This window comes from Pinus tabuliformis, chromosome 1_2 (assembly GCF_031772625.1).
Source record: "Pinus tabuliformis cultivar Carrire ecotype Pingquan chromosome 1_2, CPIR1, whole genome shotgun sequence".
In the NCBI taxonomy this organism is placed as follows: Eukaryota; Viridiplantae; Streptophyta; class Pinopsida; order Pinales; family Pinaceae; genus Pinus; species Pinus tabuliformis.
Window position 1 is genome coordinate 809,320,208 of NC_142298.1, and position 72,089 is coordinate 809,392,296.

The following is a 72,089-nucleotide window of genomic DNA, read 5'->3' on the forward strand; positions in this document are numbered from 1 at the left end:
ATATTCCATCCCATCTCCGTTGCAAGTGATATAATTGATCTGATAGAAGAGTACCTTGCTACTAGAGAAAAGGTCTCCTCATAATCATTTCCCTCCACCTAAGAGAACCCCTTGGCCACAAATTTGGCCTTGTGTTTCTCGATGGTTCTGTTTGTTGCTTGCTTCACCTTGTAGATCCACCTCGAACCTACCACTGACTTGTTCTCTGGTCTTGGGAACACTTCCCAAAAATTGTTTCTAAATATGGAATCATATTCCTCTACCATGGTATCAACCCATACTGGATGTTGCATTGTTTCCTCAAATGAGGATGGTTCTGTCTCAACTAGCTCACTCATCAGAGCCATGTGCCTAGTGTATCACTCTGGTGACCTTCTCTACCTATGTTGTGATATGGGTACTCCCACATTCTCTCTAACATCATGCAATAATATTACAGCTTCCTTGGTGCGCTTCTTCCTTCTCTCGATGTCTTTGCATGAGTGGTTACCTCCACTCTCTGCTCCTCTACTTGTGGCTGCTCCACAACATCCTTAGGTTCTTCCTTTGGAGCCAAAATCCCCTCATCTACATCCAATTGAAGCTCCCTCTCAAGGTAACATATCATGGTCTTCTCTTCATCGAAAATCACATATGTATGAACAAATATCATCCTGTGAGATGGAAGGTACACCCGATAGTTGTGAGGTGTATTAGTGTACCCCACAAATATGCCCAACTCAGCTGTCGACTCTAGATTTTTCCTTGCATCCTTGGAAACATGATAGTAAACTCATGAACCAAAGATCCTGAAGTGTGACACATATGTTTCCTTCCCTGGAAAATCTTCTTCTGGTGTACTCATCCTGAGAATCTGACGAGGACTCTTGTTATGCACATATACCATTGTGTTGTGTGGTTCAACCCACAAGTTCAACGGTAAGCCTTAATCATGCAACATCGCCCATGTAGCTCCCGCAATACTTTTGTTTTTCTTCTCAACAACCCCATTTTGTTGTGGGTTATGGGGTTCTATTAACTCTTATCGAATTCCTTCCTTTGCACAAAAGTTCTTGAACTCCTTCGACACATATTCTCCACTATTATCGCTCATAAGAGGCTTCACATTCCTTTCAATGTTTGTCTCAACAAGTTCTTTAAATTCACAAATTTTGGAGAATTTCTGGTATTTCTTCTGCATGAAGAAAATCCAACACTTACGTGAGAAAGAATCTACAAACATAAAATAATACTTGTGCTTGGACGTGGAGGTTGTTAAGAAAGGTCCACACACATATGAGTGAACTCTTTCAAGGATTTCTTGTGCTCTACTGTCCTTATCATGAGAGGTAGCTTTGGTGTACTCCCCCAATGTACACCCTTTTCATGTATCTCATTTCTCAAATGCACCCTTGGGAAGTCCTGTAGAAATACGTTGCATGATATTCAAAGCTCCATGGTGCAAACGGTCAAGTATCCTATGCCATAATTCAATTATGTCTCAACTCTGCACCTTCTCTACTTTTGTGCTCAAAGCAACATTGTCTTATACATCCTATTTGTAGAGGTTCTTCACCCGAACCCTAATCCCTTCACTTTTCATGTGGCGATGTGTCTAAGAAAAGCCTTTCCTTTTCTAAATATCACATCGTAGCCACGGTCTTCCAACATAGCAACTGAAACTAAATTCTTCTACAGACCCAGAACATACATGACATATTTTAATGTGAGAGGAGAACCAGATTCCCTCTGAAAATTAATTGTACCTATAGCGGTCACTATACCTTCCATCATCTCACATCTCAATGTGCATCTCAAGCTCCTTCTCCTCCAAGTCAATGAAAAATTATTTGTTCCCTATCATATGGAATGAGGCTCCACTATCTAGATACCACACACTACCCATCACCAATGTCACCATGCATGCAATGAGAGTAAAATCCAACTCGAATTGTGAAGCTAGAGCTTCACCTGCCGCTCCTCCTGAGGGATTATTGTCAGCCTTCTTGTGCATTAGGGGATTTTTGAGGTCTAAAATGGTCCTCCTAAGAAAAATGTACAACAAAAATAAACTTTATCAGAACCAATAGGATTCAAGATGATGATGTCAACCATAGGGGATGATTCACCATTTTTGGAGTAAAAAAATACAATCACGTTTTTCATGTATTTCTCATTTTTTGGGTAGCAGGTTCCATCAAAATTATGCAACATGGGTACTCTTTGGATGAGGAATCAAATTTTGCATCCAATGAGTGTTTCCACTCGAAATTTGAGTAAACCCATTTGGAGATAAGTTGAAAATACGAGTTGAAAAAAATAGTTTTGTCCTTTTTCCTTCTAAAATTTGATGATGTAATCTAATCTTATTTTATTATTTCCACTATTATTTTATAATTTCCTTAGGAGGCCCATTTTAGACCTCAAAAATCCCCTAATGGTGGACACTTTGTTGCATAGTGTCCCAGCCCATGACAGTGAAAACATTTAATCTTTGACAAGTATTTCTTCTTGCCTACCTGAACAGAATCTCCCTTGGATTGGGATTTATTGCCTTTCCCTTTCTTTTCCTTTCCATCCAAGGCACAATTCTTCTCATCCTCAACCTTGGATGAGGTCCTGTCTCTAGTGTTTCGCCTAAACTCTTCTTGTACCAAATCTGAGGATAATATTTCCTAGTTTGGTAGCTTCTCCCTCCCATTGACCAAATCCTGGTAGTTGTGCCAGCTCTGGGGAAGGCTTAGAAGTGTTAGTATTACCAAATCATATTCTACAACCATAACACAAACACTCACAAGTTCATCACGACAGTGTTTGAACCTGCTCAGGTACTATGGTATTGTGTCACCCTTCTGCATTTTGATATTCTAAAGCTTGTCTTTGAGTGCCAGGTTCCTTTGGTCACTAATGTTCTGGAAGAAATTTGTTGATTCATACCACATTACATATGGAGTTTATTTCCCATGGAGATTAGAGACAATATGGTCTCGTACTCCCTCCAATATGATCCTCCTTGCCTTGGCTCCACTCTTCTTCCAATCTACTAGATCCTGAGCATCAACTGTTGCTCGTTTCAGGACATCATTATCAATGAATTCCTTTAGCCCATTATCTTCCATGATTTCTTCCATCCATTCCATCCAAGCAATATAATTCGAGCTACCCTCAAGGGCATACTCGAGCGTTAGACCATAGAACACCATCCTGCTAGCTCCGAAGAATAGATCCTTCAAACGCGTTCCTCTAGCAAAGATAACTTTGAATTCTCTTCTCTACTGTGAATCTAGCTCTGATACCATGTAGAAATTAATTGTAGATTTGAAACTACTCATGTAATGTTTTAAAACATAAGACTCAAATGTACTCTACTCATATGGGGAAATAAATTCATAATTGAGAAACAATATCAATAACAAACGACATGTCCCGGATGCGGGTGTACGAAGGGATTAAATTACTAGCAGGGGAACGGGACGACAAGTGGCATAGCCACATGGCCACCCATAAACCTGCACACACAGCCATAAAACTGCCTCGCAGCAACTGTAAATGGCATTTAATTTGGCACTCGAATCAACTCGGTCGCGCCAACCTGCCTCGGCTCTACATCATGATGCCCTCAGGTAATATACTACCCACCTCCTCTATCTCTAATCCTATGCCTTTGAGCTGCCATTGTCCCCTGGCTATAGTGGAGCCAAGTTCACGCACTGCTACAGGCAGGCACTGCAACATTCTCTGCTGCATCGAGTTTGGACAGGGCAACCATTATTCTCATAGTATAATCTGCAACATGATTCTCAATTCTGAGCCTACTAAGCCTACTACCTCTGAGCCCCACTCAATGCCGACCTCTCGCAGACACTCTCTTTGTCCTAACGCCATAATGCTCTGACTGCAACATCGAATGCGTAGCAGAAGAGGTGGCAGCAGAGGCAGAATGCCTCGCTCTCCACCTTCACCAGTCTCAGACTCCTCCTCCCCCTCGGCTAATTTCGTCTCAGGCCATTATCCAGACACTCGTAGTGGCAGAGGCCGCACACGAGCTATCCACTCCCCCACTCCGCAAACTACCATTCTAGCCATTTAAATCCCCTCAAGCTCTCAGAAACCCCATCACTCGGCCCAATTCATCTATCATTGCTCCCTGAACCAACCTCTCATCAAAGCCACCATCACAGTCACCTTCCATGAGGAGCCATCCAGTGACGAAGGTCGCCCAACCTACGCAATGAAGAAGAGAGACAATGCTCAGAGCAAGACTTCTGCAGAGGAGAAAGATCAAGCACTTCAGGCAAAGGACGACACAGGTGCGTTGCAGAATGGCGACGATGGCCTGGACAAATACAGGTGTTTCATCATTGAAGAACACCCATCAGCACCGCTTGACACATGACTCACTACGCATCTTCGGTTCTTAGGTTTCTGGAAATCACGTCTATACGTTTATTTTATGAATTTTTTGAACAATTCGTAAGCTTTGAAAATGAAGTCAACAGATTTTTGCTACATTTTCATATGCCAGCTTCCCCTGTGCGGGCGGTAAATTTGTTTTTGAACTAGATTGGTTTCCCATTCCTAGGCAGACTCAATCTTGTTTTTTTATGTTATATGCCATGAACCTTGGCACTGAACTACAGAGGCCAAAGCCTCCTTGTATCATTATGTTACAGTAATAGATTTTAAACTTATTTAGAAATAAATAAATAAAAATAACAGACGCCATGAATTAACACACATGCACAAGGATATATTTAGGGGAAATAAACTGCTCAAAACCCCTTCCTATATGTATTGCATTATTCAGTAAATAGAGAAGAAATACAATTCTTGTTCAAGCCTTAACAATCTCTGCAAAAGTATAATCTATCTCACTACTTCACAAGATGCCTTTGCTCAATACTTAAGCAAACTTTTGCTTGCCCAAGTCCCTATTTCCTTAAATTGTTTTCTTGGGAATTCTCCCCTATTATTTAGGGAAATTCCCCATCCATAACTTCGCAATCCCTATAGGTCCTTCTCTGACTGCATGCACCACCTATACAACTTGGATAATTAATACAATTGATAGTACACTACCCTTAAACTCCAATCTCAACTACGTAACTCATATTTCATGCATACATGAGATAATTATGGATGATTTATCAGTTAACTGGTTGAAAAATAAAGTTTCACCCCACTACTAGACCTCCTACTAGTTCTTCCAAAAGTTGGAACTAATTTAACTTACTTTAACTCAATTTAACTGAATTAAATTGTGATAATTGAAATTAACTCAACCTAGACTCCTATAATTTAGGAATCGCTGTACACAACTCAATTTAGGTACTGAACTCAAATTAAATGAACCAAATAAGTGAAACTAACTTAGTTAACTCGTCCTTGTTGCCTTGTGATGTAGAATTACAATTTTCTCCTAATTTAATTCAAGGGAAAATTAAATCAGGATTTTCTTGTTTCCATTTTCAATAGAACTCATGCATTGGATGGATAGGACTCGCTATTTGATTATGTCTTTTGTTAGGCTATTGGTCTTAGATATATACCGAGAATAGAACAATGAGGAAATTTCTCTATCAAAGGAAGGTTGTAAAATGATGCACGGAAATATATTAGATACTCGTTTTTCCATGGTGGCATGCTACAAAGATCGGGAATTATAGACATATAAAAGTAGCCTACTCACATTTTTTATTTTTGTTTGAAAAATTTTATTCGTGTGATTTTTTAGGATCATTGTTGTTTTGGCTCAAAGCCAATTTCTGTTTAGATGGGGTAGATGTTGGGAGTTCTAAACTACTCAAGAACTATTTATTTGGATAACTAGAGAATAAATGTACCAGAAGTGTATACTTCTGCCAAGATAAGGGCAATGTAATAAATACTATATGTGTTTTATGCTCTTTTATTATGCCTAAAGTAGAAACGTGACTATGTAAACTCACTTTTTGAATGAAAAGCATAGTTCATTTTTTTCGGTTGAAAAAAAAAGGGGAGAATCCTCTTTACATGTTGTTGTTTTCTTTCTTCACTTTTCTTATTGTTGACTCATTGAACTCACATCACCGATTTCTTCTTTACCACTCTCCTTCTTTCGAATCTGTGTTTATGTCGACATAACAATCAACTACTCTTTATGGTTGTTTTCATTTCAAGAATCTTTCCATCTTTCTGGCTTTTTTCCCTTGTGTTGTTTCTTCACTGCATGATTTTTTTTCTTCCTCTGCACACTGATCGCCAATCATTATTATTATTCAAGAAGCACATAACCACCGATCTTAATAATTCTATAGCCAATTGAAGCCCCACAGTCCCCTTGTGCAACCGGGCTAGCATCACCTACAACTGCCATTATACAAACAGAGTGGTGACCCTCTACCTTGATGATATGGGTTTGTGCAACACCATCTCTCCTTCCCTCGGAAACTTTTATTTTTTCCGCTCACTTGATCTTTTATCGAATGGGTTTCATAGTCATATCCCAACTCAAACAGGGCGCTTATTTTGCTTGAGGGAACCCTAGTTGAATAATAATCAAGTGGAAGGAAATATCCCCGTGAATTGGGTTTCCTCACACATTTGCAGCAACTTGCATTAGGAGCTAAATGAATCATAGGTGCCATAAACTCTTCCTTAGGAAACTTCTCAAATTTGATAGATCTGGATATCGAGATGAACAATCTCAGTAGTGTCATTCCACTGAAATTAGGTTTTGCAACTACATTGCAACTCCTTTACCTACACACAAATGAATTATCAGGTACTATTCCCACTTTTTTATCAAATATCTCCACTTTCACTAGCTTAGAAATTAGCTGAAACAAATTGAATGGAAACATTCACAAGAGTTAGGTCTAATAAAAAAATTGCAAACAATATACATCACTAATAATGAACTCTCAGGTACCATGCCCACATCTTTATCCAATATTTCTGTTTTGAATTACCTAGAAATTTTCTTAAATAAACTCAATGACAACATTCCTCGAGAGTTAGGCCCACTCACAACTCTACAAACATTATTCCTTTTTGAAAATGAACACTTGGGTACTATTCCCTCTGTTTGATCAAATATCTCCACTTTGGAGGTCTTGGAAATTAGCACAAATAAAAGAACTCAGAAAATTTCACATGAATTGGGTTTCCTCACTTGTATGCAAACACTTACAGTTCATACAAATGAATTTCTAGGAACCATTCCTATTTATTTGTCAAGTATCTCCACTTTGTCCCACCTACAAATTAGTGACAACAAATTAATAAGGCATATTCCATCAAAATTTGGTAGCAAAGCTGAACAACTTCAGTATCATGTCTTTATGGGGAAATGAAATGATTGGAAATCTACCAATTTGTGTTGGAAATTTTTCTAAGCTCATGGAACACACTCTAAATTCTAACAAGATGAATGGGTGTGTGCCTTTCGTGTTGAGTAAACTACCCCTCCTTGAATATCGAGATTTGAGCTTTAATTAACTTTACAGTAGCACCACAACAACCATGCCCTTTCTTGTAGCCATTACCAATTGTTCCCACCTACAACAAATATTATCGAGTACCAATAAACTAGGTGGTTTTTTGCTTGTTGCCTTAGGTAGTTTTTCTACCATTTTGTCTTACTTGACATTGTCAAGCAATGGAAGAGAAGGAAACATCCCTCTACATGTTGGTAATCTCAGTAGCCTAACCTTCCTAAATTCTAAGTATAAATCATCTAAATGGAAACACTCAACAGTTAGGAAACCTTAAAATGATAAAAAATAATGTATTTAAGTTACAATAGATTACAAGGAAACATTCCCAATGACTTTGAACAATTACAACACCTTGGTCTCTTGGAAATTTACAGAAACATGCTCTTTGGAAAGATTCCCAATTTTCTTGCATCCCTTATAAAACTAAGAATAATCCTCCTCCATCACAACCAATTATTAGGAAGCATACCTGCTAGTATAAGAAACTGTACAAATTTGGAATTGCTTGACCTATCTCACAAAGTGTTCACAAGGAGCATACCTCGAGAAATAGCTAAACTTTATAATTTACAATTCAATTTGAATTTGTCAAGAGATTTATTAGAACGTTCCTTGCCCATGGAGATTGGTAAAATTGTAATGTTTCAAACAATAGGTATTTCTTACAATTAGTTGACTGGAGCCATTCAACTTACTCTTGTAACTTGTAGTGAACTAGAATCATTGACTTTATCTCAAAAAAGAATTCAAGGCTCTATTTCAGATTCACTTGGAAATTTACAGTTGCACGAACCTAGATCTCTCTTCCAACTCTTTATTAGGTACAATACTAGTTGCTCTTTAGAAGTTGAAAATGCTTCAGTGTTTAAATTTTACTTTCAACAATCTCATAGGAGAAATTCTAGAAGGAATTTATTTTTCAAATCAAACAATTGTCACGTCCTTAACTGGGAATCTTGGACTTTTTGGAACACAAATATTCAACTTATCTACATGTTCAATGTTAAGAAGTCATTCTACATTTGTGAAAAAAATATTATTGTCAGTGAGTGGAGCTATTACTTTTATACTGTGTTCTCTACTTTTGGGACTTCTTTACAGGAGATATATACATATGCGAAACTTTGATTTCTCACAAGCTATTTTGTATATTTAGCACACCAAAAGGTCTCATATCAAGAGCTTCACATAGCAACCAATCGGTTTGTTGAGGCTAACTTTCTAGGGAAAGGGAGTTTTGGTTTAGTGTATTAAGCAATTTTGAGTGATGGTTCACTGGTTGTTGTCAAGGCACTCGAGTTGCAAAACAACCAAGCTAAAAATAGTTTTATTGTTGAATGTAATGTCTTGCAAAAGGTTCAATATTGAAATCTAGTGAGACTAATAACCTCATGTTCTAATCTCCATTTCAAAGGTTTGGTGTTCCAACTTATGTCTAATGGAAGCTTAGAGAAGCATTTTTACCCAATCAAGACGATAACAATGTTGAGGATGTGTGTGATTTGAGATTAAAAACATCATTAGACGTTGCCATAGATGTAGCCCATATCATGGAATATCTTCATCATGATTCTTTTGTGCAAGTAGTACATTGTGATATAAAACCCAAGAATGTGATTTTGGATGGAAACATATAAAGCCATGTAATAGATTTTAGTATTGCAATAGTAATTGGTACAATATCTACTAATTCACTTATATCATCCATTGCGTTTGAAAAGATCAATGTAACATTGCTTTCATTTATCTTTCTTCAACAATAGTTTAGTTTTCTATATATATAGATTAGTTGAGTAAAATTAGATGATAATTGCCATTAATGTGGAATCTGGATTGGGTACGACAATTTCCAACCACAAAAAAAAATATTTATAACAATAGAATACACATATTTACTTATTTTTACATTAATACAACATATATCAAATTTTCATTATGATTTTAAACAAAATCCGCTATTAATTACTTATATAAGAAAAAAAAAAAAAAACGTTTGCTACCTTGGACCCTGCTCCTCTTGATTTCAAATATCAGGCAAAGCTCCCATTATAATGGAAACCAAGCTGATGATAGTATTGCCCGTCATTCAATAAAGAAGAAAAAAGTATGTAAGTTCTTTTAACTTGTGAAATAGGGAAAATGTGAGGGACCCCTGCGTAATTTTTAAAATGTCAATTAAGTATATTTATGGAAATATTTAAATTTTTAATTTTTACATATTTGTGGAAAAATGTAATTTTTTATTTTTTTTTGGAAATAAAATAGAATTGGTTTAGTTTTTTTTTAAAAAGTTGATTAAATTTTATTTTTGATGGAGTTTGTCATTACACCAAAACTTTTAAGCAATAGTAATTTTTCAAATTTTTATCATTGCTTTGAATAAAGGATTCTAAATTTTTATTATTATTTTGGATAGTCAATTAGTCCCATGTTACCAAGGTAGTAGTTAACCCACTTAATTGATTCTCATTAAAATGAGTGTGAATTACTTCAACAACTTTTTTTTAAAATTTGAGAGCCCAATAAACAAGTATGAGTATAGAATTATCACAAATTTATAATTATCAATAAAACAAACAAAAAAAATTGCTTAAAATAACAACATTATCTTATTATCTTTGATACAAAGTTGTTTATATTTCTAACTTCAACTCGGCCTATTCACTAACATAACAATTTCCCTACCTAGAATGAAACACTCAACACACGCTTTCGTGAGTTCGTGGCATACTAAACAATACCCCTAATTTGACTACATACTCGAAAAAAAAATAAAAGTCACATTATTTAAGCCCCTCCCAATACCAATCCAATATACCTTTCCAATTTAAAAAACCCCTACTTTCCCTAGATATTGTAGGTATCCATTTTTCATTAATATTTTTTATGCCTCTTTATATTTTTTCATTAATTTTGAACTCTATTTTTTATACCTGCCAATATAAAAGCCCTTTACCCCTATATATATCCCCCAATATATTATGTGATTTTTTTCTCAACATATATCCCCAATATAAATGCATGTGGTAGGTATTGCTTCCCATGTGAAGCCCCTGTGGGCATGTAGCCCAAGATGAACTCTTTTGAAAAAAGCTAAATTAACTAACAAAAAATCGAACTGTTTTACCTGTTTTACTCAATGGAAAGATGAAAATGTCTTTCCAACATATATAAGTGAGTCACTGAAATTAAAAGATTATGATTGTGGAAATATATAAATATGTTTTGAACCATCTATGGATAGAAGACCAACAACAAAATATAGAAGCTAATGACAAAAAGATGGTTAGAATGTAAGTGTCACTGCTTATCTCATCACATTTCTGTTATTTTTTTTGTTTTTTGGAATGCCAATACAAAGTTATTGTCTAGATGTATGATTTTTTTGGTTTTTCTTTTGGGTTGGAATGCTAATATTTCACTATTTAAATGGTAGAAATGTATTTAATATTTGTGAGGCATTTTGATCATATACAAAATTAATTTAAAATTATAATTCACTCTATTTTTAACCAAATTTAAAATAAAATTGAATAGAAAATCTACTTTGCCAAAAAAATCAACTTCATTTTTAACCGATTTTGCTTAAAAAAAAAGTTGTAGATTTTGCTAATAAATTTGCCCACAAACTGTGTGCTAGGGAAATTTTCCTCTCCAACGGACCTCATTTTGTCCGGGTCACGAGAAAAGTATTGTGGCAACACAAAAGAACCGAGAGAAGTAGAGGGAGAACAAGATTTCTGGAATGGAAAACACAAAATGTCACAATATACACCCCTTTCTCTAAAAGTTCCCCCATTCTCTTTTAAATTTAATTTTAAAGTTTTCGTTGACTTCTTAATGCTATGGCACTGGAAATGGAACCACTTGGAATTTTAGTCTCTCACGTTAACATGTTTGCGTTTGTTTCGCTCTCTCAAATTAGCCAAAACCATGTTAGCTGCCATCTCTTGATAGAACGAGAACAATAAAAGTACCAATCGAATTGTGTCAATTAAACTAGCATTCGCACCTGATGTTGCAAAGGAAACGTCGTAAGGCATAGAGTGTGGAAGAATAGGGACATGTGAATGGGCATTGTTGAAAGCAAGGGTGGATGATAAATAGTTGCAATTGAAATTGTTAGTTATGTGTACGCTGAATATAGATATTTTATAAATAATAGTGTGTAGAAGAATAGTGACATGTGAATGGACATTGTTGAACGCAAGGGTGGATGATATTGAGTTACACTTGAAACTATTAGTTATGTGTGTTTTGAATATGGATAAGTAATAGTAGTGTGTGGAAGAATAGCAACATGTGAATGGACATTCTTGAACGCAAGGGTGGATGATAATCAGTTATAGTTAATGTCATATATAGGTTATCCATTATTCATGTAGCAGTTGTTGTTTATGTGAACATATTTTTGTACATTATTTTAAGTTTTTTTTGTATTTGGAGATTTTGTTTTTCCATATGTTACATATTTAAGAATGAATTGTCACTTTTAAAGAGGGCACACAAGGTTGCTAGCTGTCACAAACCATCGTGAGAGTAAAAATTAAATGTCCTTTTCCTACTACATGGTTCTGTCAACTAGGTGTTTTGAAAAATACAAGTGAAAGCCATCAAACTCCTTGCTGAAATCAAACTCTCTAGTGAACTTTTCATAAATATAGGGATGCACAAATTCCTTAACTTTCCATAACTCTATTAAAATGACATTATTCACTACTAACTTCATATGAGATGTCATGAACTTTCTTTTGGATAAAACCTCGAATGTGTTTTTAATATCCCAATTCAACTCTCGGTGAAATTTTCGTAGATATAGGGATGCACAAATTCCTTAACTTGCCAGAACTCTATTAAAATGACATTTTTCACTACTAAGTTCATATGAGATGTCAATTAAACTGTTTTATTATTTTAATTTAATGTTTCATTATGCATACTAAATATTTTTTTCATATAAAACTAAATTTAAATGTTTACTCATTTACAAATACTACAACACATACCCCTTTTTCGGATTGATGTTTATGAGTAGTAGGCCAAAACTTGCGAAATGATTAAATTTATTTTCCAAAATTTTAGAGATGCCCATTTGAAAACCCTGGATATATTAGTGTTTGATATGAACAAGTTTCGAGCATACTGGTTGTTGAGGTACAGAGTTTTCTATAAATTGCTACCGAGCAAGGAAGAAGTCAAAAGAGGATTGGTACTAAAACCATGGCCGCAACTCAAGGACTTGTGTTCTTGTCCCCAAATAAGACACTGCAACTAACATATGAAGGTGAGTTTTATGAGGTACTCATAGCAAGAGCCCAGCTCTCCGCCATAGCAGACAAAGGGGGCATACCCTCATCTACAGATATTGTAAAGCAACTGTAGCCACATTTTGAATATTGCTACAAGGGCTTAGAGCATACTATATTGCAGGCTGTAAAGACTCCACATTCAAAACAAAATGGAAAGATAAGATGAGAAACATATTGGATCATAAAGCAATAGAGAGTATAGTGGAAGCATGGGATCGTTATAATTATCGTTGGTCCTCCTTAAGCCTTGCTAGGATTGGTGGCTTAGGCAAGAAGAGTGATTTTGTAGGTATCATTTTCATTTTGTTGCTCCTATGGGGCTTCTTAGATTCAGAATTTGAAGGGACCCAACATGGGAAAAGTGTTGTTTTGTGGCTTGGGCCTGTAACACATAGACTGTACTTATATTAGGCTATGCATTTATATACACCCTTTCGCTCTAGTTTTCCAACCATAAATCTCTCTGACAAAAGCATTGTCTTGACTGGAACCCTTCTTATGGTGACAATGACAAGAACTTCATGCAGAGACCCCACATTCTTTACATAATTCTCAATAATCAGTGGTAAGCCGGAAATAAGGTCACTGCAGAAGAAACAAATTCTTGGTACACGTGAATTCACCCTGGCAAGCAATCCATTCAAACCTTCTATGCCAAGTTTTCTCCTTGCTAAATATTTATACTTTTCTACCTTCCATAGTTCCAAGAGAACATTATGGTCAGAAAAATTGTTGCAATTAGGAAGGGACACCAACCTCCCTGTGGTACCTTATTCAATACAAATGATAGATAAACGCCTTCAGAGATAGCAAAAAACAAAGTGAAGGGTAGTATAAGCAAAATATTTTGTGTAAACGATGTCCCGTGCACTATTTATCATAGATTATCCTTCTAATATTCTCACCAGTGAAGGAAACAAGTTTTTCCAAGTCCCAAAAGTCAATAAAAACAACATATTATCAATACAACAATGCAAAGGTTTCTATCTTCCTATATTTTACATCACAATTGAGCATCAAGGGCTGGCACTTCCAAAGGAGCGTGATCAATTCTTCTTAAAATTCGCCACAACCAAAACAACACCATCAAGACCAGTAACAATATAAGTAAGAAAAATAAAATATCTAACCATATATATGCTATTATTCTCTGCTGGTAATCCATAAGTGCTGACGTTTCAAGAGCTGATGCAGATTCAAGTAGCAAGCTAGCCAATGTTGTCAATTTTCTATAAAACATTTGGTAAACAAACTTTGAATCTCAAATTCACCAAACAATGAGCAGGATTAAATAGCTCTAATTATCTCCATATAGCTCAGCTCACATATCCACTATCAAAACTGAAGTAAATTGAAAATGCTCTCAAAACTTTTACCTCTTCCAAAACATAATTTAAAAACACATTGTAACATCTTGTCCATCTTTTACCTATCTAATGATAACCTAAAAATCACAGAACTTTGGTAATCTTCTTCTACCATGCCAAGATTTCAAATCATGATTCATACGTATGGTCTATATAGACTCAAAGGTCATGCATGCTCATTAGTCTCCGCCCTAGATTGATGAGCAACATGTTCGCTAAATAAAAGCATAGATAATCTACCATAAATTTAAAAATGAATGCATATTTAAAACATGGTAAATGCTTAGAATTTTCATTATATATTGAATATCAGTACATTATGATATGAAATAAGGCAACATTTTTCATCCCTATGGTGGAAAATAAGCTCGGGGGAAGCAGCTAAGAGCCATTGACTGTTTTATGATTGAGAATGTTGTTGTAATCAATGCTTGACTGGCTACAATGGCTGCTAAAATGGCAACAATGAACATTGACTAATACATAGGCTGTGGTATTGCTTTGTAAAATGTAGAGCCTATGTCCCCTGTGTTGTTTATCAAATAAGTCGTTTGTCTCGTATATGTGATAAGCAGAGATGGGTAAACCAACACACAGAAAGCAAGCTGCAACAAACAACCCGAATTTCTCATTATGGTACTAAAACTTAAGGAGGATGAAGCATGCAGGTATGATGAAATACTAATAATTCTGTCCTTGTCAGACATATAGCTTGGACCTGGATTGATTTCCTGTTGAAATGGCCCAAGTCTGCAAACATGGCCTCGACACCTGGATCCAGTCAGAACAAAGCACTGATGTTAGTGTTTCTATTTGTATAGCTTTAACATAAATAATTGGGATGAAGTTATGAATTTTGTTTGAGAAAATCATTGGTATGGATTTATCAATTGAGTTAGAAAACAGTTCCAAGTATACTATATGATAAAATGAGACACATATCATCATGCGAATAATCAATACCTGTTATACATAAGACTACACCTCCAAGCATCACCCATCCTTATTAGTGATATTCATGAAAGTAATAGTATATATAATATGGGTTGAATGCCTTGAATGCTCCAGGATAATATTTCACAATATTATACTGTCCTATCATGATGTTGGTCACGAACCAGGCAATCATTATGGGTGAGAACATGAAGCTAACTTTACTTGTACCAAGTACCTACACTCTAGATGAAACACCAATGTATTCAAAATGCTTCTCTGAGTATGATGATGGTGTCCGAGCTGTTTTAAATAGGTGAAATTCTGATAAGATGAATGGCACTGAGTGCTATGAATTAGATGAATGGCATTGTGTGCTATAAATTTCACCTGTTTAAAATAGCTCAAACACCATCATCATAGTCAGAGAAGCATTTTGAATATAATGGTGTTTCATCTAGAGTGTAGGTACTGGGTAAATAAGCAAAGAGAGTTTGGTTATGCTCTCAAAGATTATCCCAAAGAAGAACAAGGAAGTAGCCATGATATAGGTGTTCTGAATTCTACATATTGCAGGTTTGTTCAGGTGGATCCTAATATTTATATTCGTCGCTTGCTGGAGTGCGGAAATAGCAGAGCCCTAGCAGAGGGCAAGACGGTTCATGGCCATATGGTTAAAACCGGCTTTGAGCCAAGCATCTATTTGTGGAATTGTATGATTGACATGTATGTCAAGTGTGGGAGAATTAAGGATGCATGCCAAGTGTTTGACACAACGCCTGAATGAGATGCATGTTCATGGACTACGGTTCTTACAGGTTATGCAAAATGTGGGTATGTGGAAAATGCACGGTGTCTGTTTGACAAAATGCATGAACGTAGCATAGTTTCCTGGAATGCAATGATTGCGGCATATGCCTGATGTGGTGATCAGGTTGAAGCCATGGATTTATATGGCCAGATGCAATGGATGGGCACGAAACCTGATGAGTTCACCTTAGCCAGCGTTGTAAGTGCATGTGCAAGCATGGTGGATTTAGGATATGGGAGGAAAATTCATGGACCGGTTGTTAAGCTTGGATTTGAGTCAAATGTATTTGTTGGGACTGCTCTTGTTGATATGTATGCTAAATGTGGGAGAGTAGATGGTGCACGCCAAATGTTTTATTTAATGCCGGTTCAAAATATTGTTTCTTGGACTGCCATGGTTGCAGGATATGCCCAAAATGGGCAAGCAGACGAGGCCACAAGGTTTTTTAATCAAATTCACCAGACCGGTATGAAGCCAAATGAGTTGACAATTGTCAGTGTTGTCAATGCATGTGCTATTCTCATTGATTTGAGGTTTGGCAGACAGGTCCATGCGTACATTATCAGAAGTGGATTCCAGTACCAAGTTTCCGTGTGCAATGTTATTGTTACAATGTATGCCAAAACTCAAACCATAGAAGATGCACTATGTGTGTTTGATAAAATGCAGGAACGAGACTTAATCTCATGGAATGCAATTATTGCACGATATGCACATAATGGCCATTATCAAAAGGCCTTAAAGCTTAGTTTCCAAATGAAACAGATAGGTGTGAAACTGAATCAATTCACTTATGCAAGCATTCTCAGTCTAAGTTCCAGCTTACCTGCTTTTGAAGAAGGTAAACAACTTCACGGTCACATTATCCAGACTGGTTTTGACTCAAATATGTTCGTTGGAAGTGCTCTTGTAGACATGTATGCTAAATCTGGCAGCCTACAATATGCTCGTCAACTGTTAGACAAAATGCCTGAACAAGATGTGATCTCCTGCAATGCAATGATTGCAGGGTATGTACAGCATGGGTATAGTGAAGAGGCTCTAAAACTCTTTTGTCAAATGCAACACACTGGTTTGAAGACAGATGAGGCAACTTTTGCTAGCATTGTTAGTGTGTGTGCCAACCTAGCAGTTCTTGAGCATGGAAGACACATCCATGCCCACATTTTCTGCATGGGGTTTGAGTCACCCATGTCTGTGGTCAATGCCCTGGTTACTATGTATGCCAAATGTGGAGGCATAAAAGATGCATGGAAAGTTTTCGAGAAGATGATTGAGCATGATGTTGTCTCATGGAATGCAATGATTGTTGGTCATGCTTAGCATGGGGATGGGGTGGAAACCTTGATACTTTTTGAGCAAATGCTACTGACAAGCATTAGGCTAGATTCCATAACCTTCCTTGGTGTTCTCTCTGCTTGCAGCCATACAGGTCTAGTAGATCGAGGACATTATTACTTTCATTCCATGAGGCATGAACATAACATCACACCAAGAATGGATCATCATGCCTACATGATTGACCTTCTTGGTCGTGGTGGTCGTCTTGACGAGGCAGAAGATTTCATCAATAAGATGCCATTTGAACCTGATGTCAGTATCTGGGTGGCACTGCTCAGTGCTTGCAGAGTTCATGGCAATATAGAAATAGGAAAGTGTGTTGCACAATTGCTTTTCGATTTGGAGCCGTAAAATACTTCTGCATATGTGCTGCTTTCAAATATCTATTTTTCAGCTGGCAGGTGGGATGATGCAGCCAAGGTTAGAAAAATTATGAAAGACAGAGATGCAAAAAAGAAGCCAGGGTTCAGCTAGATTGAGGTCAAGAATAGAGTACATGCATTCATGTCAGAAGATAGATCACACCTACAAATAGAAGAAGTTCATGCAATGTTGAATACATTAGCCTGGCCAATGGAGGAGGCAAGTTATGTACCGAACACAAACTTTGTCCTCCATGATATGGAGGATGAACATAAGGAACATGTCCTCTACCATCACAGTGAGAAGCTAGCCATTACATTTGGGCTTATGAGCACACCTCCTGGGGCCCCTGTTCGAATAATAAAGAACCTTCGTGTATGTGGTGACTATCACAATGTTGTCAAGTTTATTTCTAAGATTGTTGGACGTAAAATTGTAGTAAGGGACATTATACATTTTCACCATTTTAGGATGGAATGTGCTCTTGTCAGGATTATTGGTAATACAAGATGAAGTTTGAGCACTATTTGGGAGTGGCTTGAATGCTTCTCTATACTATCTTCTATTGGTCTAGAAGTTGCCTCTTGTGACACGTGGAAATAAGTAGAAACATGCTGAGAATATGTCAGTTGTCTCGTAGCTTCTTCATGTGGAGCAGGATCACCTCTGGTAAGTTTCATACAAGATTCTGTATTGCTTTGATAGCATGAATGGATGCGTTAAAAGTTTAGTATGTTAAGCTTGATTATTGACAAGACGGTTCTGATCTTGTTGCATGACACATAAGACACTTTCTTTTATAGTACTCATTTTTAACATTTTTTACTGTCTTTATAGCTGCACTAGTTTGGCAAATTGTAAAAATTTCCCTTTGGAGAAATGTTAGGAACATCACTTTCTAAAGAGAACAAAAGCATGGGTGAGAAGCAACATTACAAAACATATGTTTTTTCACAATTCTGCTTTTTATATGTTGAAGTGCTAATTCGGTCATTTATCATTATTGAGTTGCTTAGAAGGAGGGATGCAATCGATCTTTCTTGATCAGGAAACCAACTTGAACTTTTGAATGGAAGGGAACAAATGGCATGTTGATTAATGTCAAACATTGAGGAATCCCAACTTTGGAATGGCACAACATTGTTTATGTAAGCCCCCATCATTGTAAGTCAGGTTTATACTAATTTTATATTATTTCAGAATAAAGTTTTAATTTAATTTAATTATAATTTTAAGCTAGTAAAACATCAAGTACCCTAGAATGTTTCCCACTGCTAGACGGTTTTTTGTTGAAATTGCTTTACAGACCCCAGAAATGCTTTGCAGCTAGGCCTTCCAATTGATATCATTTTTTTGCAATTACAGATGTCAAGTTTCTATTCTAGAGTGATGGAGATGCAGCATTGCGTGTTGGTGGGAACAGAAAACAGATAGAAAATATCAAAAAATTGAAAATAAATATTGTGCACAGGAGCTCCACAATATTTCAGAACTGTGAATAATGGATAACCTTGTGTGATCATGCCTCGCATGCATAAAAGGCAAAGAAATAAGTTATTTAACCTGAATTTTAAAACCCTCCAACTCAGTATACTCTCATAATATAGAGGATCCTTTATTTTTTAAAAGCAGAGGAATATCAATGCATGTATGGTATCTGCAACTTTGAATAAAAGGCATGGTTTGACCACTGAAAAAAACCTTGTGTTCTTTAAAATATTATTCATACAGTTTTTGTCTCCATGGACAAAAATAGTGCTTTCAACAAGTCAGCCAACCAGCTACCCTTGCAAAGGACAGAGGAGGTTCAAACATATCCAGAAAGAGCCGATCTAATTTTCTCAACCAATCTCTCATGCAATCCAAATTGACATGATTTGCCAAGAAGACAAGGCTCCCAAGGAGTCAATCATGCAGCTTGTTGGACTTATTTATATACTAGATCTTTATTACACACCACCTTACATGTACTATTTTCCACAATAATAATTTGAAAGTTTTAAGTAGGGAGTCAAGATGGCTTTACAAAAATGGCACTGTTTAGGCCTGACACCTGGTTAAATTAAAATATATACCCTTTAACGAGGAATATAAACGGCACACAGATAAGGCACGCAGCAGCAATGGTGGGTACAACAACTCCCTGATCAAAAGCCTTTCTAATACCCCCTGTCCTGGTGACGTGTTGATAGATCAAGTATGCAGAAGCCGCTATGGAAATGACTATTCCAGCTTGGGTTCCTCTGCAAATCAACAACATCCCATAAACTACCATCCACATTTCCAAACACCAATTCAATCATTTGTTAAGGAAAACAACAACTTGCCTCAGGTTCATGGCTTGATAAGGAGCAATAATCACCAGTAACACAAATAAAAATGGCAGTTCCAATTCCCCTGTTCCCAACAAATTAAGTTTGTCAAACACTACAGTTCTATCAAGCAATTCAACTCAATATACTGTGCAGGAAAGAACGACCAAGTAAGTAAAATAGGATGGCATTTGAGTTCTTGTGACTCACCAGGAATGTAGTAAAATAGTCTAACAAGGAAGACCAAAAAGGCAGTCCACAAACCATAATCACCTCTGTAATAATGTAGACAAACAAATCCAAATGTGGGGTGAAGTTTAAACTCTCAGTTCACTTCACTGGAGTTTTTCTAATTTTGCAACTGGGAAGAACCTGGTCACCTGATCCAAGAAATGACATCTCCAGGTGCCTCTAGGGCCAACAGTGGAACAAGGAAAGATTTGTCGATGGTTGTGTGCTTTGATAACATCAAAACCTTGCAACACCATAATTGAATCATTTTTTGCCTCAACAACTACTTGAGTCCCAAAAATAAAAGTTGAATTGTGACTCAAAAAAGCCTAATGCCTTTTTTAGAGTACTGACCTTTGGAAACGGGAAAAAGAAAAAGCAAATAAAACTTGAGACATTTGTATATAAAGATCTAAAGCTGAAATAAAAATTAAATTATGAACCCCAAGAGAGCTTTTGAGGTATTCCATTTTCTGAGAGGAATATATTGACAATTGGAAACAACCAGAAAGAAAAAGCTAAAAGGCTCAACAGATTGTTGTAGTAGAAAAATCTAGTAAAGTGAGGTTGCCTATCCCAAATTAGTTAGCATTCTGAAGGAGCCCCTTGTCTCAACAGTAGGCTTGAGAGAGATTGTCCTTAACAAAGTTATCCTTAGCAGAGTTTTGAACTTGAGAGAGATTGTCCTTAACAAAGTTATCCTTAGCAGAGTTTTGAGCTGATCTTTAGAGGGGGGGGATTGTATAGCTGGAAAACCAATCCGAGATGCTCTAAGAGAGATTGTCATTAACAAATTTATCCTTGGCAGAGTTTTGAGCTGATCTTTAGAGAGGGGATTGTATAGCTGTAAAACCAATCCAGGATGCTCTAAGAAAGGCTTATCTAATCATTGTTTTACACAAATTCTGCACAAAAAGAAATATGACCGAGAAAGCAAACATACTTACTTAACCGATCAACCATTAAGTTAGTAGGAGACACCACTTCATTGACAATACCACTCTGTTATCCAGTAAGAAACACCACTACATTATAACTAAACTTTAAACTGTATCCTATCTTAGTAAAAACTAATAATAATTATTTGTTTTTCAAAATTAAACATTACATAATTACATTGTTCAATAATTCAATAAGCTTTTTATATTGTAAAGTCCTACCTCAGTAAAAACTAATAATAATCCAATTACTATAAGAAAATAGATCCTTATATCATAAACAAATTATCTTTATACCAATTCAATATTTAACTTCACCATAATATTATATATAAACTTAATATATGTTCTTTCTCAATAAAGAAAGAAAAAATTACTTGTTTTATATGGAAAATCATTTAGAATTGAAGTCACAGAGGCTTAGAAACAAAAATGGGATATTGCCTAAAACAGCCTGCATATCTTGACAATTGTGAGTTATATAATCCGTGGTATTATCTTGTTTTAAGAAGACAGAAGGCTCAGAAACAAAAATGGGATATTGCCTAAAACAGCCTGCATATCTCGACTTATTGTGAGTTATATAATCCGTGGTATTATCTTGTTTTAAGAAGACAGAAGGTGTACTGGAGCAACAATATCATATAATGGATTGAAAATAGAATGTGTTGTAATCAGATCGAATAACGGATTGAAAATATCAAAATTAGCAGAATGAAAGTAGATTCTGTATCCAGTAACAAATTTGGCATCAAAATAGAAAGGATGCTAGATTAAGCGACATAAAAAAATTAACAAAAAACAGATAGAAAATATAAAAAAAAATGAAAATAAATACTGTGCACAGGAGCTCCACAATATTTCAGAACTGTGAATAATGGATAACCTTGTGTGATCATGCCTCGCATGCATAAAAGGGAAAAGAAATAAGTTATTTAACCTGAATTTTAAAACCCTCCAACTCAGTATACTCTCGTAATATAGAGGATCATTTATTTTTTAAAAGCAGAGGAATATCAATGCATGTATGGTATCTGCAACTTTGAATAAAAGGCATGGTTTGACCACTGAAAAAAACTTGTGTTCTTTAAAATATTATTCATACAGTTTTTGTCTCCATGGACAAAAATAGTTCTTTCAACAAGTCTGCCAACCAGCTACCCTTGCAAAGGACAGAGGAGGTTCAAACATATCCAGAAAGAGCCGATCTAATTTTCTCAACCAATCTCTCATGCAATCCAAATTGACATGATTTTCCAAGAAGACAAGGCTCCCAAGGAGTCAATCATGCAGCTTGTTGGACTTATTTATATACTAGATCTTTATTACACACCACCTTACATGTACTATTTCCCACAATAATAATTTGAAAATTTTAAGTAGGGAGTCAAGATGGCTTTACAAATATGGCACTGTTTAGGCTTGACACCTGGTTAAATTAAAATATAAACCCTTTAACCAGGAATATGAACGGCACACAGATAAGGCACATAGCAGCAATGGTGGGTACAACAACTCCCTGATGAAAAGCCTTTCTAATACCCCTTATCCTGGTGACGTGTTGATAGATCAAGTATGCAGAAGCCGCTATGGAAATGACCATTCCAGCTTGGGTTCCTCTGCAAATCAACAACAACCCATAAACTACCATCCACATTTCCAAACACCAATTCAATCATTTTTTAAGGAAAACAACAACTTTCCTCAGGTTCATGGCTTGATAAGGAGCAATAATCACCAGTAACACAAATAAAAATTGCAGTTCCAATTCCCTTGTTCCCAACAAATTAAGTTTGTCAAACACTACAGTTCTGTCATGCAATTCAACTCAATATACTATGCAGGAAAGAACGACCAAGTAAGTAAAATAGGATGGCATTTGAGATCTTGTGACTCACCAGGAATGTAGTAAAATAGTCTAACAAGGAACACCAAAAAGGCAGTCCACAAACCATAATCACCTCTATAATAATGTAGACAAACAAATCCAAATGTGGGGTGAAGTTTAAACTCTCAGTTCACTTCACTGGAATTTGTCTAATTTTGCAACTGGGAAGAACCTGGTCACCTGATCCAAGAAATGACATCTCCAGGTGCCTCTAGGGCCAACAGTGGAACAAGGAAAGATTTGTCGATGGCTGTGTGCTTTGATAACATCAAAACCCTGCAACACCATAATTGAATCATTTTTTTCCTCAAAAACTACTTGAGTCCCAAAAATAAAAGTTGAATTATGACTCAAAAAGCCTAATGCCTTTTTTAGAGTACTGACCTTTGGAAACGGGCAAAAGCAAAAGCAAATAAAACTTGAGACATTTGTGTATAAAGATCTAAAGCTGAAATAAAAATTAAATTATGAACCCCAAGAGAGCCTTTGAGGTATTCCATTTTCTGAGAGGAATATATTGACAATTGGAAACAGCCAGAAAGCAAAAGCTAAAAAGCTCAACAGATTGTTGTAGTAGAAAAATCTAGTAAATTGAGGTTGCCTATCCCAAATTAGTTAGCATTCTGAAGGAGCCCCTTGTCTCAACAGTAGGCTTGAGAGAGATTGTCCTTAACAAAGTTATCCTTAGCAGAGTTTTGAACTTGAGAGAGATTGTCCTTAACAAAGTTATCCTTAGAAGAGTTTTGAGTTGTTCTTTAGAGAGGGGGGGATTGTATAGCTGGAAAACCAATCTGAGATGCTCTAAGAGAGATTGTCATTAACAAATTTATCCTTGGCAGAGTTTTGAGCTGATCTTTAGAGAGGGGATTGTATAGCTGTAAAACCAATCCAGGATGTGGAGCAACAATATCATATAATGGATTGAAAATAGAATGTGTTGTAATCGGATCGAATAACGGATTGAAAATATCAAAATTAGCAGAATGAAAGTAGAAATCACTCACCAGCCCACCATAAAATCATTTGCTCTTTGAGTAGCAGCCACATCTGTGGATTTATTGGTAAGAGGTATCATCCAATGTACTAAAATTACTAATCCAATCCAGCCCTTTTGCTTTTCTTACATTCATCGAGAAATTTATAAAATCTCATAGAATGAATGGAGATGAACATAGGTCAGAGAGGAAAAGAACCCAATAGGTTTTCCTATACAGCTCCACAGCAGCTATATGTGATAGCAAAACATGGTGACCAACAATATATGGCTCAACAGTTGAGTTTCCAGCAGTACAATTTCCAAATGGTTGGGAACATCTTTGAGGTGGGAAAACGCTGTCATCATATCCTGCAGTGCCAAAAACATTAGGCTCATTGAAAGTGGACCAATATTTCACTCGATCACCAAACTCTCTAAAACACTCATCTGCATAAACATTAAAATCCTCCCTACATAAGATCGAAGTAGATTAGAGAACTCTGCTTCTCTAACCATAAGGTTATTAATGCACCATAAATTGATGCTTTGACTTGTGTGTCAACCCACATGGGAAGAAAAACAAGAACAGGAGATGACATAAGATGTTTACACAATCTGTGGATTTAAGAAACCTCCATAGGAATCTTACAGAGCTTGGGGCAGATCAAAGTGGTGCAATGTCACATGTGGTTGAATGCCTAAGACATGCATTGTGAAATGATTTTGAGGATGATAGTCACAGGAATAAAAACAAAGTAGAGAGACAAGTTTGTCAATAAATACTACCATGGGACAAAAGCTTATTTATGAGGTTATTATACTACTCAACGCCTTTTGGGTTGATGGGTCCTTCGCCATCTGCATCAATATATGTGAAATAGTTATTTCCTACCATTGTCCATTAAGTGTTTACTAAATTCTCAGGATTAAACATGTGGTCAGAGCTCAAACAGAAATATACCAGGAATAAGCCTGGGCCATGAGATCGAAAATCTATAGGCATCTACTCCCATCGCAGATATTAGATCAATAACCTCCTTCAAAACCCACATGAAATTTTGCATCAGGTTGATACCCAAATCATCTAGGAGTTTAACTATTGATACATTAGTATGAAAACAACAATAATGGGGTTGGACATGCACATAAATCTTGAGGATGGCTTACAAGTAGCCACTGCATATAGGTTGTCCTAGTGACATTTATTGTTCTTAGATTTGCAGATAATAATACCTTGTAATGATGGTATTGATCAACAACGACATCTCCATTACGTCCATCCACAGTAATTCCTGACAATACAGTTAAAACAAACAACAGCTCACTTCCAGCCTTGGCCTTGAAAGTCGCAAAGTAAAGTAAGGAACTGGGTAGAATGCAAATGAAGGGATGAATGAAGATATGTGATGAAACAGACCTTCCCTGTGAGTGAAAGTGTCAAAGATGCTTCGCTTCCGGCCATCTTCTGCTGTAGCTCCTTCATACTGCAGAAAACCAAATGTTATTTTGCAAAGAAACATGCTGGACAGTATTCCATATGGGCACAAACTGGAATTGAGTTTGCCATGGCAGAATTAGCACTACCGAGCAGTTTCGAAGTCCTGGAGACAAAAAGAGTTCAAAGGGCATGAGGAGGGGTTCGTAAGGAGAGAGGTGACCACCTAGAGAAACAGAGTGTGAATACTATGTTGCCTTGGGGAAGGTTATCTGGGGCTGCCTTGGGGAAGGTTATCTGGAGCTGGCTTGGTGCCAGTGGAAACCTCCCTGCCAGAGAGAAAATCTGACTTTTCCAGGCTGGACTACGGTTTTGGGCCCTGAGAAGTAACCTGTGAGAGTTTACTCTCAACAACTGGAACGGAAGGAGGAAGCTCGGGGGGAACTTGGACGTGATTGCCATTGCCAGTTCCATAGGCTGGGAGGTGTGGTCCTGTCCCGAATTCACTTTCTTGGAAAACTGTGAACGCATCAGATAAGTAATTATGTTTATGATATGCTTCTGAGAATCCAACAGATAAGAATAAGTAATTCCGTTTAGGTTATGCTTCTGAGAATGCATCAGATAAGAAAAAGTAGTTTTGTTTATGTTATGAGAATGCATTAGATAAGCCAAATAATACTGCTTATGATATGTTGCTGAGAGCGCAATAGATAAGTAAAGAATACAGCTTAAGTAAGAAAAGACTGCTTTTGTTATGTACCTATGAATTAAACATGTAACTGGGACAACAAGTGGTATATGTAAGACTTACACAGTACTTATTTGAGTATGCATTCTTGGACAAATAAATTGTGCAATAGATAAGTAAAGAATACAGCTTAAGTAAGAAAAGATTGCTTTTATTATGTACCTATGAATTAAACATGTAACTGGGACAACAAGTGGTATATGTAAGAATTACACAGTACTTATTTGAGTATGCATTCTTGGACAAATAAATTGTACAAATTGATAGAGCATACTGTGAGATATACCTGTCTAACAGGATTGAAATGGTAATGTTATTCAACCCATAATCAACAGAGACACTGTGACTGATAAACCAAAGTAAAGGGAGTAAATGAACCATGTTCATAGTGCCAATACACTGGTCTGAGGGTAAGTGAGGTATTAAAATACCTATCCTCCAGCCAGGGTAACCTGTTCAGGTAGATTGACCCTCTTGGGGAAGAAACCCCAATTTCAAAGAAAGAGCTCCATTGGGGAAACTGGGAAATCTCCGCTGTAGAAATGATATACAACGAGCAAATGCAAATAACAGTATTCGTCAAAACGATAAGAATGAAACCCATAACCCTGTTTATTTATAGAATGAACTGTAAAGAGAGATATCAGCAATCTTATTCATTAACTGGAAATGAGTAAACCTGTGAAACACCGAGGAGATGTAACAGCATGACTACCCCATTTCTTCCAGACATAAATACATTTTTTTAAAAAGACTAATACAATTGCTGAAAGGGCGAAAAGATGCTCCAGAACTTAATTAGGCATTGAACTGAATGAATATTATTACTATGCTGGGAGTGATCTTGAGGGACATAAATAATTTCCGCATACCTCTTGGTCGCTGAAATGCAACAGTCATAACGAATACAGAGTATCATCAGCCTAAACCAAATTTGAATGTGTCAAACCGTTTAAATTACATTGCAGAAAATAAATAGTCATAGTAGATCTTATACAAAGAATTTGTAATTAAGGCAACAACCGTGTTGTCGGTTGTGAACCATTAAACTATATTCTGGGCCGAGGATCCTCAAACCAGAGATTAAGGCTAATTTTCTTCCAAACATTCATAGGGGCGGGGTGATAGCTTCAGGAAGCCCTAGGATACCGCAGGCAAGTTCCGGTTGTACAATAACTCATTTCACTATCAAACCCTCTGCTGGAAGAGGAATAACCAGACATGTTCCACAGTAATAAAGCCTACAGAGCTTCAAAGGAAATCGCAAGACAAGCCTTAGGCTGAGCTCGCCAACCTGAGTGAGAGAAGTTGTTCCTGCACTTCCGGAGTTCTTGACAGCCGACAACACCAACCCCACTTGGAGTTTGTTGGGGTTTGTTGCTGGCCTGCAAAAACAACCCATGAAAACAAGTAAAAACCTGGTTTCAAATTAAACATTATAACTCGGAAGATAAGAGCTTCCATGGTGAGATTACCCGAGTTCTGTCGTGATCATCACCGGGAAGAAACAAGGTTCCGTGATACCAGGCCAGAGCCTTGGAAACAAGTTCAGTGGATCCTGTGGAGGGTAGCTGAAGCAAGCAAGAACAGTTCTCATTCATATCATTGCTCTGTGAAATAACTTTGTTCGCTTCAGTTTCCTAGCGTCGGCTCATTCCAAACCCTGCGACGGTTGCGGTGACGTGAGCTTATGATGAACAGTTACAACCATTCAACTGCCTTCCCTTAATCGAAGGACTAACAATACTCTAATCGTCTAACACATAATCTAACGGCGCACAGGATGACAAGTAGATTTTAGGGAAGATCATTCCAGAGGGAAACGCCTTATGGCGTAGTTAATTTTAGAATAAAAGGAAGTGTTTGCCAACAAAACTAAGTTAATTTTTGAATAGAAATCACTCATCTAGATTATTTTAATTTTAGATTTAGCAAAGAGTTGAGAGAGATCTAATCTCCCAAGGTGCAATTTTTTTTTGTGCAAAATTTGAGTAACAAGGTTTGCTAGAATTTTGAGTGCAAAATTTGACAAACAAGGTTTGAGAAGAAAGATTTCCACCTTAACAGATTTGATACCTCTCAACACTCGACAACTCCCTAATTAAGAAGATTTATACTGGTTTAATTATTAACCAGCTTAGATCCATCTAACACCGGATCTATCATGCGCCGAGAGGGATCAAATCCCTCGAGGTGCAAACCTTATTTTTGGTGTGTAAAACTTGAGGAAATGTTTGCACCTCGCTCGGTGCATGATAGATCCGGTGTTAGATGGATGTAAGTTGGTTCCAGTTGAAAGCAACAATGTCACATTTTTAGATTATCATTATTACGTATATCTTTGAGATAAAATTCAAAATTCACATTACGTTTTCTTTGGTTAGCATGACCATATCATTCTCTTCTTTATTTTGGTATGTGTTGCTTTCCTTGAATGGTTTGTACCTTTGTGTTTTGATGCTTGAAGATTGATATTGCACACTCATTTCATTTAATTTTAGGTATCATACCTTTTGACAACTAATTAATTTTAAATAGTTTCTCCAAATATTACAAAATATATTTTGAAGAGTAGTTTTAAGAATTTACTACGTAAGATTACGTTTGAAATAATTTGTTTATGTTTGAAATAATTTATTTACTTCAAGAATATTTTGATGATTTTTTTGTATCTATAGTCTATTTTGCAGAGTCAAGAAATAATGTATTTTAGATTTTTTTTTAATGAGTGGCCAAATTTGTTAAATCTTTACATTATTTGTTTCCCCAAACAAATATCACATCTCCTTCAATAATATTTTAATTTGTTTTGAGGTTTATAAATATACATTTTCCTCTTATAAATAGTTTGAATACATTGTTGTATGCAATTACTTTATTTGTAATTTTGAATATATTTTCAATATATGTAATTGTCTATTAGTAATTAGTTGGTGATGATGAACCCACACATCTTTTTCAATTTATTTCTAGGTATTGCAACTTTTGAGAGCTAACAACTAATTAGTTCTTAATAGTGTCCCTCTACCTATTACTAAATATATCTTAAAAATATATATATTTTAATAATCTACATCCTCAATATTACCAACATCTAATGCATCTAATGTAAACAGTCAAATAGGATTAGAAAACAACATCTACACTTAAATCAATGCATCTAATGCAAACAATCAAATGAGATTAGAAGTTAAGATCTACACTAAAATCAATGCATCTAGTGCAAGCAATCAAATAGGATTAGAAATCCAAATCTACACTAAAATCCATGCATCTAGTGCAAGCAATCAAATAGGATTAGAAATCCACATCTATACTGAAATCCATGCATCTAGTGCAAGCAATCAAATAGGATTATAAATCCACATCTACACTGAAATCAATGCATCTATTGCAAGCAATCAAATATAATTAGAAATCAACATATACAATAAAATCAATGCATCTAGTGCAAGCAATCAAATAGCATTAGAAATCATCATCTACACTGAAATCAATGCATCTAGTGCAAGAAATATTCTTCCCTCTTGGCCATCTGTCTAATCTTGAAAAATATTTTTAATAATTTACAGTCTTAATATTAACAACATCTAATCCATCTAATGCAAGAAATCAAATAGGATTAGAAAACAACATCTACATTGAAATCAATGCATACAATGAAATCAATCAAATAAGATTAGAAACCAACATCTACAGTGAAATCAATGCATCTAGTGCAAGTAATCAAATATAATTAGAAATCCACATCTACACTAAAATCAATTCATATAGTGCAAGAGTAGAAATCACCATCTACATTGAAATCATTTCATCTAGAGCAAGCAATCAAATAGGATTAGAAATCAACATCTAAACTGAAATCAATGCATATAGTGAAAGCAATCAAATATAATTAGAAATCAACGTCTACATTGAAATCAATGCATCTAGCGCAAGCAATCAAATAGGATTCGAAATCATCATCTACATTAAGATCAATGCATATTGTACAAGAAATAGTCTTCCTTCTCTCCCCGCTCCATCTATATCTATATCTCCCTCCATATCTCCTTATTTGTATCTCTATTTCACGCCCCCAAACACACACACTCGCTATCACTCCCTCTCTTTATCTCTCTCTTCTTCCCTCCCTTCACCTCCCATCTATATCTTTGTCTCCCTCTACCTCCCTTTTGTCTTTCTATATCACCCCCAAAACATACACACTCATTATCCATATCTATATATCTCTCCCTCCCTCTTCCTCTCCCTCTCTCTTCCCCTTCACTCTCACTCTCTCTCTCCCTCTCTCTCTATCTCCCTTATCATTCCCTCTCTCTCTCTCCACCTTTCTCTCTCTATGTATTTATTCTTACCTCCCTCTCTCTTTCCATCCAACTCCATCTCTCTCTCCCTCCCTCTCTCCTTCTCTCTCTCATGTTCTCTCTCTTTCTCTCTCACCTCCCTTTGTCTCTCTCCCCCCCTCTCCCTCTCTCTTCATCCTCCAATTATGTCACTATCTCCCTCCTACTCTCATTCTCTCTCCTTCTCTTCCCCCTTCCTTCCATCTCTCCCTCTTTATTCCACTATCTCACCCCAAAACATACACACTCTCTCTCCATCTCTCCCTTGTCACTCCCCCCCCTTTCTCTCTCTTCATTCCTCCTCTCCCCTCTCCTTCATTTTACCTCCATCTCTTCTTTGTCACTCCCGCAAGAAATCAAATAGTATTATAAATCATCATCTACATTGAAATCAATGCATCTAGTGCAAGAAGTATTCTTCCCTCTCTCCCCTCTCCATCTAATCTTTAAAAATATTTTTAATAATTTATAGTCTCAATATTAACAACATCTACACTGAAATCAATGCAGATAATGCAATCAATCAAATAATATTAGGAACCAACACCTACAGTGAAATCAATGCATCTAGTGAAAGCAATCAAATATAATTAGAAATCAACATCTACACTAAAATTAATGCATTTAATGCAAGAAATCAAATAAGATTATAAATCAATATCTACATTGAAGTCAATGCATCTAGAGCAAGCAATCAAATAGGATTAGAAATCAACATATAAACTGAAATCAATGATTCTTGATCCGGATCTAAACAGGAACGTAAAAAATTACATATATAACCATAAATACAAAGATGCAGCAGAAATAACACTTCATTTCATGAATATCAAATACTGAAATATGCTTACAAACATAATGGAAATAAGACTAGCTTGAGCAATGGTAGCTTATCTCTGAGAAGAGATGTTGCTGCTACAAGCCTCTGAACTGAATTACAATGAGGCTCAAAGGTCTTTTTATTATTGAACAATAAGAGAAAACCCTAACCCGAGGAGATGTAACACCAAGAGTTTATGGGCCCCGTTGGGGTTAGTTGGGAAACCAACTTCCCGGGGTCGTAAATTGTTCATATTGTCTTCATTTGACGCGTATGATACATCGTTGGAAATATCTCTCTGAGGACTACAGTTGCTGACATAATTTCTTTCGAAATTGGAAGAGACATTTTGCCAAAAAAACGTCGTTTATGGGCTCAAAACGGCTCCGGAAGTTCAGGAATAAAAAAACTACCAAAAATAGTAAACTGTGCTACAATTAAGGAAAAAAAAAATCAAAACAAAAAACAAAACAAAAAAAAAACAAAAACAAAAACAAAAAAAAAAAAACAAAACAAAACAAAAAACAAAACAAAACAAAACAAAATACAAAATACAAAAAACAAAACAAAAACAAAAACAAAAACAAAAAACAAAACAAAATACAAAATACAAAAAACAAAAACAAAACAAAAACAAAACAAAACAAACAACAACAACAATAACAACAAAAAAAAAAAAAAAAAACAAAACAAAAAAAAAAACAAAGAAACAAAAACAAAACAAAAACTGAAAGAACAATGGTGAGGGTCCTAGTGGAATAGCGGGTGGCCACCAATATCCACTTGGATACATCTATTGCAAGAAATCAAATATAATTAGAAATCAACATCTACATTGAAATCAATGAATCCAGTGCAAGAAATCAAATAGCATTTGAAATCATCATCTACACTGAAATCAATGCATATAGTACAAGAAATAGTCTTCCCTCTCTTTCCCCTCCTATATCTATATCTCCCTCCATCTTTCCTTCTTTGTCTCTCTATCTCAGCCCCCCAAACACACACACATACACTTTATCCACACACACACACACACACACATATATATATATCCCTCCCTCTCTCTGTCTCTCTCTTCACCTCCCATCTATATCTCTATCTCCCTCTACCTCTCCTTTGTCTCTTTATATCAACCCCAAAACATACACACTCTTTCTGCATATCTATATATCCCTACCTCCTTCTTCCTCTCCCTCTCTCTTCTCGTTCACTTTCTATCTCTCTCTCCCTTCTATCTCTCTTCCTTCTTGCTCTCCTCTCTCCCTCTTTTTTTATCTCCCTTATAACTCCCTCTCTCTCTCCACCTTTATCTCTCTACGCATTTCTTCTTACCTCCCTCTCTTTTTCTTCCAGCTCCATCTCTTTATCCCTCCCTCTCTTCTTCTCTCTCTTCCTTCCTCTCTGTCCCTCCCTCTCTTCTTCTCTCTCTCACGTTCTCTCTCTCTTCCTTCCTCTCTCTCCCTTTCTCTTTCACCTCCCTCTATCTCTCTCCCCCCTCTCTCTCTTTCTTCACCCTTCAACTATGTCACTATCTTCCTCACACTGTTCTTCTCTCTCCTTCTCTTCCCCCTTCCTTCCATCTCTCCCTCTTTGTCTCTCTATCTCACCCCAAAACATACACATTCTCTCTCCATCTTTCTCTTGTCACTCCCTCTCTCCCTCTCTCCACTTTTATCTCTCTATGTCTTTCTTCTTCACTCTGTCTCTCCCCCTTCAACTCCATATCTTTTTTCCTCCCTCTTCATCCTTACCTCTCTCCCACTCTCTCTCAAGTACTCCCTCTAGTCCTTCCCCTCTCTCCTTTTCTCTATTACCTCCCTCTCTCTCTTCTCTCCAATCTTGTCCCTCTCTCCGCTCTTCGTCTTTGTATCTCCCTCTCTCTCTCTTACCCTTCCCTCCCTCTCTCACTCCTCTCTTTCTCTCTCTCTCTCTCTCTCTTCATTCCTCCTTTCCCCTCTCCTTCTTTTATCTCCATCTCTCCCTTATCATTCCCTATATCTCTCCACCTCTATCACATTATGTCTTTGTTCTTCCTTTCATATATATATATATATATATATATATATATATCACGATATATTATAATATAACAAATTGAAAGATGTCTATCAATAGCTATAGCATTCTACCAATCCAGAACATAAAACCATGCATGGTCCCAACAATTACAACAACTTCAATTTCAAAAAATGTTGTTAGTGTTCACCCTAAGGACATCGATGAATTTTTCTATAATCACTAAATGTCCTACATGCTGGAGTAATGCTTCCTTTGATCTTCTATATGCATTAACGTTGTGTTCCCCGTGGATATGTGATACATCTAGGTCCTTTAAAAATTCATGTAACTAGTGAATTCTTTGTTGCTGAGGATTTAAGGCCATGTTGTGTACTTTACCAATCATAAGAACCAATCAATAACCACTCCAGAATTAGCAAATATGATTAAGCACTTCACTTACTTGGATATTACATAGTCAAGGATGAGCGAAAGCCCAATTAATTCTACTTTAATACTAGTTCCAGACCCTAGCCTCAAGCTAAGAAGGAAAGTGTGATTGTTGTTCAGGTGAAATGAAACTCCTACTTTGCATACACCCCTAACATAACTTTTGGCTCCATCAAAGAAGGCCCAAGCCTTTGAATTATCTATCCTATGGCCAATTGGAATTATGTTCCTCTTCCTTAAACCGTTTTTGTTGAGCTCCTTCATCTTTATTTTGTTTTGTGCACCACCTATCATATATTTGAGATCTAAATATCAAAGATGTTTCTATTCCATTGTAACCATATATGTCAAAGGACCAACCTTGGAAGGCTAGAATGATTCTCCAAGGTTGGGGTTTTTGTCACTGTGTGAGGAATTCTCCTAACGACCTACCCAACCATGTCCTTGCACAAGCCTCCTTAAACAATATTGTTCTCCACACTGCCTATGAAAAAAATCAATCGACGAACATGTGTATCACTAACTCTTCAATATAATAACAAAGTGGGCATCTTGTAGGCTCTTCCCAGCCTTGCCTCTATATATTATCCCGCATGAGTATCTTTTTATTTAGATCCAACGATAGAAAGAGGAATATCTTTAAAGGACAAAGCCACTTCTAAACAAATTTATACCACTAAAAGGGGTTTGACTCTACATCTTGTGTCACCATCACTTCATAAGCTAGTTTCATCGTCGCCACTCCACATTCTTTGTTCATTTTCCACACGAATTTATCTAGGTCTATGCTAAGTCTAATGCCATTCTATGCAAGTGAAAAGAAAATTTGTGTCAATTCCCATGCTAGATTCTCTGAAATTCCTAGAACATTGGTTGATTTCCAAGGTCTCAAGAACATCTCATTGGTTGTGGGATCGACTACTTTCGAAAGTAAAGAAATTCCTTTGTACTTTAATGCCACTATCATATTCAAAGAGATTCTTTTGAGGCCATCAACTCTTATCCGCATATCCTTGATTAGTATATTTTGCTTCCATCTCCTACTTACAAAACAAGACCTTTTTTAACTATGTCAAATGCTGACACTAATTTCTTCCAAATATTTGACACTCCCTACCATGACTTTGCCTCTGATCGAACCTATTCTTCGACTTTTTTATTATTCCAATACTTGTCTTGCATTAGAGTTCCCCATAGGCATGCATCAAACATAATCCTCCAAAGACTTTTGGTAGCTAGTACCTTTGCAAAAATGGATTTTTTTTTATCCCCCATCCTCCAAATTTCCTTAGGGTGGTAATCTCTTCCGAGTTTGCTAAATGCATCCCTTTTTGTCTTTTGTGTTTCCAAAGAAAATGGAAACTGAAACATCTATTTATGTTTAGAATTGCCCTTGCTACACTAGCTAGGGTCAAGCAATAGACTAATATTGCTTCCAAAACCAATTTTACCAAAATCAATAGGCCTCCCAAAGAGAGTTATCAGTTGCACTAGTGGTTCGTCTAACATTCCACTTTCTTCACCAACTAAAGTCAATTATAAACTCAATAATTGTTAGAAGTTAGATGATAACCAAGATATTACATTCCCTCATCTGAAGGAAATAAGTGGAAAGTAAGAAAAGTTTTAAAATTTAAAATTAGACTTTCAAATACTCCATTAGTTAACAAAATTGACTTGGAAGGACTAACCTCCATGCCTGTAGCTTCACAATGCAACACAATTATGTTCCAAAATACTTCATTCTTCAATCAAGAAATGTCCAAATAAGAGAATGCCATCAACAAATAATAGATGTATGATTTTTACCAGTGTGGATACTTCTAGACCTTCAATTTTCTCTTCCCTTGTTGTCTGGTTGAGAAGAATACTTAAGCCTTTCGCGCCCAATAGGAACATAAAAGGTGAGAGTGGAATTTTTTGTTGAATTCCTCTAGATGCTTTAAAAACCTGAGATGGTATTCCATTGACCAGTACCAAAAAATTTGTTGAAGTGACACATCCCATTATCCAATACATAATATCAAGAGGAAATATCATTTATAGTAAAAATAATCTCAAGAAGACCCAATTAACTCTATCATAAGCTTTAACCATATCTAATTTGAACACTAACCTTAGGATGTTCTTGACTTTAATACTATGTAGTCCTTCTAGAGTTGTTTCAATAGCATCAAGGATCTGTCTATTTGTCAAGAATCCAAAGTATTCTTTAGAAATTTATTTTGACAATTGTTCAAGACGGTCAACTATAATTTTTGAATTCAACTTGTATGGAAAACTACATAATGATATAGGGTGAAACTCTACAAAAGATTATGGATTAGTCTTCTTCAGAATTAATGCTATGAAAGTAGCATTGAGAGCCCCCAAAATTATTCCTCCCACTCTAATCTCTTCAATGACGCTAACTAGATCCTGAGCTAGGAATTTTAAGAACTCTAAATAAAATTTTGTTGTCCATCCATTAGGTCTCAGGCTCTTTTCCTTCATGGATTTGTTAATAACTAGCAGAACTTCCTTCTAAGTAATTGACTTCTTCAGAACCACAATGGATTCATTATCAAACATTCTAGGAAAAAGTCTAATAACCTTCAACTATACTTCAATCTTAGGAACCTCTAGCTCTTGAAATAAAATTGAGAAGAAATTGAGAACCAAATTCCTCAAACTTGCTCGTGAATAAATGAGAGAGCCATCTTCCCTAATCATCTCCCATATGGTTTTGGTTACCCTCCAGTGCTTCACGAACTTATGGAAAAAATTGGTATTTTTTTCCCCGTATTCAAGAAAGAAAACTTGGGCATGTAGTCGCCAAGTCACTTCCTCCTCATCCATTAGTGTTTTTTTTCTTACCTTCCAAAGTTTGAACTTTTTCTATCTCTGCATCTAAAAGTATTCTATATGGTGGAGTTTTATACAAGTGGGTGATTCCAAGCTCCATCTCCTTGATCTCATTATTTTCTATTTCTTGATGAGCCTGATCTCGTACAATGACCTCTATTTTCAACTTCTTTATTTTACAAATGAAGTGTTCAATCACGGATTCAACACTTGAAGAATCAAAAGACACTCAATTAGATCTATCGAGATTGAGAAAGAACTTTCTTTGATCTAGTGAGAGTTGAATTTGTATGGTGTCTTTTTCTTTTCTACCTTCTTCCCCAATTGAAGGAAAATGGGGGCATGATCTGACAGTCTTTCAAAAAATTCACCTATCCATCTTTTGTAGTGCCTCATTGTTTATAGTACGTGATCGGCCACCAAAAAGTGATCCAAACTTTTTGTGATTCCTTTAGATCCCGCTCTCTTATTGTACCACATTGGACGAATCAACATTGGTTCAATATCAACCAGTCCTAATTATCCCACTAATATAATAAAGTATGAATAGATTTAAATAATAATGATTGATATTGTAAGCATGATATTTTAAAAAATACAATTGATAAGCATGTAAAAACTTAATAAATTTAATAAATAAGCATATATCTATGAACAAAAAAATTTCTAGATATAGACGTCAAAAACATATTACCTATATATATGTAACTATATGTATTATTAGGGTTCTAATAATAATAATAATGTGTGTGTGTGAATGAAATCTATATAAATATAAATAATATTATTAAGGATCAACATATATCCATCTTAACTTTGGATCTACCAAGTGTTTATAGGAATCAAATCTCTCGAGGTGTAAACTTTCCTCAAGTTTTGTACTCAAAGAGAGTTTTGTGTGTTGAGAGATTTGATTTCTTTAGGCACATGGCGGATCCAAAGTTAATATGGATCTACGCTGATATATAAGTCAATTCATATGTAAAGTGTTTAACTATGGAATTGCATATTTCACTATAATGTACTCATATATTTATGAGTTATACAACAACATAAGATGATGATGAATAAATATATAAATGGTTATTGAAGGTTTGATATCAATATAGAGAAGGATATTAAAGTAATTAAAATCAAATTAGCATTGCGTTGAACATGACTTTGATAAGCGCTAATAAAATATTCTACCAAAAAGACTAATTAATAATTACAAGGGCTTCATAGGTTGTTTAGCGTCTTTGTTTCTAATGTAAAGGAAGATAAAATTAATTTTTTGAGATCCTTCAATAGGATAACCCATAGATCACTTTTTTATGGGGATTACGGTTTAAAAATGGTAATATTATTGTAGACAAACCCTCTAATGAGTTTGAAGAAGTGTAAAAAAAATTGTTTGAAGAAGTCCAAAAAGTTTAGAGAGGATGGGAATTCTTTCCAAACCCTCTAATGAGTTTGAAGAAGTCTAAAAAAATTGTTTGAAGAAGTCCAAAAAATTTAGATAGGATGTGAATTATTTCCAAACCCTCCAATTGATGTATATGTGTGTTTGAAGAAGTTTAAAAAAATTGTTTGGAGAAGTCCAAAAAGTTATTAGGGAGGATGTGGAATTCCTTCCACATTGGAAAACAATGATGTGCAAAACCCTCCAATTGATACGTAAATGTGTTTGAATAATTCAAAAAAATCCTTAGGGACAATGGGTAATTCCTTCCACATTGGAAAGCATTGATGTGCTATTAGTTAAGGGAAAAAATCTCCACTTAGAAAGATAGGATCACCTAAGTTTTCTAATGAATTCAACAATCTTGAGATATAATTGTAATACAAAGTGATTATTTTAAAAATGCGAACAAGAATGCTTCAAATGCTCAAACAGAATTAGTAATATGTTTCACATACATCGTCGATCCATTCCTTACTTGTGTCCTTAGGATAAATTCATCTTACAACACAACCATGTAATGTGTACTTTTCATAAATGTTTCAAACTTCAATCTATTCATGAACAAAGAAATCCACAAGTATTTCAAAAATTATCTCATGATAAACCTTTGAGAGAAAATACCATTATGTCTGTAGTCCAAAGTTGTAATGTTGTCATCAATCACAATATCTCCAAATGGATCAAATGATATGTCTTTAGACCTAAAGAATGTCATTAATAAATATTCAAAAACTTAGTGTAAATGGGGCACTCAAAGCTAACACAAGCCAACCACTATGGCAATAGTAGTAATGACCTTAATTATGACAAAAATATAGCAGAAAAATATATTCAAATATCATAATGAAAAAATAATTAATATTTTCATAGATAATATAATAAAAACAATTAATATTTTCATTTATATAGTATCTGTGATTGTAGAATTTTTTAATATTTTACTTTTAAAAAATTGTCTAATAGAAAAGATGTAGAAAAATAGTAAATTAAAAAGCAACCTTTTAGAGGGACAACACAAATGAACAAAACATCACAAATACAAAAGAGAGAAATGATATTTACAATGATTCCTAGATGTTCATTAGCTCTGAGTTTGGAATGGTCACAGAAATATTATTGGAGAGTTATGGTAAAAATAAATAATCGTTATAAATAGATACAAATTAATCTATATAAAAGAGATATCATTTTAATTATCAATTTTATATTAAAAATATAATAACATATTAATTATAAATTATATTTTATTAAATATTTAGTCTGTATCAATAATTTACATAAATAATAATTTTAAAAATCTATTTATGACATTATTTATTAAATATTACTTACATTTGTATTGTGATGCTACCCATTTACGTAAACTAAAGAATAAAGGGCAAAAAATAATAAAATAATTAATATGAAAATTATGATGCTGGGCTAATCTATTTAAGGCAAACTAATTTTTTAATAAATTTGAGTTGCACAAGTAAATTAATTTAAAATAACAATTGTGCGTTAAGTAATTGACTCCAAGTAAAACAGGTATTGAATTCGTATATTCCAAAAGTAAATTATTAATTTAAATGGAAAATGGGTTTCGTAGGCATCCATTCCAGATAATGTGCACTTCAAAATGGGTTTTGTTACTCTACAGATTTTTCCAGTTTTAAAGAAGTAACTTTTATTTACAGACTTTTGCAGGTTTAAAGATGGAGCTTTATATTTCAAGTCAGTCCCAGGAGCTTCGAACAGTAAGCCTTTTCTCAAGGGCATATCAAAGTTTATGTTGTTTCAAGGTTCATGATATTGTCCAATTCTTCAATATTCTTCATGATATTGCTGTTCAGGATGGTCTTGTAAAATATACCAGTAACGAGTAAACAGAGAAAAGGTTTCGAATTCAAGTGATCAGCAGGACGTTCAGTCTTTCATCGGAGGCTCTGCTATGTGTAGAGGAATACTATAGAGTAGCATTTTGTTCTACCTTTCTTCAGATTGTTATGGATACCTCTCAATTCATTTGGGAATTTTAATTATTTTTAGAGTTTTTTTTAATGAAGGCAATGAAAATATTAAACGCCGGGCCTCTTATTATTTGATTATATTTTGTATAATAGTGAATATTTTTTAAATTTGAAATATAATTTGGATAATTTTTTTTAATGGTAACGTGTAGATTTGAATTTGGAGGGATAAAATATATACAATAAAATCTTATATATTAATTTGATGTTGAGCCATATTAAAATATCAAAATTAATTTATTTGTGTTCCTCTCTGAAATCAACTCTCTCAACTGTCACTCTGCGATTCTGCACCCTCTATTCTTAATGTTAAACGACAAAACTATTTTATATGGTCATATTGATAACTCCATCACGTATATCCAGGGATAAGTGGCATATCCATGCTGTTATTAACTCCCGGCATATCCATGAGGTTATTAACTTCCAAGCAGCTGTAACGGTAAATAAACTGCACGATAAGTAAAGGAGGGGAGGAGCGTTTCAGTAGATCAGCGATGGCGGCGACAGAGGAGGACTTTGTAACCGACCTGCTAATAACTATGGAAGCTCCTTTTCTTGTGTATCGAACAAAGGCTCTATTTTTGCAAGGATTATCTTTAGATTGGCTCAGAAATCGCTCTAATTGGTTGTGATCACTGGATCAGTAATGGCTCAGCTACTGATTCATGGAACTCTCCATGTAACTGTCTTCGAGGCAGATTCACTGAGTGATCCCGGTCGAGTAACGGGAGGAACTTCCAAGTTCTTCAGAAAGGTAAAAAATGGTGTAATTTGAGTTTTAAGATATAGAACGATCGAATCCTCTGTGATTCATTTTGTCTTTTTTTCTTTTTTGATTATTGTTTGTGTCTGTGGTTACAGTTCGTTCAGGGCATTGAAGAGACTATAGAGTTTGGCAAAAGAGCTAACAGACTGTATGCGACCATCGATCTGGAGAAAGCTCTAGTGGGTTGAACTCGGTCTGGAGAAAGCTCTAGTGGGTTGAACTCCGATCATCCGTGACGAACCCAAAAACCCACGATGGTATGAGTCCTTTCACATTTACTGTGCTAACCAAGCTGGCAATGTAAGAGTTCTCTTTCATGCACAGGGGACTGTTGAATCTCGACTGCACTTTAAATACTTGGATGCTTGTATTTTCTTCCATCCTGGTTCTGATGAAGATATTTGGCAATGGCAATGGCAGATCAGGACAAGCCAGAGACCCCATCTGATAAGCTTTGCAGGTGTCCCAAGACCCAACAGTACAAAAGCCATTCGTTCCGTCCTCATCGAACAGTGTTTAGGCAGACCAGAGAGTTGCAATTTTTTGAACTGCAATTCCTGCGTTTGCCTAGGTCCCAAAAACACAGTGAAGCTCTTCATGCAATCCGAATTCTGCCTTCAGCCTCCTGGTGATAGCCCTACTCGGAGATCCCTGTTCGATTCTCTTATAGCTGGGTGCATTCCTGTGCTGTTCAATCCCTTTACAGCATATTATCAGTATCCATGGCATCTGCCTGCTAATGAGAGCTCCTATTCAGTTTACATAGAAGAAGAGACAGTTGAAGAAAAGAATATAAATGTGATAGAGGCTCTTCAGAAAATCCCAGAGGAACAGAGGAAGGAAATGAGAAAGACCATAATCCAGGAAATTATGTCTGCTCTGGTCTATGGTGACACAGATTCAAGATTTAAGGTTTTCCAGGATGCATTTATGATTTCTTTGAATAATATTTTCTGGAAAACAACTAATCCCTCCAAGGATGAAGCCATTTGAATCCATGATGCATTCCATTATGGAGGGGACAATGCATCTGAGTTGAGTACAAATTTTGAAATTTACAGACAACTAAGCTCTTGTAAAAAATTGTTTTGAACTGAGGATACATGAACAATCAGACGTTCATGGTTTTTGTATTTGCAAATAAAAGCATTGAAATGGGTCAGATTGTTAATGGCGCTATCTCCACGATTCATAGGGCAAAAATTGAAGTGGAGTCTGCACCCAGCAACTTTCGGTTTGCTGGATGTTATCGAGTTATCTAGTGAAGAACATAGTTACTGGTTGTTATTAAGTTATGTATTTATGAACGTAATTATCGGCATCTTCTTTGGTTTTAGTTTGGTGGGTAAAGGTTACCAAAAGAAAACTGTTCAATGTCTAGAATTTAATTTCATGTATTTCTTTCTTTTAATATCATAAAACGTGCAAATTAAATCTATTCAATGTATTCATGACGTCTAGATTGCGGATTACTCTCATAAAACGTGCAAATTAAATCTATTCAATGTATTCATGACGTCTAGATTGCGGATTACTCTAATTGTGCGTGGTTTACTTCATATTATTGTTTCATTATTGTTTCATGGAGCAGGAAGTATGGCATTGGATGAGGTGGAGTAATTTTGAAACACAGTTGAAACGCTATTCAAAATTGATTCCATTTCTTCCTTTGACATAGTTTCTCCTCCATGAATGATGCACTGTCGGTCAGATTGAAATTCTTCAACGCGATTATCCGTCTGCCAGTTAATTTTACAGATTCTTTATTTTTGTTTTGCAAAACACTTTAGACATCACAACAGTTTTCTTAAGGAAAAATCGACTCAAAATTTGGAAGAAGTTTTGGAGTTGTTAAAGGGCTGTCGTTAGACCACCCCTGCTCAGTTTCGAAGAGTGGTCTGTCTCAACCCTAGGTTCTTCTTTTATAGATCCGAAATGAACCTGACGTCTAAGCTGACTTTCCTTAGGACCTTCATGGAGTAAGAGGATATCTCTAAACTAATTATTACGTATGCAAGGGCATTTGGAGCCAGTGAGAAGAAGCTTAAATCTGCAATTTCACTTTTGAAAAGATTGGGTGTTGAGGGTCGAGTATTATCAGAGTTAGTAGCTAAACATCCTCGTATGCCCATGGCTTTAGAGGAAAAGGTAATGAAGTCATTTAGACTTTCCGAGGATTTGGATTTCAAGCCGGGATCAAAGAAGTTTGTAGTTGCGGTACATGGAATGTTTAATCTAGCGAAAGAAACCTTAGAAGAAATATTGCAGTGCTTGAGCAGTTTAGGTTTCTCAAAGAAAGAAATTTCGCAAATGATAAATCGGGATCCGTCTATTCTGTGGCTTTCAAACGAAAATTTGAAGCGTCATGTAGATTTTCTCATCAAAACTGCACTTAGTTTGGAGATGAGGGTGATTCCTCGGCATAGCTGAGTAATGGAGGCATTGAAGTCTATGCAAGTGTTGAAAACAAAAATGCATTTTATATCGATTCTTTATTTGACAGAAAAACGTTTCATGGAGATATATGTGGATTCGAATGCAGAATCCTCAGTTCTGCGAGATATTTACCACCATGTGAAGGGTGGAGTGTTCAACATTGACAAGGAGACATCTAGTGAATCAGATATAGGGCCAAGGATATTCGCCACGCGCCAAGGCATGAAAGCTGGAAAGTTGAGCGTGGAGAAGGAAACGCTTATTGAATCACATGTAGGGATAAGGCTAGGTCATGGAGAGAGTCATCCTGAATGAAAAGAATTTTAAAATCTGTGGCAGGCTGTTTCAGTGAACGAATGGTGAGATCACTCACACTTTCCTCAGATTCAATGGTACATCAGCAACATGGAGATCAAGCTTGTCTACACACGTCAGCATATAGGTCAGAATGAACAAGGGATAATATGGCTACTGTTTAGTGACCAGAGGACAAATATGGCTATGGCTACAGATAAGCTCTATTATAGAGAAGCAAATTTTGTAATCTATGTCTAAGTGTTTCAGAACCAAGTGCGATGTTAGGTTTTGGTGGATTACTGTTTGTTTTTTTGCACAGATGATATTGCAGCTGGGAAATATTATATTTAGTATGAGAATAGCTCGACAGAGAACCGCCAGATTCTGCAATTCTTGGTCTCTGAAATTCATGAGAAAATTTGGCGTAGATAAAAAGCTCATCATTGTAAGCTGTGTCGGACCCGAACAAAATGTAAGAGACATGCATTGAATTTGTCAGTAAAAACATTTGCAAAGATCTATGTCTAAGTGTTTCAGAACCAAGTGTGATGTTAGGCTTTGGTGGATTATTTTTTTCTTTTTGTCTTTTTTACATATTTATGAGAATAACTCAGCAGAGAACTGCCAGATTCTGCAATTCTTGGTCTCCGAAATTCATGAGAAAATTTCAAGTAGATAAAAAGCTCATCATTGTAACCTGTATCTGATTGGAACAAAATCCCTATTAAAATGAGACATGCATTGAATTGGTGAGTAAAAACATTTGCAAAGATTATGAGAGATAGATCTTTACTATGATTTTTCCTATTTATAGTTTTTCTTTTTTCATCAAAAAAACTCTAGGAACGCTCCACTTCTGGGAATTTTTATAAGCGGACATTTTGGCTATATAATCTTTATGATTTTAATAAGGGGACATTTTGGCTATATAATCTCTATGATTGCTTTTCCGGTATTTCAATATGATTGGTAATTTAAAAAAAAAAATGTGAGGCTTGTTGTTCAGAGGGTTTCAACTAGTTTCAACTAAAGAAAGTTAGCCTGGATGGGACTCTAGCTTAAATTTGTCATACCTTGTCATAACAAGGAGTTCTTTCATAAATATCCCACTTGATCAATTTTGGGCAGGGAAAAGATAGAAATTTGAAGAGATTGGGCAAAACTCTACTATCTATAACATAGTTCAAGTATTACTTGGACAATCATCTGCCTTTTTAAGTTTTAGGCTATGCTGCCCTCTACAGTTTACCAAGTTTTGCTTCATTTGTAGTTTGCAAAAGTAAACACCTCATATTTGCAAAAGCTAACAACTCATTTCAATGAAGAATGTAGTGAATTATTTGTTCTTAAAATTTTTTATTCATGTTGTGAATGAGTAGTCCAAATGTATGATGCCTGCTTCATTTGTTTGACGAGAATGAAGAATGTAGTGAATTATTTGTTCTTAAAATTTTTTATTCATGTTGTGAATGAGTAGTCCAAATGTATGATGCCTGCTTCATTTGTTTGGTCCTTACCATTACAGTTTCGATTTCCTATCTTTCAACAAATTTTGAAAGTGTGATCTAGCAATTTTAATAAGGGGACTTTTTGGCTATATAATCTTCATGACGCTCTTGCGGTATTTCATGATGCTATCTTTCATGATGCTCTTGCGGATGATAATTTAGACAAGACTTGTTGTTCAGATGGTTTCAAGTTTCAACTAAAGAGAGTTAGCCTGGATTGGACTCTAGCTTAAATTTGTCAATCCCTGTCATAACAAGGAATACTCTCAAAAATGCCCCACTTGATCCATTTTGGGCAAGCAAAGGATAGAAATTTGAAGGGAGTGGGCAGAACTCAACTATCTATAACAGCGTTATCTATAACAGAGTTCAAGTATTACTTGGAGAATCATATACCCTTTTTAGTTTTAGTCTATGATGCCCACTTCAGTTACAACATTACCAAGTTTTGTTTCAGTTGTAGTAATGGAGTAGTTTCTTTGATAACATCTAGTTTCATGCTTCCATCTTAACAACCTTTTCTTTGTTGGTGGTATTATAGTTATTACAAATCGTGTCCATTACGAAGAGATGACCAAAGAAGGTGCTACATGGGACACAATGATAACAATATGGAGTCTACAATAGTATTATAGGGACTTAACATATGTTAACCCTAATCATCAAATCAAAGATTAAAATTGTTAGGATGACATTACTGTTGAAGGACAAAATTACTTTACTTGGAGTCTTTCCCCTTTAAATAGACTATATTCTTCAAAAATACCATGGGTCAATACCTTGGGTTGTTAAAACCTAGAGTTTACATTACTTGGAGTCTTTCCCCTTTAAATAAACTATATTCTTCACAAATACCATGGTTCAATATCATGGGTTGTCAAAACCTAGAGTCCAAAAACCAATGGTATTTTGATTGAGTCGAAATGTTTATAGGATGGGACATTACAACATGTCTTCTATACTAGGTTGGAGAGCACCTCTTAACGCAATAAAATATTTATAAAATATTTTGATTTTGAAATGAATTATGCTTTATGGACATGTGGTATTGATAAGCCATGGTATTGGTCCATGGTGTTGTAACAAAGCCTATTTAGAAGTTAATAGTAAACATGGTAAAATGGGGGTGAATATATATTGTTAAGAATCTAGTTATATTGTAAGTGAAATGCCTCACTTGATCCATTTTGGGCAGGAAAAGGATAGAAATTTAAAGAGAGTGGGCAAAACTCAACTATCTATAACAGAGTTCAAGTATTACTTGGACAATCATCTACCCTTTAAATTTTAGTCTATGTTGCCCTCTTCAGTTACAACATTACCAAGTTTTGTTTCAGTTGTAGTAATGGAGTAATTTCTTTGATAACATCTAGTTTTATGCTTCCATCTTAACAACCTTTTCTTTGTTGGTGGCATTATAATTATTACGAATCTTGTCCATTACAAACAGATGACCAAAGAAGGTATAATTTGAGGGAGAAATTTATCAGAGGTTATTGCAAAGAGGTTGTTAGAATAAAGGCTTAGGAATAAATAGTATAGAGAGAACTTAAACAACATAGACTTGGCTTTGGCAGCTGACCCATTCAACCTTGAACTACAATTACAATCTCCCCAGGTTAGCATGTCCTTGAGGTTTCTGAAGATAGAAACGTGTTGCGATTGGCTTTAGGATCCAATGGGTTGAATGGGGTAGATGCACTAATTTTATTTTTACGTCGTAAGGCGTTCCCCTCTAAAATCCACTCTCCTCTTATCTTACCTGTCAAACTATGATCCGTTTGATCTGATGTTAGATGATTAAAATGTTTGCTACTGTTAAAATGTAGTTATAACTGAAACAATAACAGTCTAAACTTCATCTTTTTCTTCAACCAGCGAACCCTAAAGGTAGACGGCCATGGCTTGCATTGCATAGTGAAGGTAGAAGGCCATGGCTGGCAATGCTTGCATTGTAGAATGAAGGTAGACGAGCATGGTTGCAACGGGCTTGCATTGCAGAATGAAGGTAGATGGTTATCCTTGTGTGAAATAGTGTTGTGGAGAGAAAGAGGGTATATAGAGGCAAAGGCAAGCTTTCTGTTTCAGTGGGAAGATGGCTTCAAGGGAAACAAAAGCAAGGGTGGGTTTGAAACTGCCAATCCCAGCGCAAGAAGATGCATTTTCTAAGCTTCTAAGCTCACCAAATTTAGCTAAAAAGATATTACCAGTGTTACAGCCTTGTTAGGCCTTTGAACTTGGGGAGTTGGCATTTTGGCTCTTTTGGCAAAGGAAACTTTTATTAAAGCTGCCAAGCCTTGAACTACAAGCTTGAACTCAATTAGTTGGCACCTTGGCTCCTGTCATGAAGAAAAACTTAATAAAAACCTTGTTGAACCTTTGATTTACTAGTTCTCTGCTATTCATTGAGGATTTGATCACTTATAGGGTGAATCAATATTCATGAGAAGGAGTTGGTTGGTTGCTAGGATTCCTTGGTTCACTGATGATCAATTCATGTCAGTAAGATTTTGAGATTTACATGGTTCTTTGCACATTGGAAGAATGTTAAATCCTCTACCTAAAATGCTTCATACTAATCATGTAAACCTTGTCTCCATGACTCAAAAATGAAGCGAAAGGAAACTTGTCTAACTATTTTAAATTAACTGAAATGGAGACCAGCAAACTCCCTTGGTTTTGGAGACCAACAAACTCCCTTGGTTTTTGTTGAAAATATTAACAAGAAATGCTAAAAATAGCGCTGCTATAAATAGCATTTCGGGATACATTCCAATTTTAGTTAGTCCCTGAACTAAAATTGAGAATTAAAATTCGAATTTGAAATTAGCAGTTGTTTGTAAAATAATTAATTAATTCATCCTGAGTTAATTAGTTGTAGAAAATCAAACATGAAGTCTATGTAAAGACATGCAACAATTTCCTCTTTGATTGAGGAAGTTATCCCTTGATTAAGGAGATCAGGATGAGTTGTACTTTAAGTTGTAATTAGTTAGCTCAGTTCACTGAGTTAAGTCCAATTAGATTAGTTCCAACAGTTTGTGGAACTAATTGTGAGTTCAGTTAGTTAATGCATGCATGCATGTAATTGCTACACTTTAGATAACTGAATATTCTCTCATAAATAACTCATGTGTGTTAGTTCAGTGAGAGGCCCAGTTGAGATCAGATGATGGGACAATGTACTATCAATTGCAAGAATATTCCATTGAGTATATCTCTTGCATGCAGAAGGAATTCATTCCTTGGAGATTACGCAGTTACTTCTGAGTTTGGTGAGTTGTGTGAGAGGTGAATTCACACAGGTGGCAGCCAGAGGACCCAGGAGAAACTGCACAAAGAAATAGGAGGCTTGGAGGACTGGAGGAAGGCATATGTTGTGTCTATTCAGTCTATGAGCAGCATTGAGGGATTGTACTGAGAGCTAGATAGCTTGTGAGCTAAAGCTTTGTGTAATTCAGACATATTTCCACTTGTATGATAATACAAAGATCGGGGTTTTTAGCTGAGGCTTTCCCTAGAGTATTCTTCTGTGTTCATGTGTGATTGATTTCTCATTCTCTGTTATATGTGTTCTATTTGATCTTGCTCAAAATTGATTAAGCTTCCACAAGTTTGTTTGTAGAAGTAGATCAAGTATTTTGCTTTAATATATTTCATTATCAGGTGATCTACAGTGAGAAATTCCACATGGTATCAGAAGAAAGGTGATCAAAGCGAAGAACAGTATACAAAGAAGTTCGAAGTTCGAAGTTTGAAGTTCCTCATTATAGAAATCGAATTCTTATCACATCTCAAATTTCACCAATGGCATTCAACAGTTTGAGACTCAAGTATGCCCTTGATGGCAGCTCGAATTATATAGCCTGGAAGGATGCATGGAAGCGGTATTAGAGGACAACAGTTTGAAAGACTTCATTGATAAAGAAGTCCCCAAGCCAATAGTTGGTAATGCCCAAGAATTGGCGGAATGGAAGAAATGTGTGGCTAGAGCGAGGAGAATCCTTCTGGAGGGAGTTCAAGACCACATAGTCTCGAGTCTCCATGGGAAGGAGACATAGTTTTCAATGTGGAAAACATTGAAAGACCTATATCAGAACAACAACGATCAAAGGACGTTGGCGCTGAAAGACAAACTTCAGAAAATCAAGTGTGAAAAGGGCGACATGATCTCTACATATCTGAACAAACTCACCACCTGCAGGGATGAGCTTGGAAGTGTAGGGATCATGACAGCCGATGATGACATGGTGACTCTTGCTCTCCTTGGTCTTCCTAAGAGCTGGCATAGCTACCAAGACTTGGTAAATGGGAGAGAGAAACTACCAGATTGGGAACGACTTTGGTCAGATCTGATGCAGGAGGAGATAAGAAGAAGCACCATAGATGGATCTTCATCAAAGCAAGATGATGAAGAAAATCTAGCCTTAGCGAGTAAGGCGAGGAAAGGGAAAGGGAAGGCATCCCATTTCAAAACCAGTTCTTCCCATGGTGGGAAGAAGATTGACAAATCGAAAGTGAGATGCTTTCATTGTCATGAGGTGGGCCGTTATGCTATGAATTGTCTACAAAAGAAATCCTCGAAGGGATCCTCAAAGGGATCATATGGTGAGGCACTGGCCTCACAATTCGAATTGGGTTTCACCCTCATCGCATGTATGGTTTCATCGATGGTGGGGTGTGTTTGGTCCTCTAGACATTGGAGCTTCATTCCACATGACTAGCAACAAGAATCTTTTTAGTACCTTGGAGGAGAAGGACCTCCAGATGCGCATCGAGATGGGCGATGATGGAAAGTATTATGTTTCAGGTGAAGGTACGGTTGTGTTTCAGAGGGAGCATGGAGCTCCTTTCACCATGACTGATGTAAAGTAGGTCCCTGATCTGAAGAAGAATCTTGTGTCCATCGCTATGCTGGAAGACAAAGGCTATGATGTAGTCTTTAGCAAAGGAAAGGCATTCTTGAGGCATATCGGCATTGGGTAGACCAAGAGGATTGGGATTCAAGTAAAGAATCTCTACAAGCTAGAGGTAGACGACTATGCTGCATTGAGTTCCAAAGCAGAGTTGGTGCAGAGTCAAGATGTTGGCGAGCTATGGCATAGAATATTGGGCCACTTGCACCATGGGGCCTTGAAGACCATGCAACAAATTTCTACCGGACTTCCCAAGGGAAAACTGGAGCAAATGGATACATGCAAAGGTTGTACCTTGGGTAAGTATGTGAAATCTTCATTTCAGGATCAAGACTGTAGAGCTGGAGAAATCCTGGAGTGAGTTCATACAGATGTGAGTGGACCATTCTCTACAACCTCCACCGCTAAACAAAGTTACTATGTTATTTTTATTGATGATTTTTCTCGTAGATGTTGGATCTACTTTATGTAGAAGAAGGATCAAACCTTCTCAAAGTTTTGTGAGTTCAAAACCTTGGCAGAGAAAGAATCTAGAAAGAAAACAAGGGCCTTGCGAAGCAAAAATGGTGGAGTGTATGTCTCCCAACAGTTTAAGGACTTCTGCGTAGCAGAAGGAATTAAACGGGAGTTGACGGCACCCCATAACCCATAGCATAATGGGGTGGCCGAAAGGAAGAACAGATCGATTGTGGGAGCAGCTCAGGCGATGTTGCATGACCAGAGCCTACCACTACATTTGTGGGCTGAGGCATGAAATGCAGCGATATACTTGCAAAACAGAAGCCCGCATTGTATACTGGGAATGAAGACACCTATGGAAGCCTTTTCTCGGAAGAGACTAGATGTGAGTCACTTCAGGATCTTTGGATCATCGGTTTATTGCCATATGACCAAAGATGCCTGGAACAAGCTAGATCCAACAGCTGAGTTGGGGATACTTGTGGGATACACTGATACACCCCACAACTATCGGGTGTTCTTACCTACCAGTCAGAGGACAGTGGTATGCAGAGATTTGAAGTTCGACGACTAGAAATCCATGCGAGTATCACTTGAGAGGGAGCTCAAGTTGCATGCAGATGAGGAACTTTTAGCTCCTACAGAGGAGGAGCCTCAGATTGATGCGGAGCAGCCACATGTAGAGGATCTGGGAGTGGAGACATCCATTTATGCAGAGTCTTCCAAAGATGGGTGGAAATGCTCAAGGGAAGCTGACAGGTTGATGCTGGATGCGAGAGAGAATGTGTGACAACCATATTCTCAACGCAGACAGAGGAGGTCACCCTAACGGTACACTGGCTACATGTCTCTCGTTGGGGAGTGTGTAGAGACCAAACCTTCTCTTTTTGAGGAAGCAGTGCAGCAACTAGTCTGGGTTGATGCAATGGTGGAGGAGTACGACTCCATCGTTCGGAACTGTGTTTGGGATGTTGTCCCAAGACCAGAGGACAAGTTAGTGGTGAGTTCCCGATGGCTTTACAAGGTAAAGCAAGCAGCTGATGGAAGTGTTGAGAAACATAAGGCAAGGTTTGTTTCCCATGGTTTCTCACAGGTCGAGGGGATCGACTACGATGAGACTTTTTCTCCTGTAGCAAGGTACTCAACTATTAGATCGATGTTGGCACTATTAGCTCAAATGGGTTGTAAGATCCATCAGATGGATGTGAAGACTGCATTCCTCAATGGGAAGATTGAGGAAGAGGTGTACATTGAGCAGTCGGAAGGTTTTGAGACCTTTGATCGTGAGTCGCATGTGTGCCGACTCAAGAGGGCTTTGTATGGGCTGAAGCAAGCACTTCATACTTGGTACACCAGGACCGATAGCTATTTCACTGGGTTGGGCTTCACCAAGAGTGAAGTAGATACGAACCTTTACCACATCATGGTAGAAGGTAATCCATTGATCACTTTTCTCTATATTGATGATCTGATATTGAAAGGTGATGATAAGTTGATCAAGTCTTGCAAGGAGGACTTTGCAAGAGAGTTCGAGATGAAAGACATGGGTCTTATGCACTACTTTCTAGGGATGGAAGTGTGGCAAAAGTATGGGGAAGTGTTTATGTCTCAAGGCAAGTATGCCAATGAGATACTCAGAGAATTTCACATGGAGAAGTGAAAGCCCATGTAGACTCCTCTAGCTGGTAACTGGAGGAAGGAGGATGCTACTTTAGGTGAGGTAGTAGTTGCTACTATTTATTGGCAGCTTGTGGGTTCATTGATGTATTTAGTGAACACGCGACCAAATCTGTGCTTTGCAGTGAACCAACTGAGTCAAGCTATGGTTCAGCCTACCAAGTTGTTTTGGAAGGCAGCGAAGCATGCGATAAGATACCTCAGAGGCACATCTCAGTATGGATTGTGGTACAGACGGACAGAGGGAGTGAAGCTTCAGAGCTTCACTCCTGCAGATTGGGCAGGGAGTTCATCAGATCGGAAGAGCACTTCAGGAGGAATCTTCAACCTTGGTTCAGCTGCAGTTTCTTGGTACAACAGGAAACAGAGGTCAATGGCACTTAGCTCCGTAGAGGTTGAATACATGGCGGTCAGTGAGGCAGCATGTGAGGCCGTTTGGATGCGGAAGATTCTAGTTGGATTGTTTGCTCAGAGGATGGATCTAACTGTGATCTATTGCGATAATCAGAGTTGTATCAAACTCTCTACGAATCCAGTGTTTCATGACAAGTCCAAGCACATCGATATCGGATATCATCATCTTCGAGACTATGTGGTGAAGAGGATCATGTTGTTGTTGTATGTTTCGACCGAGGAACATGATGCAGATATTTTGACTAAGGCATTGTCAAAATGTAAGTTCGAGTTCCACAGAGACAGGATTGGGGTGACTGATAATCCCTTTCTTGTTGAGAGGGAGTGTTGAAAATAGCAACAAGAAATGCTAAAAATAGAAGTGTTAAAAATAACACTGCTAGAAATAACATTTCGGGATACATTCCAATTTTAGTTTGTCCCTGAACTAAAATTGAGAATTAAAATTCGAATTTGATTTTAGCAGCTATTTGTAAAATAATTAATTAATTCATCTTGAGTTAATTAGTTGTAGAAAATCAAACATGAAGTCTATGTGAAGACATGCAACCGTTTCCCCTTTGATTGAGGAAGTTATCCCTTGATTAAGAATATCATGATGAGTTGTACTTTAAGTTGTAATTAGTTATCTCAGTTAACTGAGTTAAGTCCAGTTAGATTAGTTCCAACAGTTTTTGGCACTGATTGTGAGTTCAGTTAGTTAATGCATGCATGCATGCAACTGCTGCACTTCAGATAACTGAATATTCTCTCATAAATAACCCATGCATGTCAGTTCAGTCAAAGACCTAGTTGAGATCAGATGATGGGACATTGTACTATCAGTTGCAGGAATATTCCATTTAGGATATCTCTTGCATGCAAAAAGAATTCATCCCTTGGAGATTGCACAGTTACTTCTGAGTTTGGTGAGTTGTGTGAGAGGTGAATTCACACTGGTGGCAGCCAGAGGACCCAGGGGAAACTGCGCAAGGAAATAGGAGGCTTGGAAGACTGGAGGAAGGCATATGTTGTGTCTATTCAGTGTATGAGAAGCATTGAGGGATTGTAATGAGAGTTGAATAGCTTGTGAGCTAAAGCTTTGTATAATCCAGACATATTTCCACTTGTATGATAATACAGAGATCGGGGTTTTTAGCTGAGGCTTCCCCAGAGTATTCTTCTGTGTTCATGTGTGATTGATTTTCATTCTCTGTTATATGTGTTCTATTTGATCTTGCTCAAAATCGATTAAGCTTCTGCAAGTTTTTTTATAGAAGTAGATCAGGTATTTTGCTTTAGTATATTGCATTATCAGGTGATCTACAGTGGGAAATTCTACATTTTTTTGGCTTCATAAAACCATAACCCACTCTCATGAACTCAGATTTACAAATTGTCTGTTGCACAATGTAGAGGACACAAATATCTTTCAAATGAGTGGTTGGACAACACATTTTGTGTTCAAATTGACAAGTTTCGTAATGTGGAAAGTCGAAATTGCCTAGTTGATGGGATTTTTTTTAATGTGCATTTTTGTACCTATGAGCCTTGAATTGAATTATGTTAGTTGCATTGAGTTTATACACTTCAAAAACATCTACGAAACCTCTTCTAAAATTCCCAAACTCATTTCAGTGGATGTCAAAATATGTGCAAAAGAAGTTTGGTGCTCAGTTAGAGTGCTGCTTCACTTGAATCAAAATTGTCTTTGTGGGAATGCCTTTTATGCTATATGGTTTTTAATCTAGGTAATTGATGTTACTGAGATCCTCACACATGAAACTAATTTTAAACAGTGAATGTGGCCTCTGGACACCAAATGCACTGAAGGAAAACACATTAAAACTCATCGCCTTACTTCAAAACTTGCTATGGTTGGATTTATTGGCATCAGAATCTCAGTTTTTGGAGGACCTACAAATTTTGTTTGCTAATTGGAATTCAATTCATTCATTACAAGTAAAATTGCACTGTCTAAGGCATATGCCAAAGACAAACAAATCTCCCAACCCAGCGATTTGTCTTTTAGAGAATGAATGTGACTGAAAATAACCTTTTTTGATGCTTTCTCAATCTATTTTCAGTAAATTTTGCCCAATTCAGATTCTAGAGGGTGAATAATTGGGTTTGAGAGGCAAACACACCTCTGAGCTCACCAAATTTAGCTAAAACGATATTTCCAATTTTATAGCCTTGTTAGGCCTTTGAACTTGGGGAGTTGGCATTTTGGATCTTTTGGCAAAGGAAACTTTTATTAAAGCCACCAAGCCTTGAACTACAAGCCTCTGAACTCGATTAGTTGGCACCTTGGCTCGTGTCATGAAGAAAAACTTAATAATACCTTGCTAAACCTTGACTCACTAGTTCTCTGCTATTCATTGAGGATTTGATCACTTGTAGGGCGAATTAATCTTCATGAGAAGGAGTTGGGTGGTTACCAGGATTCCTTGGTTCAGTGATGATCATTGCATGGCAGTAAGATTTTGAGACTTACATGGTTCTTTGCACATTGGAACAAGGTTAAATCCTCTCCCTGAAATGCTTCATACTAATCATGTAAACCTTGTCTCCATGGCTCAAAAATGAAGCAAAAGGAAAGTTTTCAAACTATTTTAAATTAACTGAAGTGGAAACCAACAAACTCCCTTCTTTTTTTGGCTTCATAAAACCATAACCCACTCTCATGAACTCAGAGTTACAAATTGTCTATTGCACAATGTAGAGGACACAAAGATCTTTCAAATGAGTGGTTGGACAACACATTTTGTGTTCGAATTGACAAGTTTCGTAATGTAGAATGTTAACATTGCCTAGTTGATGGGAAAGTGAACATAACTAGATTCACTTAAGCAAGGACAATGACAATATATACTATGAACGCAATAAGAGGTTGTAACATTTAATGTTGGGAAATTTTGAGTGTCTAAAGGATAAATTATATTAATGGGAGGAAAGAAAAGAAAGAGAGAATGATAACAAGCATGAATACTGGAGAATATATACATAATAATTATTCTTGTGTTGCGATAAGATTGTGTTGGGATAACACTTCATAGGGATCTTGTATGTCAAATGTGTTGAAGTAACCTATTGAGAACGATATTTTTATATGAAAAGAACTCTACTATAATTAGGATGAGACAATAATATGCTTATAAAAGAAAAAGAGAGAACTCCCATGGCCATACACAGAAGCAAGGTTGTGTACAACTTTTATCAACCTCATGTAATGCAGGATGACAGAGGATGATATAGGATGAATTGAAACTGAAGGAACGCTGCAAAGTAAAATCCTAGATTTGCACTAAAAGAAAAATATAAAGTACTAAATAAATAATATAGTGAAATAACTCAGAATAAGAAAAACTAAGTGTACTTGGGCAAGTAACAACAGAATCGCTGCCGTGAACTTGGTAGGAAAGAGAAATAGTCCTAAATTTTATGCATATGTGACTAATATGTGTATAACATTTGAAATGAAAGCATAATAATGCTACCGAGTACAATTATGCATTGGCTGCAACCTCTCATTTATTTCTGAAATATTAGTATGTTTACACAAATAGAGCCAATGGAATTGATACCCCATAAATTGAAATCTATAATAAAACTACAAAGTGGGATCTTTGCCGATAGGCACAACCTATTATTTGATTTATGAAATATTAGTATCTTTACACAAATAGAGCAAATGGAATTGATACCTCTAAATTGAAATCTATAATAAAACTACACAGTGGGATCTTTGCTGATAGGCAAAGTTATTGGGTAAGTGCATATATTTTGTTATTATTGCTATGGGTAATAAGCCTGAAATCTATAATAAAACTACACATTGGGTAAGTGCATATATTTTGTTTTTATTGCTATGGGTAATAACCCTACAATAATGAATGTATTGGGTAAGTGCATATTTTCTTTTATTGAGATGGGTAATAAGCCTACAATAATGAATGTAAGTTGTTAATACTTGTTTGGTTGTGAGGTATGTTAATAACCCTTACTGGGCACATAAATAATAATTGATGATTTTGTAATAAAATTGAAATAATTATTTATATATAGAGAGAGAGAGAAACTAGAAGCCATAATGATTATGCAGATAGGTTAAATTAGACAGGATACTCTTGGCCAACACAAGTAATTGGCCAGAAAGAAACTAAGCTACCAACACAAGTAATCATTCAGGATAGAGTGCAATGGAGGCACCTTAGAAGGAAAAGGCTACATGGAAAATGGAAGTTCATACGTACAAGCATATTCCAACCTATTTCAAGGGAAAGAATATTCCAACCTATTTCAAGGGAAAGAATGAACACCAGGGACGGTGTTTTTCTGGATGAGGGAAAGATGTAACACCCCTTGGTATCGTGTAAATAATATTTTATTTAATTTTACTTCGGTATCCCGTAAATAATTTTTTATTTAATATTACTTTGGTATCGCTTAAATAATTTTTTATTTAATTTCACTTTGGTATAGCGTAAATAATCTTTTATTTAATTTTACTGAAGTAATTGGAACACTGCTTGACAAAGACATAAAATAAACATGAATATTTATTCTTTAATTTTGTTAATTTAATTTCATTTTTAACTGCGCCATGGTTTTTCCCGTGGCTCATCTGGTTGTTCTATGTGGGTTGGAAATGTGCTAGTAAGCATTCTTCAGGGAATAACCTGAGTGAAGCTGTTCACAATATCTTGTTAAGCTTATTCATTCTTTCAAATATGCATTCGCATGAACTTTCAAGTTTTATAGCCTACTACTAGATGGTTATCGTTCCCATGCTACATTCTGTTATATGATATAATGGGTTTTTTCCCAATTCTTGCTTTCTGTTCGGATGTTTTGAGTATGTGAACATGACAGCCTCTGTCCGGATTTTCCATTCTTCTTTTAATGGTTTATCAGGAATTAAGAAAATTCAACGCTGACTGTCAATAATTCATACATCTGTACTATACGCTAATGTTTAATATTGGTTTCTTGCTGTTTCTGTGTTTATATCTGGATAGCTAAGTCTTGCATGCAAAATCTATTAGTTGTTCGATTGCTGCGGAACCCCTACCCGTAGGGTTCTAGAAAGTTTGTTTTTCAATAATTTCTTGCATGATTCAAGGTATTCACCTATTAAGACTCTTTGGGGTCCCTACTTGGTTGTGACCCGAGGATTAAATTTCCCTGTACAATGTATGCCATGGTTGTCTGCAACTTACTAGAGTTCCAGCATTTTTTTCATAATCTACTTTTATTAACATGTATAATCTTATTCAGTTTTTCCATGGTATGAAATCTATAATTGCAGTTTTAATTTTACATACCCAGCTAGGGTTTTGGTTAGTAGATTGGAACGTCTTTGCTATACTATATACTTACCACACCCTAAGGATTTCTCTTCCCTCATGCCAGGATTTTGCATGGTCCAAAATCTTTTCGAAACCCTACAGATTCACTATAGTTAACGTTTACTTACATGTTTTCCAGAACTTAAGAGGGTTCTATGTGCCCATCCCTTTTCCTGTTTCTCTAAAAGCCAAAGTTCAATAATCAATCTATATATTTTATTTAAAAGAGTCATTTCTGTATAGAGGTTTCAGCTACAGTTTTCATTTTCTATGAATGATACAAAACTTAATCATGCACAACAGTTATAATTTCAATACCTTTTTTTATATGTCAATGCATTACTTCAACAGAACTGTTCACCTCTGTTCCCTGTACTGCTGTGACTCGCGAAGCACTCCAGAAGCTGAGCCTTCTCTTTATCTCCCACTTCCAATTTGCCACCCAACCTTGAGATTCGTCTTTCAGGACCAGAATCTCCCCCCTTACTCTCTTGCAGGACCACTATCCTCAACAAAATACTTGCACCAAGTGCTTGGCTATCTGATCATCACAAGACTTAGCCATTCTTTTCTTTTTCCTCTGCCTGTCCTTGCAGATTCCCCCCCCCCTCTTCCTTTTCTCTGGAAGCCCCTCCAGTTAGGGGAGGTAGTTAGGGTTGCAGTCACAACAACCGTCTTTTCCCAACTTCCTCCTCAAGAAGTTGCCAGCACTTCAAAGAAAACATTTCTTATTTAAAAAAATAATAATAATAAAAATATTATTAAATTTCAAACAGCTAATAATGTCATATTCAGTTTGTCTTTTACCACAGTAAAGTCAAATATTTACATTTTTCCCGGGGCATTACATCTCCCCCTCTTGAAATTGGACATCGTCCCGATGTCTGATGATCACGAACAACCCTGGGTAAGCTTTTTTCATGAGCTCTTCATTTTCCTAGGTGGCCTCATCAAGCCCAAAGTGCTGCCACTACACTTTAACTTGGGTAATAGCTCACTTTTGCAGCATTACTTCACTCCGGTCAAGGATGTTCAGCGGTTCGACCAAGATTTCTCCTTCCGGTTTGACCTGCAACAAACAACATCCCAATTCAGTTTTCTTTTAAAAGAAAAACACTTAAACTGATTTACTGGAGGTAATTCTCACCTGTATATCCTGCCATCTGATTACATGTTTAGAATCATAAACACATTTTTTTAACACAGAAGCATGGAAGACATTGTGGACTCGTATGTGACTTGACAAAGCGAGTTGGTAAGCCACCAACCCAATTCTTGCTAAGACTTGGAATGGTCCCCAAAATCGAGGTGCCAACTTAGTGCAGCCGCTCCATTGTAGTGTGCTCCTTTTTGCTTGAATTCTTACATACACATGATTACCGATTTGGTACTCCTTGAATTTTCTTTTTCGGTCAGCAAAATTCTTTTGCCTGTCCTAAGCTGCCTTTAAATTGGACCGTACCTTCTTAACCAGTTCCTCCATTTCCTTAAGCATTTTGGGACCTAACGTTAATTTGTCTTCTGGTCTACTCCAACTTGAAGGTGTGCAACACTTCCGCCCATACAGTGCTTCAAATGGGCTCATTTGCAGTGACGTATGATAGCCATTATTGTATGCAAACTCAACCAAATGTAGGTAATCTTCCCACTTGGTTGGTTGCTGCGTTACACATGCCCTTAACCACCACTTGGTTCACCCATTCTGTTTGTTTGTCAGTCTGAGGGTGATATGCTGCACTGAAATTCAGCTGAGTTCCCAATTCTACAAACAATGTTTTCCAAAAGACCGATGTAAATTTTACATCACGGTCTGAGATTATTGTTTTCGGTAACCCATGCAACCTAAATATGTTTTACATAAAAATATGAGCAATCTGTACAGCGCTGTAAGTAGATTGCACAGGTATAAAATGTGCTGATTCACTTAATTTGTCTACCACCACCATGATGGAGTCGTTATTTTTCCTTGTCTTTGGCAAACATGTTATGAAGTCCATATAAATGGTTTCCCACTTCCATTCCGGAATGGGTAATGTTTGCAATAACCCCGCAAGGTGTTGGTGTTCTGCTTTATTTTGTTGGCACTCTAGCCAAGTACTCAGCCACATCTTTCTTCATACCCAGCGAGTAATATTATTTTCGGAGTGTAGTGATCATTTTCTGATACTCTGGATGTCGAGCATAGTGACTTATATGAAATTCATCCAAAATCAAGTTTTTAATGTTGTTTTTATTGGGCACATACAACCTTGCATTTTCTTGTAGTACAACATTCCAACATCATCCACCGCATAACTTTGCTGATTTTCTTTGTTGGTAGACCGCTATACTTGTTGTTTTATTTGCTGATATACAATATCTTGCTCTACTGCTTTTTTAATCATCTCCTCGAAGGGGCTTTTCCATTCACTATAGTGAATTTCATATAAACATTGTAATTTCGGACTTAGAACGTCCACCACCCGGTTCTCTTTCCCCTTCAAATGTTTGATTTCAAAATCAAAACCACTTTGGAAATCCACCCACCCTGGTTGCCGTGGTTTGTCAATAATAAAAATTTTCTTCTCATAAGATAATGTCGCCACATCTTCAAAGTGTGTATGACCGCTATCAACTCTAAATCATAAGCCGAATATTTTACTGAGGGGAAAAGATGCTAGAAGAGAGTTCACTTACCAAATGGTTAAGACAATTAATCCTCTCCCTAGAGATAAAACATCTAAATTTGAGAAAAGGGGGCCAATAGTGGGAAAAGGGGCCAACAGTGGCAAGAGGGAAGAAAGAAAAATTTGAGGCAACTTAAAGACTAAGTAACTAGTTGGAAGAGGTCGAGGGGAGGATATAGAACTGATTTCTTACAAAAAGTTGTAAGGAACATTGTGGAGGAAAGTGGAGAGGGAAGAAAGAAAAATCTTAGGCAACTTAAAGACTCGGTCCCTGGTTGGGTACCTAGTTGGAAGAGGTCCAAGGGAGGATATAGAACCAATTCCTTACAAAACATTGTGGAGGAAAGACAAGACACTGCTAGAGAAAGGGATTCTTGGGATTCTTGAGCTGGTTGGAGGTAGTGGAATTCTCTGTGAGAATTCTTGGGATTCTTGACCTAGTGGAATTCCAAGATTCTTGAGCTGGTTGGAGCTAGTGGAATTCCCTGTGGGACCTGAGCTGGTTGGAGCTAATGGAATTCTTGGGATTCTTGAACTAGTGGAATTCCAAGATTCTTGAGCTGGTTGGAGCTAGTGGAATTCCCTGTGAGACCTGAGCTGGTGGAATTCCCTGTGAGACCTGAAAACTAGTGTGGTCTAAAAGTTCTAGGTGGGACTGTTTTGATTCCTATCTAATGGCTGTTCTGGAAGTGGAAGTGGACTGGCTCGGGGAAGAATTGGACGCAATTTCCATTCTTGTTGGTCGGGAGGAGCAGGATTTTCGCCTCAGTAATCCTGTGAATTGGTCGAGAGGATTTTCGCCTCAGTAATCCTGTGACAGCCTAACTGCTTTGGAAACTAGATAAGTATCTTGTCACTGTGATTATATTTCTGTCAAGAACAGTCATTGTTATTTTATACTGTTTAAGCTTTAATGAGTAGAATTCGGATGAATGAACATAAAAGTTACAGTAATACTATTATTTTTATGGTGAATATGTACAATAAACAGTGTTAATAAGTATGGGCACCGGTTAGTTCCAGGCCAGAAGCAGGCCTTGGTCTTTTGTCCGGGAACACATGGATTTGGAAAATATGGCAGGTTCTTGAGTAAGAATCTCCCAAAAACCCAACTCAAATGCGTTTATAAGTAGTTAAAGAACCTACAGAAAAAAATTAACTGATAAGTAAACATAAGAGGGGTAATATGTACCAACAGAGTGTATACTAGAAATATGTATTCGTTTTAAAATCAACATGGATTACAAGTAGTTTAAGAATGCTACGAAGCACCAACTGAAAATAATTTATCCACAAATAGAAAATAATTAACATTTGGCGAAAATATAATAGAGGTTGTTTTATAGTCAATATAGTCTATATGTTACTACACACTGAAAAGAAATTACAATTATATTTCTTAAAAACAGTAGCGGTAAAGCCGGTGGCATTACAGGTTATTATAGATTTTCCTTTATGCTCAAACTGAGTACAGTTCGAAATATATTTCAAATATAGGTACATGATATAAAGCCCTTGATGAGATGTTGAATATGTGAATGACAATTAACAAAAAATTCTGTAAAAAGGTTGGCTGCCAAAATGCATGATAGCAAACCCAAAATACCAAATAATCTATTTGGAAACCCTTAATTTGGGTTTGAATTAAAGGTATATATGTATTAACCTTAACATTGTTCATTACAAAAATGAAATAATAGATCCCAGAATCAATGTTACAACAAACTGTGTAGAGATCCTTTTAATTTATATCCTGGAACTGACAATTATATGCCGCTGACAATATAACCCAGAACATAGAAGAAGAACCAGAGAAATTAACCCAGATAGGGTTTGATTTCGAGTATTTCCAGTATTCGAAGAGGTGGTAGATTTTCTCCATCTAAGAGACATTGTGAAGAATAGAACACCTGAAATGGAAAAAGGAAGTCATCAGTCAATTTCCAGGCAGTCAAGCATAAAGCAAAAAGAGAAGAAGGGTAAATACAGTCTTTAACTCTGAAAATCAAATGAGGATTATTTAACCGGTTCTGGGCGGAAGAAATAGACAAGAAGGAGGAATTAACTTGAACCCTACAACTGGCATAGAGAAAAACCTAGCACGCAAGATGAAGCTGCGGAAGGGAAATTCTCTTTATAACTGCACATTAAAAATAAATTAACTGGCAGCAGTACTGAATAGGTAAAACAGGAAAAGAAGAAAGATAAAGTGGGAAAAAGTATGAAGCTTCTGTAAATCCTTGATCTTTGATGATGTGGTAAGAGGTTGGGCCACTGCATGGGAAAAATAGTAACCGGAAGATTGAAAACAGTTAATGAAAGCCTAGAGATGTGGTAGCCTCGAAGGAATAGGAAAACTGAAGAATTTTTCTTACCTGAGGGTTCAATCAGACCGTGTAGCGTTGACACGACTCCAGAGCTATGAACAATTGCCATGTCTGGCCTGCAATAACCTTCAGAACTGGTAAACCCTCTTCAACAATAGGAAGCAAGATACAGAGCAGAGAATGAGCAAATGAGACCCAACAGGAAGAGAGCGAGGCTGAGTTAGTTGCCCTCTAAATCAATCCCCACCGTCCGATGATTCCAAATCCAGAGAGACGTATATCTAAAAGTAAAACCCGAGATCGATCTGCCAAGTGGACAGACTCAGTTCTACATCCAGAAGGTTCTTGACTGTTCATGTCAGCCACGTCATGGCATTCCAACCTAACTAGGGTTGTGAAGTCATCTGGTGCAAAACCCAGAGTATGAATTTAAATGAATATAATTAATACAGCCAAATGGTTCATAAACTTGTAATGGTTATAATGGTAAAGGCCTACGAGGGTAGGTGAGTGCATTATACACGTCAAAGTACGAACCTCATTTTTGTATGTCTGTGCCTAATAATTGCTGGTTTTAATTTCTTTCTAATTTTGAAAATACAAATATTTTTTTGGCTACTGTGTTAACCTAGAGGGATGTGATTAGAGTATATACACATTTGTAATTTAGATAGTTATGCAAAAAGCAGTCTTTTGTTTTACAAACAATAAAGTCTTATACATTATTTTGACGTTGAATTATGTTAAAATATCAAATTAAATTATTGCTATTATTCAAAATAAAAAATTAGGCTATAAATCACAATACATCAATTTAAATATGGGTTTGTGTATGGAGCGGTGAAAAAAAACAGCTCGATTGAGACTTTTTAAGCATTCAATTGAACAATCTTTCAGACTTTGATTGAACTATTTGAGGGCTTCAATATTGTTTGATTTAGCATTAAAAAAAAACCTCATTCAAGCTCCGGTGTAATCCAAGGTTAGGGGTTCAATTGAGCAATGGGCTTGATTGAGACAATTTTTAAAAATTTCTCCCCAATACAACCTGGGCATGAAATTAAAAAAGGTTGCTTGATTGAGCCTTAAAGATCGATCAAAGCATTTTTTAACCACATTAAGGGCTGGATCAAGGGTTTCTTAAACCCTTGATTGAGCTATCTAAATTTTTACCTTAAACATTTGATGGAGCTACAGAGAGCCTTAAAAAGCAAAGTTATAGCTCCCCTTCTACATATTTCTCTACAACACTATTTTGTATCCTAGTGGACTTAAGGCGGGAATTTTGCTTAGGTTTCAGAGTTGATCATGTTGGATTCGTGAATGAATCCTCTATCCAATGGCATATAAGTTTGAATTTTTCCAATTCATATGATATTTTTCATCTATTTCTAGTTAAACATCATGTTTGAATTTTTTTTTGGACAATTTCAAAGGGGCTAGATAAAAATTCAATCACATAAAATACAAACAACCAAATTTTTTAAAAAAATAGCACTATCTTCATTTACGAGTCCTATTCAAAAGGGTACCCTTGCTTTTTCAATTTATTTAAACAATTGAAAAAAATCTTACGCGAATACATGTGTCTCCAAAATGCAATTGAAATATTACTCCGCCAACTTCGAAAATTAATAAAAAAATATAATTTTGCATTAAAAAGAAAAATTAATATGAAAAACTTAGTTCTCCATGTAGATTATGTTCACACACACACACACACACATTAAAAATTACACATACCTCTTAAGATGTGCGATAACTTGCAAGGAAAGTCATTTCATTTAATGGAAAATGACAGATTATACGATACTATTTTTTTTTGCAAAAAATATCATTAGCAAGACAACATAATTCTCCACAAATTGCCTTTTTACTCTAAATCAAAATTCACAATGCTTATCTGGTTTTTGAGGGCTTCAATTTGATAAAAGAGTAAACTTTTGCAATTTTATTGCCACATTTAAAAGTATAACCCATCTTCATGCATTCTCCCATATTATATTTTCAAAACTTTAAAAAATAAAATGAAAAGTTTATTTTGTAAAGATTTTATAGAGATAAAGAAATACAATATCTAAAGCATACAATGCTTCATATGCTTTTATGGTTATACCAATATTAATCCAATTTATGTGAGAAATTTATGGAAGAAGGGGTTGGCATGAAGATGTCATTACACCTATATAAAGTTGGAACTATAACAAGAAATTCTAGCAATGAATATTTAAGGAATCAATAATACAAAGAAGAAAGAAAATGCTTTTCACCACATAGTTTCATGCACAATCTTATACTTTCATTGGGTGTCTAGTTGTCTTTGGTTTTCCAATTTTCTAATTCCTATGTCAACCTGTCCATCAAATATGTACATATTTTATTCTCTAATCCATTTCTACAAGATGTGGAACATGGATTGATCTTTGGAGGAGTTATGATCAACTTCATTAATTAAGGCATTGGAGCAAATTTGCTTAACATTTTTTCTTCTTATAATTGGAGTTATTTTAATATGCTATATGCATAGCATGTTTTCATTAGTTGAGGTTAGATTTCAAAATGGTATCGGGTATAAAATTAGAACTTGGATAGCTTAATGATGTCTTAATTTGCATCCGTTGACCTAATGGGAGGGTCAACACTAAAAAAAATTGTGCATTATGAATGTTGGTTGATGAAGCCATTGGGTATCAAAGTGAAACCCATTTTCCTTTGAAGTTCTACAACATTGACTACCCTAACAAAGTGATGCTTACAAGAAGGAAAACACATGTACTTGCTAGATGAGGTACAAGTACACATGCAAATAGTCCACATGTTCATCTAGTTACAATCCATTAGGGGAATTTTTGTGGTCTAAAAGGAGCCTCCTATGAAAAATGTACGACCAAAATAAAATTTGTAAGACCCAATAGGATTCAAGATGATGATGTCAACCATGGGGGATGATTCACCATTTTTGGAGTAAAAAGGTAAAATGACTAAAAAATAATATAATAGTAAAACTATTTTTTCAACTCGTATTTTCAACTTATCTCCCTAAGGTTTTGCTCAAATTTCAAGCGAGAGTACTTGTTAGATGAAAATTTTAATTCCTCATCCAAGGTGTACCCATGTTTCATACTTTTGATGGACCCTACTACACAAAAAATGAGAAATACATGAAAAGTGTGATTACAATCACATTTTTCATGTATTTCTCATTTTTCGTGTAGTAGGGTCCATCGAAAGTATGCAACATGGGTACTCATTGGATGAAGAACCATATTTTTCATCCAACGAGTGTTGCCACTCGAAATTTGAGTAAACTCATAGGGAGATAAGTTGAAAATATGAGTTGAAAAAATAGTTTTTTCTTTTTTCCCTCTAAAATTTGATGATGTGATCTAATCTTATTTTATTATTTCCACTATTATTTTATAATTTCCTTAGGAGGCCCATTTTAGACCTCAAAATTCCCCTAATGATAGTTGAAGTTTCATTGACTTATGACTAATGTGACTCCAAGTACAATATAAAAGTGGAATCATTATATTAGTGCATGTGGTAGGTTGATTATGTTAGTATCCTTAAAATTTAGTTCTTAGGGAATTAGGATATGTGTAGTTAAATGTATATCCTTTAGATGCCTCAACATTGGTTTGTCTAATGGTTGGGCCAACACTTTAGAAAGTCACATTGTAAAGTACCATCAAGTTATCATGGCAATTAAAGTAACACAGTTAGTATATTACTCACACTCACCTATCAATATAGCCAAATGAATTTTAGTGACCACAAAGAGACTCATATCTAATGTGAATTCAACCAACATAAGCTCTAATTTACATTTAGATACTAGTTAAGAACCATTGTAAGAAATATATTGTAGATTAAACCATTCTTAAACACCTTTTGTGAGGGTCAATAAATATTCATAACAAGTAGATGGCTTTCAACCAACCACTTCCTAAATTATATGCAAGTTTCCCAAAAATGCTTTAGAGGGGTGCCCCAAATGGGGTATTAGATGGCTCCAAATATTAGGGGATGCAATTGTGTGGGTTAGATATCATCCTTGAGCTAGCTATTTTAGGGCATGAAATGGTTAGGAGTCAGTTAAACATAATCTTGAAAAGAATACAACTTATCTATAAGAAACCAGAATCTAATGCCATGAAAATGAAACAAGGAATGGCGTATCTATTGAATGTCAAAGATTTCTACCTTAAGTATACAAAAGTTATGTCTAAATATAGTTTCAATGCAACCATTCATGTAAAGTTGGTTGGGTAAAACCTTAATCGTAGTGCTTTTGAACATGATGCCATAATTTAACTAGCCTCTTAAAATGGGATAATAACTCGTCATGATTCATGGGAAACCACACAAAGTTAGGTTAATAGCTCATTTGATGATTGTTGGGAAACCACACAAAGTCAAAACTACTTTCAAGTACCAAATTAGTTCATGTGATAGCTGTGGAATGTTGATGCATAACTTTTTTGTTATCCACTCATTGATTCACCCTGTTTGCATATTTCTTGAAACATATTTTCTTAAACTCAAACCCATACCAATAAATCCCACATAATACATTGAGATCCCTACATAATATCCAATATATATGTTCACTTCATCATCTTCATCTTTTTCATACTGTGTGAATATTAGAAGAAGACTACTAAAGATAAAACCCTCATACTCCACCTAATCTAGGGATGAAATTCCCGACTCCCTCTCCATTCCTTCGTTAATATCTCTTCCTCATCAAATCCATATCAAGAAAAATTACCCAAAGGACTTGGTTCATCATGTGGAATTCCATGTTCATCAATATTTTCCCTCAAAATACCTATGTCATCAAATAGGTTTCTAACACATCTAATTAAATAATTTTATTATCTTTAGATGTGGAGAAGGCTTTAAGAAATAATAATATCATCTCATCCCAAGAGGAAATAAACTTAGTGGGTAAAGAATTGTATCCAATAGTTACAACCCCTTAGAAAGTAAATATGAATAAGCACTACAAGGAAAAGACCTAGCAAATTTTTTTGTGAAAGCCCCTATAAAAATTTTATGCTCTTGACCTACAAGAAGATGCCAGAATACCGAATATACGAAGAAAAACAACCCAAAACACAGAACAAAATAAGAAATAATAGCATGTATTTTATTATTCAGAGATGAAAGCAATGTTCACTTGCCTCTTCGAGGGGGCAACCTCCAATAGAGCAGGGCTCGATTACAAAATAAGACACGACGCTCCTCAATGGGGAGTCTCTATCCTTTATATAGGATTCATACATGCAATACCATGGGTCAGTACCATGGTTCTCTTAATACCATCTATCTAATAGCATGGCCCGTTTGCAACTAACTGTGGTCCCTTTCTTTAAATGCGGGTCAACCATTTACAATTATTAATATGGGCTTTATTGACTCTTTAACTAACAATAACTATGACTCGAACCTAGTACATAAATAAGGGGGTTAGGGTTGGACCCTAACATGCCCTCCCCCATAAAAACATCCTTATCCTCAAGATTGAAGCTGCAAAAACTGTTGAAGAATAGTGGTTGGTTCCCAGGTCGCATCTTCCGGAGAGGTGTCTTTCCACTTGAAGAGGACTTCCTTGATCGTGCGACCGCGCAGATGTCATTATCGCTTATTAAGGACCTGTTCAGGTTGGAGCTAGATTGAACCTTCTTCATCCAATTCAGGTAGACTGGTTTGAATTCTGCAATTGTTCCCCACCACTTTCTTGAGGCATGATACATGGAAGATGAGATGGATTTTTGCAGTGGGTGGAAAGGCTAGCTTGTAGGCGACTTTGCCAATGCGCTGAAGTATTTGATAAGGTCCGTAGAATTTTGGAGATAATTTTTGACGACCCTTGTCTTTGAGGGATGTTTTCTTGTATGGTTGCAGCCTCAAGAATACCTGATCCCCTTCTTGAAATGTGTGCTCCGAACGATGTTGGTCTGCCTATTACTTCATGTGATTCTGAGCTTGATGGATTATCTTTGAGATGGGCTAGCATGGTTGCACGGTTCCGTAGGAGTTGATACTTTGCTTGCACCTTAGAGCATCATGGGATATAAGAAATAGGTGAAGGGGGGAGTTGACCATAAACTTCTTCATAGGGAGTCATCTTGGTGGCGGCATGATAGTTAGTATTATACCACCATTCAGCTAAAAGTAACCACTGTAACGATTGATGTTGCTTTTCTGAAGTGAAGCACCTGAGGTAGGTCTCCAGAAATTTGTTGACGACTTCAGTTTGACCATTAGTTTGGGGATGATGGGAAGTATTGAGTTGTAGTTGGGTGCCTTGTAGCTTGAAAAGTTCCTGCCAAAAGTTATTGGTGAAGATCAGGTCACGATCAGACACAATGGAAGTGGGCATGCCATGCAATTTGAAGATCTGGTCCATGAAAGATTGAGCCACCAAAGTGGGTGTAAAAGGGTGGGGTAGGGAGCAAAAATGAGCATACTTAGAAAGGCGCAAAAATGAGCATACTTAGAAAGTCTGTCCACAACCACCATGATGACTGACTTGTTGCCTAACTTTGGAAGACCAGTAATGAAATCCATAGAAACATCCATCCAGATTGAGGCAGGGATGGGCAATGGTTGTAAAGTGCCTGGGGACTTGACTGTTTCTCCTTTGTGGCGCTGACACACATCACATTCAACTACAAAAGTAAGAATGTCTGTTTTCATGCCTGTCCAAAAGAAGGAACGACGAGTGCGAGCATAAGTCTTCTGAAAGCCTGCATGGCCTGCAGTGGGAGATGAGTGCAACTTTGCCAAAATGCACGTTTTGAGGGTGGATGTCGGTGATATCACTACTCTGTCCTTGTAGCGAAGAATCTCATCCTTCCAAGAGTAGCCCACTATGGAATTAGGATCTGCTCGCAAGTTATTAATGAGTTGGGAGAGCGAAGGATGTGAAAACCATTCCTTGCGAGCTTCTTCAATCCAATCTGGAATGGGAAGAGAGATTGCTAGCAGGGTGTTGTCCTCCTCAAATTGGCGTGATAAAGCATCCGCTACGACATTTTCATGCCCTTTCTTGTAAATTATCTCATAATCATATCCCAGCATTTTGGCTAGCCATTTATTTTGTTGTGGCAAGGATAATCGTTGCTCCAAAAAATATTTAAGGCTTTGATGATCTGTGCGGATTTGGAAACGTCGCCCCAATAAGTATGGTCACCAGGTATCCACTGCATGTAATATGGCCATCATCTCCTTCTCATAGGTAGATTGTCCCAGATGTTTCCCACTTAGTTGTTGGCTGGTGAAGGCCAAGGGTCAACCTTCCTGCATTAAGACAACCCCAATACCCATACCTGAAGCATCACATTCAATCACAAAAGACTTGGTGAAGTCGGGTAGTGCCAATACGGGAGTGGAACACATGGATTGTTTGAGAGCTATAAACGCCTGTTGTGCTTCATCAGTCCAGAGGAATGAATTTTTCTTGAGAAGGTGAGTGAGGGGTCTAGCAATGTGACCATAATTGCAGACAAATTTGCGATAGTAGTCGGTGAGACCCAAGAATCCTCTCAAACTCTTCAAGGTCTTTGGTTGGGGCCAATCCTGCATTTCCTGGATATTTTTGGGATCCACCCTTACACCTTCATGCCCCACAATATGGCCCAAATAATTGACTTCTTTCATGCCAAAAGAGCACTTGGACAATTTGACAAATAATTTATGCTTCCGGAGCAGTTGCAAGAGCAGGTCTACATGTTGAAGATGTTTTTCCCTAGTGAGGCTGTAGATGAGAATGTCATCAAAGAAAACAAGGACAAATTTTTTGAGATATGGTTTGAGCAGGTGATTCATGAGGCTCTGAAAAGTGGATGGGGCATTACAGAGACCAAATGGCATGGCCAGGAATTCATAATGGTCTTCATGAGTTCGGAAATCAGTCTTCGAAATGTCTACTTCTTTCATGCGTATTTGGTGATAGCCCGAGCGAAGATCTAGCTTAGTAAAGAATTGAGCCCCATTTAGTTCATCTAGCAAATCATCAACAACCGGGATGGGGAATTTATCTTTGACCGTAAGCTTGTTGAGGGCCTTGAAGTCTGGACACATGCACCATTCCCCATCTTTCTTGAGCACCATGACCACAGGTGATGAATAAGGACTGATGCTAGGACGAATGACACCGGCTTCCAGGAGTTCCTTGATGATTTTTTCAATTTCATTATTTTTGGCGAAAGGGTATCTATATGGGCACACATTCGATGGTTGTGCCCCTGGGACCAAAGTGATGCTATGATCATGTTCCCCTCTAGAGGGTGGAAGCTCATTAGGTTTGTTAAAGACCGGCGGGTGGCTGTTTAAGACCCATTGCATCTCAGGATGAATATGAAGAGTAATGGGCTCGAAGGCCTGGATGGCATTAAATTGGGCGATAACTCCATGGTGGCCCTTTTTTAACAACTTTTCCATCCGATGCGAGCTGATGAGAGAAGGAGTACCTGCTTGGAGTCCAAGGAGGGTATGTGTGTGGTCCTTCTGCTTAAAGCTCATATATAACTCTTGGAAATCCATTGTGATTGGGCTGACTATGTGGAGCCATTAAACACCCAAGATAATGTCACACCCACCCATGTTTATGGCAAGCATGTGGGTATTTAGGTGGTAATCTCCCATCTGAAGTTTGATATTTTCACAGCGGCCTTCACATTTGATTGTCCATGCATCAACAATCTGGACTTGGAAATTAGAGACTTCTCTGACAAAACAATGCACAGCTTCTGCAACTCGCTGATGGATAAAGTTATGCGTGCTGCCGCTATCAATCAATACTACTACAGGGAAATGTTTAATAAAACCTCTGATTTTGAGAGTTTGGGGAGAAGAAATGCATACCAAAGCATGGAGCAAGATAACTGGTTCTTCTGGTGTATCTGGGAGCTCATTGTCCTGCTGGTTGTCCTCATTTTCCTCCTCTGGTCCCTCAAAGGGTGGGGCTTCCTCAGATGAACTGTGATCAGTAGCATCAATTTGAAATAATTTGGGTTCCTTGCATTTATTCCCTGGGGAGTATTTTTCATCATAGTAGTAACACAATCCTTGCTTTCTTCTTTTAGCCATTTCTACGGAGGATGCCTTTTGAACCTTAAGTGTTTGGGTAGCGCCCTGACCCTGGGTGGGGCGTCCCTTGGCTATTAAATTTGGACGAGGCATCTAGGCTGCTAAAGTACATTCCACTTCGATGGCCTTTGTGCAAGCTTCCATCCATATGGCTAGGTGGTG

The 72,089-nt window shown here is 36.5% G+C and overlaps 5 protein-coding genes, 1 long non-coding RNA gene and 1 pseudogene across 8 annotated transcripts; 3 read left to right on the forward strand and 4 right to left on the reverse strand.

The window, feature by feature from the left end:
- The first annotated feature begins 4,210 nt into the window (after positions 1-4,210).
- On the forward strand, positions 4,211-18,084 carry LOC149208367 (putative pentatricopeptide repeat-containing protein At3g13770, mitochondrial pseudogene; annotated as a pseudogene).
- Positions 18,085-19,216: 1,132 nt separating this feature from the next.
- Positions 19,217-20,411, reverse strand: LOC149208368 (cold-regulated 413 inner membrane protein 2, chloroplastic-like). The gene is made up of 4 exons (XM_089396029.1): positions 20,274-20,411; positions 20,104-20,168; positions 19,909-19,978; positions 19,217-19,824 (listed from the first exon to the last, which is right to left on the reverse strand). Exons 1-4 carry the CDS (start codon positions 20,390-20,392, stop codon positions 19,644-19,646), a joined length of 435 nt encoding a protein of 144 aa, XP_089252155.1. The 5' UTR covers positions 20,393-20,411; the 3' UTR covers positions 19,217-19,643.
- LOC149208369 (cold-regulated 413 inner membrane protein 1, chloroplastic-like) lies at positions 19,724-24,123 on the reverse strand. The gene is made up of 6 exons (XM_089396030.1): positions 23,955-24,123; positions 23,131-23,226; positions 22,961-23,025; positions 22,766-22,834; positions 22,663-22,681; positions 19,724-19,804 (listed from the first exon to the last, which is right to left on the reverse strand). The coding sequence occupies exons 1-4, from the start codon at positions 24,023-24,025 to the stop codon at positions 22,797-22,799; spliced, it is 270 nt and encodes an 89-aa protein (XP_089252156.1). The 5' UTR covers positions 24,026-24,123; the 3' UTR covers positions 19,724-19,804; positions 22,663-22,681; positions 22,766-22,796.
- A 741-nt stretch (positions 24,124-24,864) lies between these two features.
- Positions 24,865-27,772, reverse strand: LOC149208370 (putative inactive beta-glucosidase 33). Its single transcript, XM_089398319.1, has 5 exons — positions 27,588-27,772; positions 27,407-27,497; positions 25,344-25,410; positions 25,160-25,218; positions 24,865-24,963 (listed from the first exon to the last, which is right to left on the reverse strand). The coding sequence occupies exons 1-5, from the start codon at positions 27,707-27,709 to the stop codon at positions 24,865-24,867; spliced, it is 438 nt and encodes a 145-aa protein (XP_089254445.1). The 5' UTR covers positions 27,710-27,772.
- Positions 27,773-40,644: 12,872 nt separating this feature from the next.
- Positions 40,645-41,957, forward strand: LOC149208371 (phospholipase D alpha 1-like). Of its 2 annotated transcripts, none has more exons than XM_089394059.1 (2): positions 40,645-40,783; positions 40,891-41,957. In XM_089394059.1, exons 1-2 carry the CDS (start codon positions 40,676-40,678, stop codon positions 40,981-40,983), a joined length of 201 nt encoding a protein of 66 aa, XP_089250185.1. In that variant the 5' UTR covers positions 40,645-40,675; the 3' UTR covers positions 40,984-41,957. The 2 variants fall into 2 exon arrangements, with proteins under 2 accessions (XP_089250185.1, XP_089250186.1); XM_089394060.1 differs by having other exon boundaries at positions 40,665-40,783; positions 40,900-41,957.
- Positions 40,915-41,957, forward strand: LOC149208372 (putative xyloglucan galactosyltransferase GT20). Its single transcript, XM_089394058.1, has 2 exons — positions 40,915-41,052; positions 41,216-41,957. The coding sequence occupies exons 1-2, from the start codon at positions 41,050-41,052 to the stop codon at positions 41,786-41,788; spliced, it is 576 nt and encodes a 191-aa protein (XP_089250184.1). The 5' UTR covers positions 40,915-41,049; the 3' UTR covers positions 41,789-41,957.
- A 20,156-nt stretch (positions 41,958-62,113) lies between these two features.
- Positions 62,114-63,236, reverse strand: LOC149208373 (uncharacterized). Of its 2 annotated transcripts, none has more exons than XR_016252095.1 (2): positions 62,874-63,180; positions 62,114-62,408 (listed from the first exon to the last, which is right to left on the reverse strand). It is a non-coding gene; the product is annotated as an uncharacterized LOC149208373 (long non-coding RNA). The 2 variants fall into 2 exon arrangements; XR_016252096.1 differs by lacking the exon at positions 62,114-62,408 and adding an exon at positions 62,595-62,772 and having other exon boundaries at positions 62,874-63,236.
- Between the last annotated feature and the right edge of the window lie 8,853 nt (positions 63,237-72,089).

Bases quoted from the DNA above. Each gene is read 5' to 3' on its own strand.
- LOC149208368 (XM_089396029.1), bottom strand. From the start codon at position 20,392: ATGATTCAATTATGGTGTTGCAAGGTTTTGATGTTATCAAAGCACACA. The intron at 20,169-20,273 runs GTGACCAGGTTC...ACATTATTACAG, and splicing joins GATGTCATTTCTTGGATCAG to AGGTGATTATGGTTTGTGGA. The intron at 19,979-20,103 runs GTGAGTCACAAG...TGTTGGGAACAG, and splicing joins ACTATTTTACTACATTCCTG to GGGAATTGGAACTGCCATTT.
- LOC149208369 (XM_089396030.1), bottom strand. From the start codon at position 24,025: ATGATACCTCTTACCAATAAATCCACAGATGTGGCTGCTACTCAAAGA. The intron at 23,227-23,954 runs GTGAGTGATTTC...ATGGTGTTGCAG, and splicing joins AATGATTTTATGGTGGGCTG to GGTTTTGATGTTATCAAAGC. The intron at 23,026-23,130 runs GTGACCAGGTTC...ACATTATTATAG, and splicing joins GATGTCATTTCTTGGATCAG to AGGTGATTATGGTTTGTGGA.
- LOC149208370 (XM_089398319.1), bottom strand. From the start codon at position 27,709: ATGAGAACTGTTCTTGCTTGCTTCAGCTACCCTCCACAGGATCCACTG. The intron at 27,498-27,587 runs GTAATCTCACCA...TTGTTTTTGCAG, and splicing joins ATGATCACGACAGAACTCGG to GCCAGCAACAAACCCCAACA. The intron at 25,219-25,343 runs GTCTGTTTCATC...CTGTATTGTCAG, and splicing joins CACTTTCACTCACAGGGAAG to GAATTACTGTGGATGGACGT.
- LOC149208371 (XM_089394059.1), top strand. From the start codon at position 40,676: ATGGCTCAGCTACTGATTCATGGAACTCTCCATGTAACTGTCTTCGAG. The intron at 40,784-40,890 runs GTAAAAAATGGT...CTGTGGTTACAG, and splicing joins CTTCCAAGTTCTTCAGAAAG to TTCGTTCAGGGCATTGAAGA.